The sequence below is a fragment of the Phaethon aethereus genome (genome assembly GCF_964289735.1).
Source record: "Phaethon aethereus genome assembly, chromosome: 1".
NCBI lineage: Eukaryota > Metazoa > Chordata > Aves > Phaethontiformes > Phaethontidae > Phaethon > Phaethon aethereus.
In genome coordinates this window covers 68,463,158-68,533,283 of record NC_138575.1, presented here as the reverse complement: position 1 = coordinate 68,533,283, position 70,126 = coordinate 68,463,158, and the positions used below count along the sequence as shown (strand labels likewise).

At 49.4% G+C, this 70,126-nt stretch overlaps 2 protein-coding genes across 3 annotated transcripts in view; both read left to right on the top strand.

Annotated features, from left to right (window-relative positions):
- Positions 1-6,583, top strand: part of KDM5A (lysine demethylase 5A) — a gene marked incomplete at both ends in the record, with an annotated part of 47,949 nt that extends 41,366 nt beyond the window's left edge. Inside the window, 4 exons of the mRNA XM_082011653.1 lie at positions 1,162-1,321; positions 1,617-1,837; positions 3,748-4,158; positions 6,371-6,583. Of these exons, the coding sequence (XP_081867779.1) occupies positions 1,162-1,321; positions 1,617-1,837; positions 3,748-4,158; positions 6,371-6,583 (1,005 nt within the window). The remainder of the gene's footprint in view (positions 1-1,161; positions 1,322-1,616; positions 1,838-3,747; positions 4,159-6,370) is intronic.
- Positions 6,584-24,344: 17,761 nt separating this feature from the next.
- On the top strand, positions 24,345-57,282 carry LOC309416360 (sodium- and chloride-dependent GABA transporter 2; the record flags this gene model as incomplete). 2 transcript variants are annotated; one of them, XM_082013849.1, is made up of 16 exons in its annotated part: positions 24,345-24,372; positions 24,475-24,540; positions 26,089-26,310; positions 30,947-31,081; positions 32,117-32,257; positions 32,872-32,956; positions 35,932-36,064; positions 40,076-40,210; positions 49,409-49,512; positions 52,420-52,544; positions 53,114-53,226; positions 53,373-53,510; positions 54,611-54,713; positions 55,368-55,468; positions 55,897-56,067; positions 57,163-57,282. In XM_082013849.1, 16 exons carry the CDS (start codon positions 24,357-24,359, stop codon positions 57,280-57,282), a joined length of 1,908 nt encoding a protein of 635 aa, XP_081869975.1. The 2 variants fall into 2 exon arrangements, with proteins under 2 accessions (XP_081869975.1, XP_081869974.1); XM_082013848.1 differs by lacking the exons at positions 24,345-24,372; positions 24,475-24,540; positions 30,947-31,081; positions 32,117-32,257 and having other exon boundaries at positions 26,094-26,310.
- Between the last annotated feature and the right edge of the window lie 12,844 nt (positions 57,283-70,126).

Genomic DNA, 70,126 nt, shown 5'->3' with positions numbered 1-70,126 from the left:
TTTGGGACCCACACAGCTAATCTTCAGGTAAATATTGTCAATCACTGCTCTACAGCCTTTCTCTTCTTTTAAGACAGCTTCTTGGGTTTTATTGTTTTCTGAAAGATTTCAGTCTTACATGGCATGCTAAGTATGTTTAACCTGTTGGCCAGTTTTCATTGCAAATGTGAAGGGATAGCTAAGTTCTGGAAGATGCTGTGGAAATAGACAGCTGGTTGAGGAAATGATCCTTACTAATTTCACGTGCAGGGGTAAATAAGGGGAGGGACAAGTTAGTACTACGAGGCATCAGGGAATCTACTCAAACAGGCTTGTGCCTTCTCTAGATTCTCTGCCTAATGTAATGCAATGTCAAACAAATCTTCTCCCACTGTTAAGATATTCCTAATCTCTCTTCTCCTAATGGATCTACCTGCACATGAAGGCATGCGTCCCATTTCAGACTGTGATGTGTCTAAAATGTCAAGCATCCATCCTACACAATGCATTGAGTGTATTGAGGTCTCACACAATGCATAGAGTTGAGTGCAAGCCAATGCCATTGCTATTCTGTTCATGGAAATATTGACAAGAGTCTCAAGTATTACAGCTCTTTTCAGTGTTTGGTCCTATCTTAACATGGTTCAAGACTGCCATAGAAGTCCTAATCTCAGGGCAACGTTTCATTGTCTGCCATTATGTTGATGTTTTGCTGTGCTGGAACACCCTGTTTTTTCCTCACCTGTAAGATCTTCAATTGTTTCCTTCTGTAGTAACCGTTATTTGCTTGGCATAGCCCTGCTTTACTGAAGATGCCAGTCTTTATGGTCTTGCAGTCAAATTTTTCAAGCAAAACCAAAAAAAAAGTAGGCTAAGAGTAAGCCTCTGCCTTGTGTTCACTTCTGAAGACTGTACTTGAGGGACTGCTGAGTGAGGAAACTTTTCAGGTGTTTCTCATGCACTAACTATAAATCTGTTGACCTATCTCTGTAGTTGCTGTGTTCATCCACTGTTTAAGTAGGGTTGTAACTTGTACCTTTTGCATATGGTCTTGGTGTTTCTGGTGGGGTGCTTCAAAGTAGAGTTTTAGGAACAGCAGACTGGTCAGTGTTGGTAGAATTTACTTTGAAGTAGGTATGTTCTGGATCCCGATTTTGCATGTTTTCTTTGGGTCTTTTTCAGGACAATGCCAGTGTAAAATCTTCTAGCAGCTTGGAGCCCAATTTGTTTTGTGATGAGGAAATCCCCATTAAATCAGAAGAAGTGGTGACACACATGTGGACTGCTCCCTCATTCTGTGCCGAACACGCATATTCATCTGCTTCTAAAAGCTGCTCTCAAGGTATTTGCTTTTGTATACATTGAGATAAAATTGAACAGGTAGCTGGGATGAGCAGTCAGTAGGGAGAGGAACTGCTGTTACCTGTGCTAGTTGCAGAGGATATGTTGTCTGTAAGAAGGTACAGTAGAATTACGTGGCATGGTTTCCTGATGTCAGTGGACATCAGGAACATAGTGTCAATGGTTTTTGCTTGTGATTGTCTCCCTCCTTAGATTGTTGTTGTAAACAGTATGTAATTTCTTTTGGTTTTGATCTTTTCCATTTATCTTTATATGACTTACCTCCTGTCTGAAAGGTTCTAGCACTCCAAGGAAGCAGCCTCGCAAGAGTCCACTGGTACCACGCAGTTTGGAGCCCCCTGTATTAGAGCTGTCACCTGGAGCGAAAGCTCAGCTAGAAGATCTAATGATGGTAGGAGATCTACTAGAGGTATCACTGGATGAGACGCAGCACATCTGGCGGATTTTGCAGGCTACTCACCCACCCTCTGAGGACAGGTTCCTTCATGTTATGGAGGTATGGAACTTGAAGAAATATTCTGGTATGGAGAAAAAAAAAAACCTCCACCACATTTTTTTGTTTTTTTTTTTTAAAAAAAGACAATCTTGGGTACTTGAGTGCTTAGTTACTTGACACATTTGGATTTCAGCCAGGGAGTAGTAGATTCCAGAAAATAACAGAATAAGAGATCTAAAAATTCAGTTCTCGATCACTTAATGCTGTAGCACTGTCCTCCACGATTAACCATATTTAGAACAGTTTTCTCAGGCAGTTCCAAATGCAAAACTTACTTTAAAAAGTATAACGTTAGGGAAGGGAAACACTGTTCTTGATTATGCTTGGAATCAGAACTGATCTGCAAAAGAATTACAAGAAACGTGGGAAGATGGAAGGTCTACACTTAGCTTGTGTAACTTTATATAAGCTCTTGTGTTGAAGAACTGTACTGAAACCCATCCTTTATCATTTGTCAGCTGAAGTTAGGGGTTGGTTTGACCATGTGTAGTTATGGAGTATATGCTTGCTGTTTGGGTTACTGAACGGCACAGGAAATATATCGAAAAGGGTTCTTTCCTGACTTTTTGGTAGCATACAGTAATAGAAGATGGAAGGTTACATGCTGTGAAGAGTGAGGTTAGATGAGCATATTAATCAGTTGTCTCATTTTCTGAGTGCCATCCATATACAATGGATAAGTCAAAGTGTTGCCAAACTGCCATCAGTTAGGACAGTAGTATAAAGCAGACCCTGTGCCCAAAGAAGTACTGCTTTACCATGTTTTGATCCAAGTACTTCATAAGCTTAATGTTCTTTTAATGTAATGGCTTTGGCATGTAATTGATTGAAGAACAGTTTGAATGCCACCAAATAGCAATTTATAAATAGTATGCCAGACTGTTACATTAATAGCTAAGCACAGCTCTTGGGGGGGAGGGGCGGGGGGGAGGGTGGTGGTAATAAGAGAGTGTATGTCTGTTACATTTTCTGGTTAAACCTTGTGAATACTTGTTTGATGAGAACTACTCATTTTGAATTTAATACCTTTCTATGTCTATTTATATGCAAAACAGGTAGGCTTTTGTAAAATAATCTTCAGAGAATTTGTTTTTGGGTAGAGTAGCCATACTAAGCAATGTACAGTAAACAGTCTTTTACTGGCTTATAGTATGTCCTTAATCTAGTAGCAATTATTAAGGTTAAAATATACAGCTGGATTAACTGAAATTGAGTCAATCCTGTTTGTACAAAGGAGCTATACATGTGAATCTTTCAGATATAAATAGGACTTGTCACTGTGAATGCTACCTGCAGTGACAGAGTTTGCCAATTTTAAGCCTCACTTATGATCTGAATCTGCTATTTGAGATTTGTTAATGACACCAGAATATTTACAATGTGTGCTAGTTTGGAAGCTATTCAAATAATGGATCTGTTACTTTCTTCTCTTGCTAGAGTTGATGATACATTTTAAGAATTTACCAATTGGTTTTTCTTAATCTCCAGAGTAGCAATTGCTTTCTCTCAAAAATAATTACAAGCAAGACTGACCTAGGATGAAAACTAAGAGCGAGCATCTAACAAATGATTAATCTTCTCAACTTTTATTAAAAAGCAATGTGAGAAGGGAGTTGTAATTATTGCTATTCCGCCTCCTTACTCTTGCTGCTGATTTACTTTTTCCACTGGACATTTTTGATTCATTGTACTTTGACACAGTTGATACCACTTTTTTTTTTTCTAGTATTGTGAAAATGAAGTTGAGCCCCTTTTTGTTTAGAATTAGTAACAGTATGTTGTTGAATAGGTTTCTTCATACCATGTCAGGGTAATGGTGGAGGTAGGTACATCTCTCAAAGCACAGGTTTACCATATATGGAAATTTGCATTTGAAAAAAAAATAATCTCTCTTCACCCTTTCTATGAAGGATGACAGTATGGATGAGAAACCACTGAAAATGAGAGGGAGAGACTCTTCTGAGAGGAAGCGGAAACGAAAGCTGGAGAGAGCAGAGCAGTTCTTTGGAGATATGAAGCAAAAATCTAAAGAGCTGAAAAAACTGGAAAAACCCAAGAAGAAGAAGCTGAAACTCACCATAGATAAGACAAAGGAGCTAAACAAGCTGGCAAAGAAACTGGCTAAGGAAGAGGAGCGGAAGAAGAAGCGAGAGAAAGCAGTTGTCACAAAGGTGGAACTAGCAAAGGAGAGCACAGAAAAAAAAAGAGAGAAGAAGGTTCTAGATATTCCTTCTAAGTATGACTGGTCAGGAGCAGAAGAGTCGGATGATGAGAATGCTGTATGTGCTGCACAAAACTGCCAGAGGCCCTGCAAGGACAAAGTGAGTTTTTGCTTAGTTCTGTCATAGGCAACTCCATGTCAAGTCAAAAACCCCAGTGTAATTTAATAATTAGGTTGAACAGGATGAGCAACAAAAGCGGTATGACTGGAAATGCGAGAGAATGGAGTAGTAGTTGAGTAGGTACACAGATGTAGTAGATAAAACTATACAACTTTCTTATTCTCTTAGGTACTTTAAAACAGGAGAAGATGATGGAAAATTACAGTCTAGGAAAGGTACTCTGTCTTGGTTGGGAAGTTTAACCTCTTCAACCTGTGTAATTTTTTGCTGGCTATGTGCAACACGCATTGTCTGATTCAAAGGATTAATTCTTTGACTTGGCTAGAAATGTTCCTGACTTCAGTGTGTTTCTGAGCAGAAGTGGGATGTGTGATATTCCTAAATGAAGTAAATCTTCCATATTTCTTGCATACAGTCTGTGAACAGTGATGCTGCAGGCTGGGGGATCTACAAACTGCAGTGTTTCACTTTTCTTGTTGGAGATAGTGATTTTAGACCTGGCTGGATTATTACAAAAGAAACGTGATCTGCCTGCCTCTATGGTACTGCCTGTTCTGATTGTCAGCTTTTAACACTGACTAATTGATGATCAAAAAATTTTTTTTTCGGAATTTATTTTCTGCTTTTTAGAAGGAAGAAAACTCACTCCCCGTAATAACTGCGGTATTGACACTATACTGAACTGGCTTGCACAAGAGAGAGTAGGAACAAATACAAATATCAAGAACTTACTTCTTGTTTCACAAAATTGAAACATGGAGTTCAAGTGTTTATTTCAACACTTAAAAAGACCAGTTAAAAGACTAGTTTTGAAGTCTTAAAATTAGACTGAGGTTAGAAATCACACTCAATCACTCAAAAGATGATACAGTCTTTGTACCACTGTTCTCTGTACTTCACAGATGATGATTAGCTTACATTAGTACATTTTTACAGAAACTGAGATTGCAAGAGGTAGGAGAGTGCCTTAAAGTTCATATTATAAAGAAGGTTGTACTAAATTGGTCAAACTTCCATAAATTAAACTGAGTAAAATTCCTGATTGTATTATCAAAGCTTTTAATCGAATGACTCTCTTTCCCTAAGGTTGGACATGTTTTTGTACATTCAACAGGTGAATGCCGTACAAGTGAAAAATGGTAGATACAGGAACATAATGGCTGAAGCTGTAACTGTTAAGTGTCTGTTACTAGTCGCTTATAAAAATTTGTTCAGGAATAGTTTTCCTACAAACTAACATAAAATCTTGAGCAGATAGTGTTTCTTCATTTTAGATAGATTGCCATTACTATTATTTTTCAAATATATTTTCCTTTTCACATTCATCTGTAAAGTGAAAACAGAACTACAGCAGTAACAGTTCTTATAGCTGTACCAGTGCATGCCATTGAAATTAAGAGTCTGTGTTCCTTATCCTGTAGATCTCAGTTTCTGCCCACTGACTCAAATTAGCATGTACTTTTACTTGGGAATTACACAAATCTAATAATTAATCTTTTTTTCCCTTCCTAAGTTTTAATTTACTTTTTATGCCTTTTCCTAATTGTTTTATAGCAAGTTCAGCTCAAAGCTTGGAATACTTTAGCTTAAATGTTCTTACTCTTTGGCGTTACAGTTTGTGTGCCTTTTTTGGCATTTGATGGGCAGCAGCATACCGAATATCTAGCTGGTAGAAAAGTATTAAAGCTGCTGATGTCATGTGGCTGGTTTTTAGCCAAAAGCTGTAATCAAGTGTTTCTGTTTGCTGTAACTTTTAAGTTGCAGAAGCTACCGTTTGATAATGCAGTCTAAGGGGATATGTATAATTTAGGATGTGTATTTGTAGACTCTCATCTCTACTGAAGTAACTGTCCCTGAGCACGCTCCTATTTTAAATGTGTTCTAGCATACCTGTGTTTCATTTGAGGAGGGCTGAGTGTCACTTTCCTTAGAAGTAGTAGTAGTAGTGTGTGTGTCTGCATTGTGATGGTCTAAGGATGCAAGAGGGGCAAGGTTTGTTGGAAGAGTGTTATTTTTTATTAAATTGAAGCAGCTTGTTGAAACAAGCTCTATAGGGCATTAATTTGTGCCCCAAACCTTTTTTGTTCTAGGTATATCAGGTGGGTTTAATGGAAGGTATTTTCTTCATAAAACCATGCCCATCTCTCTTTCCTTGTAATGTGCTATGTGTTGCTGATCTAATCTCTTGCAGGTAGACTGGGTGCAGTGCGATGGTGGCTGCGATGAGTGGTTTCATCAAATTTGTGTTGGTGTCTCTCCAGAAATGGCTGAGAATGAGGATTACATCTGCATAAACTGTGCAAAGAAGCCAATGCAGGGACCAAGTAGCCCTGCTCATGCACCACCACCTCCTTTCTTACTGAGCTACAAACTACCAATGGAAGATCTTAAGGAGACAAGTTAGCAACTACTTGATGCCTGGAACTTGTTGGGAAATGGACCACTGAAACCCTACAGAAAGAGAGGGTTTGAAGCTAATGTAGCCACTGAGCTTCACTTCCAAGGACGTACAGACCTGCAGCAGAGTTGGTCCCTTCCTTACAGCTGGCTTCCTTCATACAATGGGGGCATCAAGGCACAGTGGTACCGACTCATCTATGCAGACACTGCCTGATAGGAGCTCCAGCCAGTGTTTTTTGACTTGAGTATTTCCATCTTTGAGTGTGGCTGTTGCTCTTAGAGACTGAGCAAACCTGAGGCTGTTAGATTAGACACTTCAGGGTGTTAGAAGTACACGTTGGCAGTGGAGCTGGCCTGGGTATGCTGGGTGGCATAGGCTGGAGCTTTTAGGCCTACCAGGTTACCCAAAGGAGGTGACTTTGGAAGTTATCTTTTGCTTTCCCATGCCAATCCATTGAGTAGGGCAATGTCTTGGGAGAGTTAAGTTGCCTCCATATCCAGGCAGCTAACACTACACTATAAGGATGGGAGCAAGTGGATGAATTTCTTTTAATTTTTCTCTTGTAGCTAAAGGGCAGAGGAGCTCATGATCTCAGAAATCAGCAAAGGTTCCATTTACCAAAAAAGAGACCCAACTCTACCCCACTAGGCAAATTTTTTCCTTAGTGAGGAACAGCTGATCTTCCTGTCCTGAAGGAGGGCCAGAAAACATTGATGGAGATGTCTAGCTAGACCAGAGCTTGGGAAAAGCAGAGTGCTTCCCTTTCCACAGGGGTGCCCTCTCCTGTTCTAGGCTTTGCTTAGAGTTCTGCACTCCTGCACACTAAAGTTGTCTCATGCAGGATGGAGCTGGCACCCAGGATGGAGGTACAGCACCCAGGGCACCAGCTTCTGTGATCCGTACCCGGGGATGGGAAGGAAAGAAGACAGCCCACTTACCTCAGAGGTTACACTGACATGTGCTTCTGTGAAAAGTTTCACTCACAACTATTTCCAGTATCACCAGGCTACGGGCATGGCCTCAAGCGATACCAGCAAGCAGTCTGCAGATACTGTTCGCAGTGCAAATCCCCCTCCCTGCTGGCTTTGCTGGATGTGTACCAGTGTACAATCAGCAACAGTTCTTGTTTGAAGTTGCCGTTGGCTTTGCCAGAGGACCAGAGGGCTTGGGGTCATCCTGGGTGACAGTTGTTTTAGTAAATCCATTTTTAAAGAAGGACTTGTTTTTACTTTTTTCTAAATGTCTCAGACTACTGACTTGTTCTATAAATAGATTATTTTTCTTTGATTTTTTTATACTTACCACTGTTAACCAGCAGCACAGACAGAGGTTCACAAAGCAAAAACCTGCCCGTGGGCTTGGGTTTTTTTACTCCATTCCTTCCTTGTAGTACAAGGAATTAGCAGTTACCTTCCCCATTCTAGCCTGACCAGCTGCCTGTGTTTAAATAGGTAAATACATTTCATGTGCTACCTTTGTGTTTGGGTTTGTTCCTATTAGTGGGGCATCTGGGCCTTAATGACTCCAGTGGGTGCTGGCTTTGTATATGTGAATGTCTGAAGCTAGCCACTGGGCTGTCTTGTCCCCCTCTCCACTCGCTCCCTATTGTGTTTCCATTCTTCTGCAGTTCTAGGAGTGTTGTAAGTAGTGTCCAGTCTTACTAGGAGCTGGATTGGGATTTAAAGAAACATTGACAAAAACAAAAGTGTTCTGTCTTGACTGTTCTGTGTCCCTTCTCTTGTTCTCTAATATTTGGAAGTTTATTTATCTGGCAGAATTATCCATCCAAAAAAAAATTCAGCTCAGGTAGACAAACTTGATCAGTTTGTTTTATTTGTGCCTGCTACCTGGCAAGAGGAAGATGTGCAAAAGAAAAAGAACTAAAATGGAGGGCAGAAGATAGAGGGTCTTGGGAGCTTTTGAGGGCAAATTGGGCACAGACTTACAGTTCCTGCTCCTTAAAGACTAGCGTGGTATTGAAAGCATAAGCAAGCAGTGGTTAAGCATGTGGCTGAACGGGCACCCTAGCAAACTTAAGAGTATTATTTGTTTACTTATTTATGAAGGAGTCTATGCTATAGCTGGACACCCTCTTTTTGCCTCCAGTTACATTTTTTTCTTCTCAATGTATGCTTAGTTTTGGTAAACTGGTTTAAGCAGATGTTACTTTCCTTCAAGCTTTAACTGATGGTACTACATAAATGTTTCCCTATATGGAGTGGATAGACTATCTGTCACAGATGTTTAATCGTTCCAGAAGTAGACTAGTACAAGATTTCTTAAAGAATCCCAGTGTTCTGTATTCTTTCCTGCCTCCTAGAATCCGTGACACAACAGGGAAAATATGGTTAGCATATCCTGTTAGCCACTGAGCATATCCTCTTAACCATTCCTACATTCTCTGTCGCGATAAAAGTCATTGTTACGTGTAATTACCATCAACTGGAAAAGAGATCTTTCAGTAAATCTGCATTGAATGTTCCTGTTTCTCTGAGTAGGTGGTGTGGTGGAGAATGTTAACAGTAGCAGTAGTTACAACAAGAAGGAAACAAACAGCTATATGATGCAATGTTCAATCATTCTGCTTGTAATGAGCATAGAAAAGAGTAAACAACAGAAAGAAATGTGCAAATAATGGTCAAAAGGTCACATTTTTAGTAGCTGTTTTTCATATTATCACATGGAGAGGCTTTTTCTTAGACTGTCGAAAGGAGGTTGCCACACTTTTTCTAGTTATGTATGTCTCATCTGCTTTCGGGTAAGGTGTTCATAAACCGAAGACCATTATTAGCGTTACATCTTATTGTTTAAGCTTATTTTTTAAGAGCATAATTCCTCTCAAAGGATTGCTGATAGTATGAACTTACGAATAAATGTTAACTTTTGGAAAAATCTGTAGATATGTAGTTAGTAGTTGAAAAAACTTAAGACTACAGCTCTCATGTTGTCTCCAGACCTTAAGGGTTTTGTTATAAAAAAAATTGTTATAAAAACATATGCAAAGAAGTAAGCCAAAGTTAAGGAAGTAATTTTCTTACAGGTCTTCTACAGCTGTAGGAAATCTCTCTCATGCTTTGCAGACAAAATCTCAGTACACCCAAAATCTTGATGCATGTGTATCTAGAAGGGTACATGTCTTAACGTTGTGGTTTAACCCCAGACAGCAACTAAGCACCACACACTTGCTTGCTCAATTCCCTGCCCTCCCCCCCACCACCCTGCCCCAGCAGGACTGGGGGAAGAGAATTGAAAGGGTAAAAGTGAAAAAGCTGTGGGTTGAGATAAGAATAATTTAATAATTGAAATAAAATCAAATAATAAGTTAAAAGGAAAAATAATGGAGAGAAATAAAACTCAAGAAAGAGAAGTGATGCAAGTGAAAACAATTGCTCACGACCAACTGATTGATGCTGAGCCAGTTCCTGAGCAACGGTCCCTCGCCAACCTTCCTTTTATTGCTGAGCATGATGTCATATGGTATGAAATATCCCTGTGGTCAGTTGGGGTCAGCTGTCCCAGCTGTGTCCCTTCCCAGCTTCTTGTGTACCCCCAGCCTCTTTGCTGGCAGGGAGGTGTGAGAAGCAGAAAAGGCCTTAACTCAGTGTAAGCACTGCTCAGCAACAACGAAAACATCCCTGTATTATCAACACTGTTTCCAGCACAAATCCAAAACGTAGCCCCATGCTAGCTACTATGAAGAAAATTAACTTTACCCCAGCCAAAGCCAGCACATACGTTTCCACAAAGGATACTAGCCGCTGTTCATGCTATTTCTCTTCGTGTGTCTCACACAAAAGATCAAAGTGTCCTGAGCTGTTGGGAGGAACTAAAAAAGGCCAGGACTTACATTGTATCTCTTATCCAAACCATGAGGTTTCAAGCTTTTTAAGAACCAGGGCCTGGAATTTCTGCTTTACTTGCATAAAGATAAACGGCACTGCTGAACTTCAGTAATACTACTTTTAAGATTTATGCTTTTGACAGATCACCTGGACCTGAATGTTTGTGCAGTCTGGACTATTTGATAATGAGGGCTTAAGGTAAAACCGATGATAATATGAAAGTTATCTTAAGGGACTGGAATATAGTGACACACCATCAGATAACAGATGTCTGTGTGTTTTGTTAGCCATACTGCGAAGCTTGCATTAATTTTTTCAGGTTTTAGAATCGTAGAGTAATTTAGGTTGGGGGCACTTCTGGAGATCATCTAGGTCAACCTCCTGGCCAAAGCAGGGCTGACACTGAAAGTAGGGCAAATTTTTCAGGGCTATGTCCATTCAAGTTTTGAGTATTTCCAGGGATGGGCATTCGACAACCTCTCTGGTTTCCTGTTCTGGTTTTGTAGCATCCTCAGTGCAAACTTTTGTCTAACATACGGTCTGGGATTCACCTGCTGTAGCTTGCCTGTTGCCTCTTGAAGAGTCTGGCTCCATGTTTTCTGTAACCATTCATGAGGTCCTGCAGCCTTAATTTCCAAGCTGAACAAACCCAACTCAGCCTTCCCTTGAGCCATGTCATGAGCTGCAGCCTTCTAACAGTCTTGGTGGTCCTCATCTGGACTTGTTGCCGGTTTGTCAATGTCTCTTTTTGTACTGAGGAGCCCAAAACTGGGTATGTTACTCCAGATACACTTGCAAGTGTTGAATATAGGGGAAAAATAACTTCCTTTAACCTGCTGGGCATGCTTTACTATGCAGCCTGGTACAGGATTGGCCTTTATAGCTGCAGGGGGGCACACTGATGACTCCTATTCAGTGTGTCCACTGTTAGCCCCAGGTCCCTTGCTTTATTATTTCTCAAGTCCAGGACTGATGAACTTAAATTTTGCATCAGCACATCACTCCAGCCAGTCAAGATCCAACTTAATGGGAGCCCTTTCCCATTTTTTGGGTTATCCCCCCCATCATTGTTTGGTGTCATCTGCAAACTTGATGAGGGTGTGCTCTATCCCGTTACCCATGTGGGTAAGATAGAAAACAGTATAGTCTCCAGTACCAACCCCTGAGGTGCTCCACTTGCAGCTGGCCACCTCCTAGATCTGAGCATAGCATTCTACCCTGTTTTTCACCCCCATTGTAGGTTGTCCGTCCCTTCCATAAGTGGTTTTTTTTTGCTGCAAGTCAGGGTAAACAAGCACTGCTCTCTCCCTCATCCATAGGACTCGTCACAGAAGGCAACCAGATTGAGCTAGCACTGTTACCTGTCATTTTATCCCTCATGGGCCTGGATGTGGCTTTAAGGAGGATTTGTTCTGTAATCTTCCCAGGCACTGGAGTGAGGCTGCCCTGTAGTTGCCTGCATCCTCCTCCTTTTCTCCTCTTCATTGAATGGGCATGAAGTGCAGAAGGGTTCATCACAATCCATCAGGAAAATGATCCTCCACACAGACATTTTCCTAGGTTTTCCTAGGCTTTGTTCATTATTGTGGCATACAAGATTCGAAGAAAAAAACCAACCTATTTGAATTGCTGTTTGTAAGATGCATGGAAAACTAAATGGCAGAACTGAGCTGCTTCAGGTGCTGCTCATACCTAAACTCCGTGTGGGCTAGTGAGCAGTTATGTCAGTCCCATACGTCTAGATACAAGTCCAGGCTGGTCTGGTTGAAGTCAATATTATTGCTGCGTAGTCCTTTTGTATACAGTTCTTCTGGAAGAAAAGCTTAATATGAATGAGCATCAATGGGGGCATCTGATCTCAAGAGAAATGAAGCAGGCTACAGCCTTGTCCATTCAACAGTAGGCTTTTTATTAGGCACCTTTCAAGGGTAGCCATTACCTTTATTTTGTGGTGTTCTAATAACTGTTATTAGAATAAGCGCAACACAGAGTTGCAGCAAAGTAAAGCAAAAACTGTTTAGATACTCATCAGTTGCTTATGAGTATTGCCTTGCTGTCATTCCAGGTACATGTTGCATACCTTTGAAAATAATGACCGGTTCAAAGAACTGCTGCACATTAACAGTCATTTTGTATGTTGGAATTGAAAGATTTTAAAAGGGAGGGAAAAGTTTCTTAAAATCATTCTTCCTCAAATCACTGTTAATGTCCCTGTAAGAAGTTGAGAACTGTGGTCTGCTAAAAGCAAGACTTGAGTCTTCCTTGAGTTAGATGAAAATGAAAAGCAGGGAACTCCTTCAAATCCTCTCCAGCTGTGGTCACTAAGAATGTGTTTGGTCAGCCTGCCTGAACCAAACAGGAACTCTGCTTGGAGCACCAAGTCAGCGGAGAGATGCAATAAATCCCGCCGTTATCAAAATTCTAGCCACGCTGACTTTGGGAGGGTGATAAAAGGCATGGGACAGCTGGGAACTGCACAGCAAGAGATTGAGAGCGTTGAGCCTTGCGTAATGAAACGGCTTGGTAGAAATGCATGTTCAGTTACAAGGTAAAGGCAATGAAAGTAGCAAGGATTTATTGAAAAGCAAAATATTTGTAAGGACAAATGCTCTGAATGCCTTTGAAAGAAAAGCCCTGCTGCTGTGAATAATTTCATTTCTAGGTGGGGCATTGTATCTAAACTGAAACCTTTTCAGAAGCCGATTCTTGGCAGTCTGTGTATCACCCCTTACTTCCCAAAAAAATAATTTAAAGCCAAGTGCCTGAGGTAACTGCTGTGGGTATTAATACCAGAGGAGAGCAGCCATTTCTGAACACGCAGGCCCTGAGACAGCTGATGTCACTAGCCAGCCTGGCATCTGCTTTTCATGGATGAGTGATGTCCCAGGTGGAACTACTGCAGCCGTTTCCAGGTTGATGCAGTCCCTGCTCCGTCTTGCAGCAACTCAAGTCACCTGCCAGGCACTGGGCACACTGCTTTGCTTTCCTCCCCAGAGAAATAAGGTGTTTGCTGTTGTACGATAATAGCAGTGGACCCTACACAAATCCAACTTACGAGTTTGAGAAACAGCTCAGATTTTAGTGGGATGTGAGATGAGTAGCATATTCTGTTTATTTCTCTCAGCTAATGGTTTAACTATTTTCCCTTTATACAGCTGGAAATTTAGCTAGCCAGGTCTTATGTGTGTCCTTGCAATGGCATTATCAGAGTGAAATACTGTAAAGACCAAAATCTAGACATTATCGGTGTATTGGTAGCACTGCATCCCCTTATTTCCTTGCTAGCTTTCCTGATACCCTCTTAGAAGGGGAGGCAGGAGATAGATGCCTTAGTTTTGCCTAGAAGCATTGCCACACACCAGTGTGTGAGAACACCTGGTAAAGAAGCTGTGGAATCATTTGGTAGCAACCCTATCTATTGCTGATGAACCCCCAGATGAGTGTGTAGTACTTCTGTTCTTCAGCTCTTGCTAGATGGTGGTGATCTACTGGTGCAGCTGCAAACCATTATCCAGGTTTGTATCCATACTGGTAAGGTTTAAAGACAGCTGGGTGGCTTGTTTTCTGGGCATTGCCTCATACCATGGCCTTTTCTGTGGTTTTTAACCATGATTGGCAGATCATCAGTCCTGGCTACTCTTTTTCACAGTTACTGTTGTATGGAAGGAGAACATGGAGCAGGAGGGAAACCAAAGTCTTTGCCCTGAGGTGTGGACAGACTTCCCTGGTAATAGGCATGTGTCTGGAGTGCCCACTGAATGTGAAGGAAGGAAGAAGCTGACATGGTCCAGCACTGACGCTCTGATCCCTGCACCGTCACTCATTGTGTCTGCAGGGGATGTAGGTACAGAAGAAAGTGGATAAGTGGTTTTCAGAAGAATTAAGGAGTTCAGGAGAGTGCTTCCCACTCTCCCACTGGAGATGGCCTTTCCTATCTCCAGTATTTTTGTAAGCTGCATTTGTTAGAAGGGAATGGATGACATTGGGTAGTAAAGATGCAACACAGTGGTGGCCGGTCACAAGCGGTGTTCCCCAGGGCTTGGTTCTGGGGCTGGTCTTGTTCAATATCTTTATCAATGACCTGGATGAGGATCGAGTGCTCCCTCAGTAAGTTTGCAGATGACACCAAGTTGGGTGGGAGTGTTGGTCTGCTGGAGGGTAGGAGGTCTCTGCAGAGGGATCTGGACAGGCTGGATTGATGGGCCAAGGTCAACTGTATGTGGTTCAACAAGGCCAAGTGCCGGATCCTGCACTTTGGTCACAACAACTCCATGCAATGCTACAGGCTTGGGGAGGAGTGGCTGGAGAGCTGCCTGGTGGAAAGGGACCTGGGGGTGCTGGTTGACAGCTGGCTGAACATGAGCCAGCAGTGTGCACAGGTGGCCAAGAAGGCCAACAGCGTCCTGGCCTGTATCAGAAATAGGGTGGCCAGCAGGAGCAGGGCAGTGATTGTGCCCCTGTACTTGGCACTGGTGAGGCCACACCTCGAATCCTGTGTTCAGTTTTGGGCCCCTCACTACAAGAAGGATGTTGAGTTGCTGGAGTGTGTCCAGAGAAGGGCAGCAAAGCTGGTGAGGGGTCTGGAGCACAAATCTTACGAGGAGCGGCTGAGGGAACTGGGGTTGTTCAGTCTGGAGAAGAGGAGGCTGAGGGGAGACTTTATCGCTCTCTACCGCTACCTGAAAGGGGGTTGTGGTGAGGTGGGTGTTGGTCTCTTCTCCCAAGTAACTAGGGATAGAATGAGAGGAAATGGCCTCAAGTTGAGCCAAGGGAGGTTTAGATTGGATATTAGGAAAAATTTCTTCACCGAGAGAGAGGTCAAGCATTGGAACAGGCTGCCCAGGGAGGTGGTGGAGTCACGATCTCTGGAAGTGTTCAAAAAAACGTGTGGATGTGGCGCTTCAGGACATGGTTTATGGGGCATGGTGGCATTGGGTTAATGGCTGGACTTGATGATCTTGAAGGTCCTTTCCAACCTTAGTGATTCTGTGATTCTGTGCTCTGAAAGGATCCTGCCCTGCTCCTGAATGTGTATGCGTGCACACGGACTTGAAGGCTGGAATACTGATTTCCCCTGGCTTCTGGTAAGAATACACTTGGAATGGTCACTCCCCAGGATTTAGGAGTGTTAGAAAATTAGAGAATACACAAAACTGAACAAATAACAAATAATGGAAGAGAGTACACAGCAACAGAAAGCCTATTCACAACTTAAAGGTTGGGGTTTTTTCTTTTTTCTTGCTGAGTAAGGCAATTCTAGAAAGCTGATGGATCAGATTCCTGTTTGGAGCAGAAAGCAGGCACTTTTTTTTCTAAGTTCTCTTTACAGAGAGTGCTGCTGCACAAGCAACACCTGAGATTTCTGCAAAAAGAAACTTGCTTTGCCTTGTCTTAAGCAGCTGTTCGAAGTCCCTGTTTCTCTCTCAGCTCTGGTGACCTCAATTTCTTGATGGGCTTTTCCTTTCTTTCCTCGGGCCCTCCCATACACCTTGGGAAATCCCTGAGGGAAGTGAGGCCAAAGGAAATCTGGACAAATTCCCTTTGCAGGCTCTTTTTTCTCCTCTCCAGCTGCTTTCCCCTCCCAGTTGGGGGGATGTCACCTCCCACCCTTCTAGGGCTGCTGTCTACTTCCAGAGAAGCTGGGAGACTGCAGACTGCCTCTCTGGAGCTTTTCCTACCTTGCAGCTCAGTATTTCCTTACCCCACTACAGGGAAGCGTCGAGCTGCTGTTCCCCACCTCCAAGCCAGAGCATCCTCCATGCAGGTTAGCACCTTGCTGTTGTCCTGTCAGCCCCAGCTGATCCTCCAGCTTCTCCTCCAGCCAGTTGCTGGAAGCGGAGAGGCTCCGGGGCTCAACCTTCCAGGCAGCCCCGGGCTGAGCTTGGGAACGGCGCGGGGGCATGTGCATCTTCAGACTACTTTCGACTGTGGCTGTGAGCTATTACCTGTGCTGTCGCAGTCAAGGGGCTGTGCGGGGCATTGCTTGGGTTCCTCATTGTGGCTGCATGGGTGAACCCCGGTTTTATCTCTCTGGTAAGTTCCTCCCTCCTGAAGTCCCACTAGCTTCTGTCTTTCCTCTTCAGTGAGCCAAGTGCTATATCCACGTCCATTAGCGTCCATGTCCATTAGCATCGTTAGGACCAGACTTGGACTGCAATAAAAAAGGGCTGTTTTTTGGTTTGCTCTGGTGTAAATCCACAGCTTTTGTTCTAGCAGGAGGGTGTATGCTGGTACTGCTATGCAAGTCAAACGTTGCTGTGGGAAACTTGTAGGGTAAATAAGAATATCAAAGACGAGTCTCATTTTCCCCCTAGATCCCAGTTATTGTGAATACCATGATTAAAGGTTTAATTTACTTCGTATTTTTAATTATTTCCCTCATCTGGACACATCGCCATGGATGCTTGCATTTTTTTCTCTGATTGCCATGAAAACTTCACATCTGGGCTGGGATTGACTTAATGACACCTAATGACAAATTGACACATTTGCAGCACTCATCAGATGATTGGCAAGCAGTAGCTGACTCTCTGCCTTAGCTTGCAGTGGCCAGGAATGAAGTGTCTTCTATTAAAAAAAGCAGTGATGCTCTGAGCCTGTCTGGCTGAAGAGAAGTAGTTAATTAATTAACGTTCATGATGGAAATACCTTGCATTGGTGTATTTCTCCTTTTGACCTCTTTCTCATGTCAGCCCCTTTGTGTTTTTATTTCAGGTTTGCATCAGTGTTTGAATTCATGGTGGCAAGAGGGTAATGTGTCTTGGAATTTGAGATTCAAAAATGATAAAGAGTGAAGCACATGAGCAGCACCACCCCTTTTGTTCCCTCTGGAGAAGGCTGCTCTCAGGCAGTGCCAGGAAGCTACCTTGTCTCTCCATTTAGAACGTGTGTGGTGGGTTGACCCAGCCAGACCCAATACACATGTGGCTTTGCTCATATCTCTGTGCCTAGTTCCTGGGCACCAAGCCCCTGTTTCACTGCCATTCTTGACTGGAAGGGTTAGCTTCCTTCAGACATCAGCTGGATCTAATTTGAGGCTTAGCTGTTTCATCTCTGGCACTTATCAATAGAAAAATAAGGTTGCCTTAAGTTACCAAAACTCACAAATGACTCTTTACCTAAATTTATGAGAAAAAATGCCTAAGCCTGAAAGAAGGAGACTGCGCCATGATGTGTTGCAACTGACCACCAGAACAGGAATGACTTGTAGACAGAAGATCAGCCTTAGTGTGAAGCTTGCTTCAGGCAGTATCCCATCCATCTGGGAAGATGGCTAAAGGCTCTAGGTCTTGCTCATGTTACGTCTCAAAGCCCCACCGAGCGCTGAGCCAGTTCAGCAGATGAGTGGTAGGGAGCACGTTTCCAGTATGTGAGCTCCCTTTTTCTCTGTCTGCAGAGGTAACTCTGCACTCTGAGTGTCTACCTACGCCGCCTTGCAGGGACCTCGGAGGGGCGGCCAAGGGGACGGTTAGAGAAGACGGGCAGCACAGGTCCCTCCGCTTCCTCCTGCCCTGCCTCAAGCTGCCGGTGACTGCAGAAGCCAAACAAGAGACACAAACTGCTTCTGATGAGCAGCAGCCGGAACCTGGCACGCTGCCTTTCTAAAATCTGCTGTATTTCTGATTTTTGGAAGCTGGAAAAAACAAACCCATATTTTATTCCTTATTGACCTTTTTTGAAATGCCAAAGTTTTCACTTTGTCATCTCTTACTTAAAAAGTTTCTCAGAAATTAGTTTTAGAAAACTATTCTCTCATTCTGTCCACCAATGACTATCTGCTTATTGGATTTTCTCCCAGAATGGAAACTTTGTATTCTGATCAGTTACCAGCCCAGTAGGTCTCCTGAATTAAAAGATAGCCTTTTACTTTTTTTAGAGTATGTAAATAAGTACAAACAGGTGCTCTGAGAACACTGCCCAAACCTTGCCTGTTTAAAACCAGATTATGGGTTTTCTGTGGAAGAATCAGTTAAGCAGGCGCAACCTTTTCTCACTTCTGAGAAAAGCTTTTCCTTTTTCCTGCCAGAACATCCCCCTTGCAAGTCTGCAGGAGCATGTAAATCCCAGCCCTATCAATGGTTTTGATTTCATTCTTTCTGCAGACAGTCTGTTTCAGATTTATATTTTCTCGTCAGAGAAGTAGGATGTGCAGGGCATACGGAAAGACCATCATTCCGATGGGCCCAATATACAGCTCCTTCTCTGTCCCCCAATCTACCCTGTACCTAATCAATCTGCTGGACTTACACTTCTCAATTCTGGGCCGCTTAAGCAATACTGCTATCATTACTTGCCTGAAATTATGATTTCCTTTGGCATAGGGTTCTTGATATGAAAATGCCCTCTAATTAGCTCCTTGGCTGCAAGAGCTAGTAAGTTTTATTTTCTTGATGCAAACTATCAATTTTCACATCAGGAGGTTGATGACTAGCCTTCAGAAGAGTGGTGATTCTTGCCCTCTCCCTAAAATGTACTGAGGCTCTGTTCCTGCAGTTACTCTGCAAGGGTTTGTTCAGGCTGCCCCGTCACTGGCAAAGCGGAACTAGAGAAGAGCCCTGAGGAACTGGTGGTACCTGATGGAATTGGGGGAAAAGTAGAAGGAGATGCTAAAAGGATGGAAGTCTCCAGGCGCAGGAGTGTTGCTACTCAAGTCTTGTTTATATATTATATTATAAATATATATAGGTATCTATACATGTGTGCTTATTACTGCGTAACCTTGCAGTGCTTTGAGTTTTGCGCATAAATGAAATGGGGATACTTTCGCATTCCGAGCAGCAAAAACCCTGTTCCTTGCTCACGTGTGCAAAGAGCCAGAGTGTTTAAGAGAGATAAGCTACTAAGCAGAAGTCAAAGCAGAGGTAAGATGCGAAGCACTGAAGATCTGCCTGGGCACTCCTGCTGCGCTTGTGCACGCAATACAAATGCCTGCATGTGCCTGCATTAGTCTTGGGTTTGCTGTTCCAGACGGGACAGTGCATAGCTGGGAATCACTGCTATCTCCATCCTGGTCCTGGGGGGAACCGCTGGCACTGGACATAGCCAAGACAGCGGCAAAAGGAATCGGCAGCTCTGTTGCTGTCCCTCTGTTATGTGGCTAGGAATTCATGTTACAGCCAAAGCAGGTCTGGTGGCACAGTCCTTTTGGTCTCAGCTTATCTCCCCCTGTGCTCTACCGCTTTTGATCAGAGGTGCATAGAGAGAGACTCACCAGCACGCTGTCAGCCCACGCACCGAGCGCGGCGCAAGCATCACCCTTCGCTTCTGCGTGCAGAGGAGCGGAGGGTACGGCAGCGATATCTGCAGGAGAGGGTCCTCCGGTGCTGTGAGCGTGTCCTGCGCTCGAGCTGGTCCCTGAGCTCTGGCTTGCGCAGGAGCGTCATCTGTTTATCTCCTGTGTGCAGAGCACGGTGTCCACAGACAGACGTATCTTGCACCGCAAACAGCCTGGGAGCAAAAGTGAGGCCTCTACTGCTCTGCAGGTGTCCAGTGGGGACAGGGTTTTTCTTGCCTCGGTGGTCTGGTCTTTCAGGTCATTATTTGGAAGCAGGTATTTGCTAGGGAGGCTGCACCTGAATGAGGCTGTCCAAATGGCTGCAGTACGATCTTCTGTCACTGCGGGAACTGCAAGCTCTTGCAGTGGATTTTGGCTTCTGCCACTGTAGTTTCAAAATATACGTGCCTTTCTGGGAGGGAGCTTAGTGGCTCAAGCAGGAGTCAATCCCTTGTGCTTACTTTGGCTTCTTTCTTCGCTGAGCAGTCTCCAGGTTTCTGTAATGTGCCAGCCAGTATCAGCCTCTATTTATCCTCTTTCTGTGCATATTTGTGACAATTTTGCTCGCTACAGCCATGGTCACTTAAGCTGAATAACATTTTCAGTCAGAAAAGGCCAGTAGCAGGGTGGTTATCAGATAGAGGAAATGCATCATATTTGCTCTGGCCTTCAGTTCCCAGATAATATAACGGCAAATTGTGTTCCTGGAAGCTGGGAGGTGGCTTGCAAGATTACACAGCCCCAAAACGCATGGAGGCTGTTTGTCATATGTGACAGAGGAGCAGAGGGGGAGGTGGAAGTGGGGAGCGTAGCTGGTTTTGGTGCTCAGCAAAGGTCAGGCATGGCTGATGTCTTCACATTGGGGAATGCCAAAGCAGCAGCAGCAGTTGTGCCCTGGCCACTCTCCTAAGAGCGCTTTGGAGGGTTGGGAGCACAAACTCATTTAAAAGTCACTGCTACTTGCAGAGCAGTAAGACACTGTGCATGTCTCCAAGTAACCATTTCCCTCTCCTCTTTTCCCCTCATCATTCCTCTAAGCAGGTGCCTTGGAATCCCTCCTCCTTTTAGGTTTGAGCCACCTCTCCAGGTGGCTGGAGGTGGCTGGGTGCTTTGGAGGAGAGACAACTAATTAATGCTCCTTCCCTGCTCAGCTGGAGGTAGACATGAAGCAAAGATCAGACCTGGGAGTAGGTCCTGTAGTTCTTACTAGACCATGCAGGGCCAGTGCTCATGTGTGCCAGTCGTGTGTGATAGGCTGGGCCGGGGCCAATTCTTGCGCACATGTGACCCAGAAAATGTCAAAGTACCTTGTTATCTCCAGAGGAAGCTCATTCCAGGCTTGCTTTGTCCGGTCCGCGAGCAATTCCTCAGGAGAACAACCTCAGCTGCTGGTGGAAGAATGGGACAAAGCTGAAGCCACAAATTTTGGTAAATGTTGTATTATAAAGAGAAAGATGAGGAAAATTCAACGTAAGTGTCAGGAGAGGAATCGATAGCCTTTAGGATCAGGCTTATCCAGCCCTCATCCTGGCTGAGGTGTCAGGTACATTGACAGAGACCACCTGGTCCAGCGCTCTTGACCTTCTCCAAAATGGTTATTGGGGAGAAGGGGCTAAACCAGCCATGGACCACTTGTGCCCCATGCACCAGCACTGTGCTGCTCTGTGCCAGCAAAGGCGGCTGGGCAGCCTGCCCGGACCTGGAAGCTGCTTCAGGACCCGCTCGGGGAGGCATCGCTCCAGCACGGGCTGTCCCAATAAACCGTGGGTCACGGCCCGGCTGCCTGGGACGGGGCTGGGAGGAGCACGGCTGCTCTGGCTGGCACCGTCTTCAGCCCTGTGCTCGGAGGGCTTACTTAAACAGGCAGCCTTTCATTTCGTACCTCCGGCAGGGAAGGCCACCTGCAAAATAACCCCCTTGTGCCATCCTGAGGGGTGGCATGAGAGCGATGCATGTGGGGCGGGTGCCAGCATCAGCGCTGCCACTTGCCAGCGCTCGCAGCACTGGGAGGAAGATGCTCTGCAGCTGCCCGGCGAGATTCAGCTTGCACGGCTCTGGGTGGTAAACACTGCTGCAAAAGCCCTTCCCTGGTATTCTCCTTACTCATATAAATAAAATACATGTATGTGTATCTATCCAAATATTTTAAAATGGCATTTTCTCAGTAGATGTCAGGATGAAATTGTTTTCCTGTTACTACAGCATGCATGTTATCTAGGCTTGTTCCTTTTTTTTTTCTTTAAGAGTCACATTCCTCCTTCTCTCTTACTTGTTTCTTGCAAATCTGTTTCTTCAGGTTTTGTTTCCAATCATCCCCATTCTTCCACTAGGCTTAGATATGGTTACAGACTCAAAATCTTAGATATCGAGATTTCATCCTTTGCATTTTTCCCTTTAGGTTTTCTTTGCCTCTTGACAGGCCAATTAAAGTCCCTCCCAGTTTCTTTGCCTTCTGCAATTTCAAAAATGTGTCTCAAAAACATTTTTTTCTGTAGTCTTAACTGATCCTTTGTGAAAATTTTTGGTTCTATTCTTTTTCTTTTCTGTTCTTTTCCTATCTTCAGTAAAAAGATCAATTTTTTTTTTTTTTAAATCTCTCAAGTAACATCTCCCAGAACCATATGGACTTTTTCTTGTTTCACCCCAGAGGATGCATAAAGCGATGTTTTACTTTAAGTATGCTTCATTCAGGATTTTCCAGCTTGCTTTTGCATTTGTAGATTTAGTATTTCCCCATGCTGCTTATGTTTACACTGAACATTTGTTTTCATTTTCAATTTATTGTTGTGTTCAGCACAGTCTTATCTCACTGGGCCGAAGTCAAATAGTTTGTTATTGATTACACGGTTTCCTATCATAGTCCGTTAGCTCCTGCCAATTAGCTTGTCGTCTTGTTGTTAAGATTTTTGCCATAGTTGCGCTGTAGTGATTGTGGTTATCCAGGGGTATTCAAACAACAATGCTGATGCACACAATAGTTTTGAGAATCTCTAGAAAAGTTTCCTTATTCAATCTCTTGTCTCCTTACACCAATATGTTGCACAAGGCAAGGTATTATTTGACCTTGATGTTGTTTTTTAATGCCTATATCCTTACCCTTACTATTTAACAACGACGCTATTCACTGTGAGATGGTTTCTGCGCAGGGATGTTCTCTGCTTCTCAGAGTCTCGTGTAATTCCTTCTCTGGAACATCTTCCCTGGTTTCCAGCAATCACTGATTTGAGGACTGGAACTGACTGTTTTATTTGGACCATCCTGTTTAATCGCTGCTGCTGCAGAGCAGCCCTTTGTGAATTTGCCTAGTTCCTTTCCTAACGATATTCTGTGGCAACGGCCACGGGTACCACATTTAATTAATTACGCACAGTGGGAGGAAAAAGTATTTCCTTTTGTTTTAAATCTGAATATTCCATTGGATGCCATTAGTGGTTGCGCTATGAGATGTAGTGAACGATATATTCATTTTTGTCTTTTCCTTGTTTCCTAGACCTCTGTTGTCACCCTCTTTTTATCCTAAGTATCTCTTCCTGAGATGAGGAGTTGTCATGTATTTGATCACTCCTTGATTGAATCTGTTCCTTGCCTCTGCCCATCCCTCTTCCCTTTCCCTGTTTCTCCTGCAGGAAGTCTGGTGCTGTGTGGGTATCACCATAGATTAACGTGGTGACATCGCAGTGTTTGCTGCGTCGTTCCTGTTGTTCTCCTAATACCTTCTCAAACTGCCTGTACACAGCTCAAGTTTTGCTGCTGCTGCTTTGCAGGCCTGATACCAGGACATTGAACCCGAAAGTGTGATTTTTTTTTTTTTTTTTTCTCTCTTGCCCCAGACATTCATCAACAGATGTAATAAAAATATCTTAAAATCTTGCCTCACCTACATCTTTGGACCATCACAGCTATAACACATCTACCATGAACAATATCCTGTTCTGTTTGCCTTTTTTTATGGCCTCCAAGCACGGAGCTAATGTTGTCAGGTAACTACCTGCAGTAATCCCAAGACCTCCTTCCCGGGCAGCCACAGCTAATTTTGCAGCCCAGCGTTGGGTATGCACAAATGGGGCTGTTTTCTTCCCTGCTGCGTGATTTTTCATCTGCTGCCTGATTGCCCGCTCCCATTGCAGCTTCTGGAGTGGTGTCCTGGGATGGGGCAGTGCTGCTTCTGGGAAAGACCAGTGGCAAAGATCCCTGCGTGTGAGGGAAGAAAGTTTGCAACTGCCAAATTTCTGAATGAGGCTGTTTTGAGCTCTTAGTAAGAAGCAGCAGAGAGTTCAGCAGAGTTTATTTCCAGCTCAGAGCTCTGCTGCGTGCTGCTGCTCCTGGCCATGGCACAGCCCGGCTGCCCTGCTGGCATCGCGGGTTGGGCTGCGAGGCAGGACCTTGCCCTGTGCCCGTGTCCTCCCTGCCAAGGAGAGACCCCGTGATGGGAATTCACCCTGAATTCGTATTTCGTCTCTTACCTCTTCCCAGCAGGTCTTGAGACTTTGGCTCCTTCAGGCAGGGCTGCGGTGGTCTCCTGTGCCTCCCAGGACGGCGTTGGGCAGAGAGACGATGGAGAGCGGGAGCCAAGCGGTCCCCGGCCCGGGAGGGAGAGCACTGGGGGAGGCGGCGTGAGCCCTTCTCACAGGCGGGGGGAACGAGCCCCTTTGCACTGGCCATGAAATCAGTCATGTGTAGGTTTTTGTCCAGCCCTGGGGGGTGGGGGAAGGAATGTGGGTTGGGCAAAGTCTAGGATTACACCACCGCTGAATTTTTTCTTTCCACACTTTAAATAGCCAGCACCTTTCGGTCCTGCCTTCGCCTCTCCCATCGGCTCGCGCCCCGACAGCGCCGTCCACAAGGTAACACCTCTGCCCCTGTTTTCTTCTGCCCTGCTCCCCCCCCGTACCCCGCACCCACCCGGGTCTGCCGTGGATGAGAGGTCACGCCGCGCTTTCTGCCTGTTTAATCATTTTCTAGCGTGGAGGGGTCCTCCCAGTCCTTCCTTGCGGCCGCTGTCAAACGCCTGCCAGTGTTTCTTGCTCCTCTTCAGGTCCCAAAGTGGTTTATAGGGGACTATGTAGGGGGAAGGGAGAGGCTGGAAGTGCTGCTTTGCCTTTTTCTTTTTTCTCTCCCCGGTTGGAGGAGAGTGTCATTTGTTGCCAGTGCCTTTTCCTGCTCTCCCACCAAGGGAGTTGCAGGCAGGAATGAATGGCAGCATTAGGCTGGGGGAGCTGCCTCTGTGGGGCACGAGCGGGCTCGAGGGCTGGCACCGTGCAGAGGAAGGTGCCCTCCTTGGCACGAGGTTCTTGGTGATCCCTGCTTTGGCACCAATCCTCACCCTTTGCCCCATGGGACTTGGTGGCCAGGAGGGCATCCTGCCCACGAGGAACAGCCTCAAACATCCCCTGAGCCTCCTAAATTGCTGCAGCAGAGCAGGTGCCACCCATGCCACCCGTGCCTTGGTTCCTCACTGTGCTCTGGGGCACCAGCTGTGCACCAGCAGTCACGCTATGCCCTGGCTTTCCTGGGAGGAGAGGTGTCCTCTCGGAGGTTTTGGGGGGAAGGTGGGACAGCGGGAGAGGTGCTCACCTACTCTGTGCCGACCTTCTACTCTCTTAGCAGAGATCTGTTTTAGAGATGGGAGAAGCTCTTGCGGTGCCAAGGCTTCGTGAGAGCAGTACTGTGGGGAGCCTCTGCAGGCAACCGGCGGATGTTTGGAGGGACAGACCCTGGGAGAGGAGAGATCCCATATGTCCATGGCATCTGCACCCTTTCTTTTGCTGCTCTTAGAAGGATAGCACCATCCTGAAAAAAAGCCTTTTCTCTCAGCTTAGTAGATTGCCAGCAACAGTTGCCACCACCGAAAGCAGAAACTTGTTTCCCTCTTATATCAGTTTGTCCTCTTCCCACATCTACGACTTCTCTGTGTTTTGTGGCTTTCATTACGTGGTCCGTAAAACCAGGCCTTGGTAAGCAGCAACAGGAGAGAGGAGAAACCCTTATAAAATATCTTGTCAAGTATTTGATCCCGCTCTCACCCTCCTCCAGCCCTAAGTCTGTTCCCAGTACCTGCTGCGGTGGGAGCTCCAGCCTGCCTGAGCCGCTGCGTCTTCTGTGTAACGCTGTGCTTAAAGGATGGGCTTCCAGAAGCAGGAGTGCTTTGAGATCAATCAATTAAAAATAATGAAACTGGCATTGGCTTTTAAAGACTAGTTCTGGACTAAGCAATGAAAGTGCACACATGATCTTAGCGCCTCGCTGCCAGCAGGATTTGGTATAAGGAGCAAGAGAGGAACGGTTCGGCATGTGTGCGTGCGTCCTCTCCCCCTCTCTTGCCTCCCGTAGCCCAAATTTCTGCCTCGTTGCATGGCTTGTGCCGAAGGTAACAGAGGAAACTCCTTCTGAAGGTGGGATGGATTACAGAGTCCCTGGTGCCATCAGCAATGGTGAAACGGTGCCCGCACACCCTGGCATGGAAAAGGAGAAAGAGGAGGAGGAGGAGGAGGACCAGACCTTGGAGCGAGGGCAGTGGAACAACAAGCTGGAGTACGTCCTGTCTGTGGCTGGGGAGATCATTGGCCTGGGAAATGTCTGGCGCTTCCCCTACCTCTGCTACAAGAACGGCGGAGGTAAGTGCAGCCCTGGCCCCAGCCAGCCCCAGGGTCGCCGGCATCCCTCCGTGGTCCTTCCTGCCTCTGCGACATCCATGTCTGGCCCTGCTTACCCTTGGCAGCAGCTTCTGAGCAATGCCCAAGTCATGAGTCTGCAGGGAGGATGCCAACCTCCCAGCGTAGTGCCACCATCTGGGCCACAAGCTGGGGCTGATTTGACCTGGTGGGAGGTGGGTGACTGAGCGGCGATGTCCCAGGCTTTGTGGTGGCTGTAGCTATGGTTCCCTGAGGTGTGCGGAGCCCTGGTCCTGCTGGTGAGGTGGGTGGCCATCTGCAGGGGGAGGCAGGAGGAGCGGGATGGGTCTGGGCTCTCTGGGCAGCGTGACTCACTCCAGGCACCTCTTCCTTGAGGAGCACTAGGCACCCTGTGCTCATAAGGGTGCACACACAAATAATGTCCCGGCGGCATAGCAAGGAGCGGTGCGGCTGGCCATGGGGTACCAATGTCTTTGCAGGCACTGTGAGGAGCCTGCAGCATTTCCTGGAGTCTCGGGGGGCTCTTGACCACAGGTTCTGGTCTGGTATCTGCCCATGGAGGGACATCCCCCAGGTGCTGGAGCCAAGTGGCAGGGACAGGACAGAGCGAGGGGGTTTTCCTTGCCTCGGTGCAGAAGCACAGCACCCCTCCTGCTCCCCACAGTGCCCCCCCGGCATCCGCAGGAGCTGCGAGCGCGTGGGAGGGGGGACCCCTGCCCCTGAGCCGCAGGGCAGGGCCGCGAGCTGTGCGGATGGACGCGCTTGACGGAGAGAGAGGGAGCGCGGCGTCGCTGTGGCCGGCGAGGTGCCGGCGCAGCGGTGCTGCTCAGGCTGTGCTCAGCAGCGGCCGCTGGCCGATGCCCCACGAGGCCGGGCTGCCCCACAGCTTGGCGGCAGAGCTGGGCTCGCTTTTGCAGGTGGAGGGTTGCCGTGGGCTTTTACAGGTGCTTGTGCCTGCTTTTAGTTTGTGGCTGCCTTTTAAAGGAGAGCACTGTTTAAGAGAAAAGCTTCAGGCTTTCATTTTTTTTAAGTTCGGCGCAGTGGCACATGGAGAGAGGGAGTTGCTCTCTCCCTCTGGTGATTAATTGCTAATTGGGCTCTGCGGAAGGGCAGGCGAGAGGGGAGACAGCGCTTGGCTGGGAGCTGGCGGGGAGCAAGCACTGGGGACCTGGGGCTGAAATTCCCTGGCTTGAGCTTGGGGTAGTCTCATGGGCCTCACTAAACTGCTTTCATCCCAGTGGCATAAAAGAGGATTAACCAATGTTTAGCTACTTTCACGCCGTGCTTTGCTCAGCACTTGTTTCTTTTCACCAGGTGGTCGGGCATTTGCTTTCCCTGTTGAAAAGGGAGGAATTTTCATGTTTTCTTTTTCCACAGGGAACATTTCTTGGCTGCTTGCTGAGTCGTGTCTGCTCCCGCTGCTGCTCCCTTCTCAGGTGCCATCCCACCGTGGAGAGCGGGACCCAGGACCCTGTCCTGGCACCCCTTGCCTCGGGTGCCAGGGGAGGGCTCAGGGAGGGCTCTGGGGAAAGGGCAGGCACTGTGTGGGGTTGAACAGCAGAGGCAAGACACAAAGGGATTTCTCAGCCTTTTTTTCCCCCTGAGAAATGGGCCTGGAGCAAATCCCTGTGAAGCAGCACAGACTACAAGGGGTTTCAGGTCTCAGGCAAATCCTTCATCTCCAGCCCCCTTCCCATGAGGTTAGAGAAAGGACGGTGCACGAGACTCCGGTGCGGAGAGGGAAGCGTTTCCCATGAGGTTTCTCCTGGGGCACGGCAGGGCGATGTGGCTGTGCAGGGCTCGAGGCTCCCTCCTGCCTCACGGAGCCCAGCCTACCCCTGGCCAGTGCTATATCAAATCCCTTGTAACTCCTCAAGATTAATTTTAAAAGCTGCCAGAGGTTTTGTCCCGTACTCCTTTGGGAAGGCTGGTCCAGCCACTTGTTTCCCTGGTACATCAATAAAGGTGAGGGACCTTTATTTAATTTCCAGCCCCAGGTCAGTCATGGCCAGCCTACAACCATTAGCTCTTGTGCCAGAGTTACTGCCTGGCTGACGTAGCTCTGCCCTGCTGGGTGATGCTTTCTCCCCCCGCCGAATTGTGTGTAGGCAGTGGTGGTAACCACGTTCAGCTCTTGCTTTGCTTGCCTCGGTATCAGGCTGTTCACAAAAAAGCTATATATCTGCAAAATCTGAGTTGTGCAAAGAGGGGCAGCCAGTCACTTTTCCTTTCTTTAGGGGTATTTCCACGTATCAAAGGAAGAGTAGTCCCTTACATATTTAGTGCTCAGTGTCTGATATCAAGGCCCTACATAGTGGAGGGGGGGGGGGGAAAAGAGGAGCAATAAAATGTTCTTCTCGCTCTTGTTGGCTCTTGCTTTCGCCTCCCATGGCGGGGTCAGGCCCTCCCTGGGCAGGCTGGCCCTGCCGATTGGGAAATACCGGGGAAGCCAGTCCGGTGGTGTGGCTGCCGGTGCCGCACCCCCACAACGCTCCGCAAACTGGCCAGTCCCAAGGGCCCACTGGCACCCCCGTCCCTGCGGGCGCGGCAGGGGAAGGGGCCATGGTGGAGGACAGGCACGGCAGTGTTTCCTCCTTCGCCTTCAACGGGGTTCACCCGCCCGGAGGGCTGACAGGGCTGGGCCGGAGGGGCGTCAGCCATGCTCAGGTGCGCTGGGGGACCCCTGCCCGTGCTGCAGCCCCCGGCTATGGGCTGCCCTCCCCGCCGTCCCTTCGCCAGAGTCACGGCGCAGGGCGGCTCTGCTGGCCGCCTCTCCCTGGCTTTCCCTCCTTGCAGTCCCTGCCTGAAGGCCGTCCTGCCTGCCGCCCTTCCCTGCCCGTGCGGGCAAGCAGGAGCCCTCTGCCAGCCGGAATGGGACGGGGGCAGGCGGTAGGGCTGGCATCAGGGTAGTCCCACCCTGCCTGTCCCCCCAGCTGGCGGGCGGGGGGAGCAGGGCAGACCACAGCCCCTGTCCCAAACATGTCTCTGCAAATCCCTCCTTCACCCCACCATAATTTTGCATTGTTTCACAGCCCGCATGTCAGGACCCTCCAGTTAGACTTCCAAAGCGTGAAACCTGCGTGAAACCTGAGATAACCAGGAGGTGCTGGTTATCTCCTGCGGAAGGTGACAGGCCAGGCCACAGGCTGCAAGTAAGGGAAACCCAGGCTGGAGAGCTCGACTTGCCACCTCAGAGACCTCCCCTGGGATCCCCTGGCTGCAGTTTAGTTAAACCTTTATATGAGAATAATCTCTCTTGGAAATAGGCTCCACTTTTATGACAGTGTGGTTGCACGCAAGTTGGGATGGTGTCGATACAACCATTTCCCCTGCCCTTTGCCCTCGCCGGCTTCTATTTACTGGTGAGAGGGAGGGCGCGTGGGCAGATGCTCGTTGTTCCCCCGGGGCTGCCAGGTATCAGCCTCCATTCAGCTGCTGCTTGCCCACAGGTAGCTGCCAAAGTGCTCACCCTGTCCATTTTGTTTGCATATTTTTGCAAGAAGGGGTGGGCTGTGGCTCTCTACCCCACTGGGATGAGCATGGCGTAGGACTTCTGGCTGGTCCCTAAAGCGCCCTTCCCCTCTCCCTGCCCCTGCATGCTAGCTAAGCTTCTTAATGAAATCTTTTGGGTTTTTAGTTTACTTGTGCACCAGGATTGTTACTGCCCATACACCCCACCGCCCGGACCCCGGAGCCGGTTAGCATCTCACTGGCGCAGAAAAGGCCTACGCAGGGAAAAGGCGGTTGGTGGCTAGCTGGGTTGCCACCTCCAATCCTGCGTGCCCCTCTGAGCCCGCCGCAGCCCAGCTGCTGCTCTCCACTCGGGGCTACCCCTTTCCACGCCAGGTGCCCGTCCTGCCCCACGGCCCTGCCCTTGCAGCGGGGCTGAAGCAGCTTCGGCGGCGTGTGAGTGCAGCAGGGAGCGGGGGCCATCTTGCAGGGCTCTCTCCTGTGCTCTGCGGGGTAAAAGCCATTAATGCATTTAACATGAGCCTGGGGTAATCACAAGCCTGATGCATTTTATCTCTCCCTGCCTGGTTTCATGACAGGGCTTGAACAGGAGGGCAGTCCTGGCTGCTGGCATGAGGTAGAAACTTTCCTGCACTACTCGCTTTTCGTTTGCGTGTCTGCTGCTTTTTGGTGAGCAAATGACTGAGCAAACCCACAGACTGGGTGGAGGTGTCGGTCTCTATGCTCCTCAGTGCCTTGGTGTTGTCATCCGTGGACTTGTCAGTCAGAATAATCAGCGTGAAAGGAGTCATCAACTTGATTAAAAGTCACAATGGTTTTACAGCAGGGTGTTCTCTTGCATTTCTATACAGCTATTGAGAACTTGTTTCACTCTTTTCTGCACAAAGATCAGGCCTAGAAACTTTCCTTTCCTCTCCATCTTTTCTAAATATTGAGTTTCTCATGCAATCACATCACTCCAGGAGATGATAGGTGAGGAAAATCCCTTTTTCCTGGCATCTTGTCCATGGTCTTCCCATCCCTACAGCCCCCATCCCTCCCAGGCAGTCCTCCCCAGGAGGGATCTTCCTGGTACCGAGTTGGAGATGGCCTGACCCCGGTCACCCCACGGGTCTTATTTTTCCTATCTGCTGCTTGAATCTGCCAGGTGCTTTCTTCATCCCCTACCTCATCTTCCTCTTCACCTGTGGGATCCCTGTCTTCTTCCTGGAGACAGCGCTGGGGCAGTACACCAGCCAGGGAGGGGTGACGGCCTGGCGCAGGATCTGTCCCCTCTTTGAAGGTGAGTGGGGTGAGCCTGGGAGGACATGGCAAGGCGGGGGGACCATGGGGCCCCAGGGTGACAGGCGGTGATGCCTCTCCCTACAGCCTGGATCGTTACGTACCTCCACGCATCCGCTGCCCACCCCTGAGGACCCCAGCCTGGGAAGGCCACTGGCTGCCCCCTTTCCAAAATCACACTGGAAAAATTCATCACCTTTCTCACTAAACAGTTCCCATCATTCTGTTGCGTCCTGGTTTCCTCCTTCATGGCCACAGCTCTGGCCAGCAACTTAGCACCCGATCAAGGTTGTCCTCCAAGAGCTAAATAATGAAAATGCTTCTGGTGGTTATGAGTAACATAAAACATACTGCTATTTTTTTAAGTCAATGCTATGTCATTTTCCTGAGCTTGCAGATGGCTTAAAACCGTAGTGGTGAAAGGTATCAGCTGTCTTAATAAATCATCAGCAGTCAGATCCACTTCTAGCACTGCTGCAGGACAGTCATCCAGCCTCCAGGCACTTTCCATGATCTCTCTGAAAGTCTCAGTTGCCTCCTCCCCACATAACAAAATCTTTAGATGCTCCACCAGCACCTCCCAGAGAAGGTGTGTGGTGTTAATACAAAAGCTTCCCAAACAAAATTGAAAAGTGATGAGCAAACAAAATAGAAAGTGAATTTTGGTAGAGGAGGTGTTATTCAGCAGGTGGAGCACTGTCACATGTTTCTGTCCTTTTGGGTGGCTTTCTAACCATAATTTGCCCATCCCCTGCCGAGATTCCCTCTCATTGCCACCCTTTCACCAGGGAAGGCTGTGATGGGGCAGCAGAAAGAGGGGATTCCTGGGGTCCCTGCTTGGACTCCTGCTGATGTGGCACAGTGGGCTTTGGGGAGGGGACGATGGCTCTGGCAGCCACCCCACTGGCATTCATCTGTCAGCGTGGTCAAAATGCGGAGCAGTGGATGAAAACACTGGGTGAGCATCTTCCAAGGGGAGTCCTGTTCCTGTCCCCCGGCGTTTGGGTCACCTGCTTTCGGGGCTCACTTTCTGCAGGAATTGGCTACGCCTCACAGGTCATCGTCATACTGCTGAACTTCTACTACATCATTGTCCTGGCCTGGGCCTTGTTTTATCTCTTCAGTTCGTTCACCATCAACCTCCCCTGGGGCAGCTGCGACCACGAGTGGAACACAGGTGGGTGTGGAGCCCCTTCCCAATCCTTCACTGGATTCTGGCTGAGGGAAACCTGCTGCTGCCCAGGGTCAAACCTCAGAAGAGTGGCTCACTCCTGCATGGATGGGACCGCTGGTCATGGGGGTGGTGAGTGCTGGGTCGGTGCAGTCCTGCTGGAACTTTTGGGGAAGAGGCTCGGTTGATCTGGGTCTTTGCTAGAGAGCACCAGTGCTGGCACTGCCCAATCACTTGCAACATCCAGCCAGTGCCATGCAGTGGTGGCCTTCCCAGTGGTTCTTGGACTGAGTCTCAGCCACCGTGGGCACCTTTCATTTTGGCATCTCCCAGTCATCCTATGTTGTGTGTTAGCCATAGACCCAGTGCTGGTTGGGACTTCTCACCATTCCCACTGGAAGGAAAAATGAAATGCCATTGTCTTAATTGTCCTAGGTTTCTTACCAGCCTTACCGTGGAGGGGACTCCTTTTGTGCATCTTTGGGACTATACAAAATTTGTCTCAGAGTCAATGTCAATGAGTGTTGACACCGTGGATGGAAAGGGAGGGATTTTTCAGATCCTCCGGTACTCCAGCCACTGCTACTTATGCTCCCTCTCTCCCTGGGCCTCTCCTGCAGGGAACTGCATGGAGCTCCAGAAGGCAAACTCGACGCTCAATGTGACCAGTGAAAACGCCACCTCCCCGGTCATCGAGTTCTGGGAGTAAGTAAAGGACAGGCCTGTACCCCACTTTCCTCCAGCACATACATTCCTTGGGCAAGGAACAAACCCTGCAGCGGCACATCCTATTAACCCATCCTTGCCAGAAGAGGATACAAGAGAGGAAGCTGGGCAGGTCAGAGTGAAAGCTCTCAAGGGCAGGACCATCAGTCAAGGGTAACGTTGCCAGGCTCGTGGTGTTTGCCTGGAGCTGTGTTGGCATGCCTCAGAGCCATCTGACTTTGTCCTTCTCTGATGCTGTATTCCTGTCTTTCTAGACCTTTTGGGCTTCTTGGTCTCACTGACCAGCTGACTGTGCAAGATCTTACCTCACCAATGCTTTGCCTCCTCTGGTCCTTGATATTTTGTTTATTGTCCTTTTCTCTCTTGTTTCTCCTCTGCTATTGCACTCTCCCTTTCTCCATCTGTGCTGCTCCTCTCCCTGCCTCCTCCCTTGTTCTTCATTGCCAGCTGTGAACTTCCTTATACAGTTGTTTCCTTCTGCAACGTAGGTGAATTGGCTGCATGTTCCCCATCCTGAAGCTTTGGTTCAGACTTACCCAGGGTGCAAACCTCAGTAAAATTAGTGTCACTCCCTCAGGGTATAGTGGCCATTACCCTATGGTTTGGATTACAATTTATGTCTATCTGCTGGATTATCCATTGCTCTTATTCTGTTTGGAGCAGTCTGCCCCATGCAATCCTCAGCCTGCCTGGTGGCTGCAACCAGTGTAACTGTGCTCAGGACACCGGTGCCAAGACTATAGGTGGGAGCGGGGCAAGGTCTGTGGTGATCCACAAAGCAGCAGCTCTGCGATAAGTTTTTGTCTGCATGTTTTGGAAGCTGTAGTGTGTTCAGGTGTTGAAGAGACCTTAAAGCCTTGTGATGTACTGCATGAGTCCATGCTGGTGATGGAGTAGGTGATCTCTTTTGAATCCATGCTACTGTGTGGTATCAGCATGTTCCCAGGAGGCTCTGGCATGGTGGGTGGTGACTTTTGTATGTAGGCTAGTCTTCATATTAAAAATAGAAAAAGAGGTGATGTTTTCACTTTAGAGTGACTAACATGCAAGCTATCCTGGGGAGAGAAGCTCACCAAAATTGAAACGAAGTGCTAGGGTCAGCTTACTTCACGCTGAAATTTGTTCCCTTGTTTTCATTGTTTTCTCCCCCAGTGTTAGTTACCTTGAGGTACAGAGTAGTTTTATTCCTGGCATGAAGGCACATAGGCCTGTTGGTTTGGGATCTCTGATGATCCTCAGGATCTCCTGGAAGAACAGGCCCAGCTAAGCACTGAGCTCTGGCTAACAGACTGTGCAAGTGACCCCTCTGCTGCCACCGTGAATTTCCCTTCTGCCTTTAGATGGAAGGAGAGCTCTGCCCTCGCTGCCCTCGGCAGCGCTGCTGGGTGCTGTCAGCCTGTGGAGCACACAGTACCTCCAGGGCATCCCTGGCTCAGCACAAGGATGCTGTTTTTAAACTTTAAAGGTTTTAAATTTTCTTTGTTTCCTGTGTGCTCCCCGAGCCTGCACTCTCCCTCTGCCTGCTGCTCACATGTGATTAGATGGTGGCCTGCCTTTTCCCAAGGCTGGCTGCTGGAAAAGTTGATTTTCCCATCACTGCTGTGACCATCCCTCTGTTACTGGGGAATAAGCACACAGGACTGGAAATTTCCACTGTCCATTGCTTCCGATGCAGCATCTGTTCCTGCTGTCCCTGGGAGGGGAGGTAGGAGGCCACCATTTCCGTGAGAAGCACTGACCTGCTGGTGGGCTGCTGGCATGTTTCTGAGGCCTCTTCTGGCTGCAGTACAGTGCCCAGTTAGTTACGGTCTGCTGGTACCTTTTCCCCACTGGTCACAGAGTCCACGACCTTAGAAACAGGCAAAGAGCAACATGATGAAACGCATCTGGTGGAGCAGCGTGATTTTTCTGACTCCTCTCTCTCCATCTGCCATGAGGCTATGGCGCAGGAAAGGAGGCAATGTGTCCTAGACTGTGGTTCTCCAGGAGCGTGACCTTTGTTTTGGGATAATTGCTGGTTTTTGCAGCAGGGCGGGCATTGCTGCTGGGCTCCAGGATAGTGCACGTCCCTCTCTGCCTGTTTCAGGCTTGGGGTTTGGGACTGCACCATGGTGTTTCATGCTCAGATCTATCTATGCAACGTAGGAGATAGAGGAGGGTGAGTCCTTCTGTGAGTGATGAGGAAGATTTGACATACACATAGCATGGAAAGCTGTTATATGGCCAGGATGAGACCATAAGACCTTAGCTGAACCAAGGTCCATCTAGCCCAGGATCCTATCTCCACACTGGCTGAAAGAGGATGCCCAAGGTGGCCTCTTCTGACTGTGCAATGGGGATTATTGTGGTCTTGATTGAGTCTTAGCTGTGGTATGGGATGCTATGCTTCTGTGGGTCCTGAGGTGAAATATGTGGCTGCTCCTAAAAGACAGAAGAAGTGTGTATGGAGAAGGGGTTGGACAGCATTGCTTCTTGGGTGGTCCTGATGGATTCTGCATGGTAAGTGCAATGCATCATTCACTTTGAGGCTTGAAGCATGTCAGAAATGTAGGTGAACTTTGTAATGTGTATGAAAAAGGCCTGGGCAGAGCTTGTGTGTGCAAAGTGCTGCATGTTCTTGCAGAGAGAGAGCTCTTACCCTAGAGGACAAGACAGATGAAGGGTGGGAGGAGGACAGGAGAAGAAATGTCTTGGCCCAACAGGCCAGTACTGGAGTGAGCATAGAAGCAAGCGATCCACGTGTGATCTAACAGGCTGGTAATACTTTTAAGAGGGGACCACTGCTTGATTCCTCTGAGGCTTGCAGCTCAGATCTGGGCCTTGTTAGTAAGACAGCTTTTCTCCCCAAAGCCATCAGGTGCTGTGGATGTGTGGTCAGAACCAGCGTGGTGTTGGGAACATTAATGGCCAACATCAGTGACATTTGGCTGTTCCTTTGCTTCCCTCCAATGCAGGAGGAGAGTGCTAAAGATTTCTGATGGCATCCAGCACCTGGGCAGCCTGCGCTGGGAGCTAGCGCTCTGTCTCTTGCTGGCATGGATCATCTGTTACTTCTGCATTTGGAAAGGGGTCAAGTCCACAGGCAAGGTAAGTCCTTAGTTCAGATCAAGCCTCTTCCCTTGATCACAGCTGGAGCACTTGATCTACTCACCTTTTGTATGTTCAGAGAGGTCCTAGGGATCCCCTGGGAACCACCCTCTGAATAAGCTGGCAGGAGCCTGTGGGGTTCAACTTGCAGCAGAAGTGTGAGCCAGGCTCTGTGTTTTGGGTAGGAAAGGATGGGAGTGCTGAGATGTCTGAGAGCATTAACTTCCAAGATGTATATCCCCATCTGGTCCCTCTCCATCCACAGGCTCAGGAGACCCTGCAGTCTTCCTATTTATGTGGTGGTTGCATGTTCCCTTCCCTCCCACCACAGTGTGAGTAAGCAGCATGTTTTTGCCTCTGCTGGCAAGTGCAGCTGGAAAATTTTAAAATTCATTAGATAGAGAATAACAAAGGTAACTCTGATGGCCTCAAAGCCCTCTCTGCCTCATTGCCACGGGGATCTTCTTTTTTCTTTTTGTCCATCCCAACTCTTCCTACAGTTGCTTGTATTCTCCAGCAGTAAAGGTCTCCTTTTTTTCCCCCACACTAGTTGCCACAGAGGTATTTCTCTGAATGCTTCTGGGAAGGGTTGGTGTGACTGTCCAGCTCCATCCCATGCTCCCTCTGTTGCACAGTGTGCCACTGTCATTTGCACTGACTCCATTCCTCAGTTTTTGCTACTGCCTCCTGACCCATTCCCAGCCAGCTTTGTCCGGAGCCAGCAAGAACAGATAGAAATGAAAAATTTTAGTATGTTATCTAAATGGTGTCTTATCTGCATGCTTTGAACAAGACATCATGTGTGATGGGGTGTAAATTTTAGCTGCATCCATTTCCATCAAGTTGATGGCATGGATGTTAGCAGTTTCTCCTGCTTCCAAAATGGTCTGGAGTTATGAAACATGACAGGGAAATCAAGCAGCTTGCAGAGATGATGTTTTCTTGTTTCCATGGAGTAAAATTAGAAGAAAAGAGCAACTGCTTGCTGTGGTGGCCTGGTAAAAGAAAGCAGAGGCAGTCTAAGAGCAGCAAATATCATACTAAGATACAGCAAACATAGTGTGGGAAGTGCTAAGCACAAATTCAATCTATTTTAGACACAAGTTCTAGGTTAAATGCAAATGCCCTTTAGCAAAAAGGACTAGCGATGGTGAGATCTTATCTTCTTGAAAACAGAAACCTTCGTTCAGTAAAGTAACAGTGTCCATAGGTTTATCAACCCTCCGCATATTTCATAATCCAGCTAAAATGATGGCCATGGGAATACAGTCCCACTGGGGAAGAAATATACTTTAGTTCTGGGGATTTGCCTGTGGAGGGGCAAACACCATGAGCTGAAATCACCCTACGCAGAACAGCAGCAGCGGTTCGCATTCTCCAACACAGGGACTGCCCATCCCAGAGAAGCGCTCGCAGATGCAGAAGGTTGTTACAGATGGAACTACTTTGCCGAGGCATGTGGATCAGATTCAAATAAAACCCTGGATGTTGTTGACCAGCATGTGACAGAACGATCACATTGATCCCGGCAAGGTTCCTAGTGATGTAGTTAGTGCTAACAATGCCCGAGAAATAAAAAGATTGGGTCTGAGCCAAGCACTGAGTAATATCTCATCGGGGCCAGATGTTCCTGTTGTTAGATAGAAGTTTGGCACTCTTAATCCAGTGAAACATTCTCCAAATTCAGGCCTCTGGTCTCAGTGCAGATGTGAGTGACTGTTGAGTGAAAAGCTTAACGCGCTAGTTAGCACAGGCTGTAAAGCACATAGGATGTTACCAAAAATGTGAACCCAAATCATATGCCCGACAACTACCAGTTTGTATTCTGAGCTCTAAAACCGATGTTATTTAGAGACCCAGCCAAGAATGTGCAAGCTGGCATCCTGGAAGAACGTGCACTAGGGTTCAAAGGCAATATGTTGTTTTATGATTTTTGTTTTTAATCTTGCTTTCATGAACTGAGAAAGGTTAGACTTGCATTCTTTCATTTCCTGAAGGAAGAATTTGGTTGTATGTAAATAGAGGGATGATTGTTAAACTTGCAGGACCTGCAGATTTATTAACCATCATTGAAAAGCTCTAAATCAGAGACTCCTTGAAAATTTGAGAATGAAATGAATGATGGTGTTTGCCTGTGTTGAAGGATGCTGCCCCTGGCTTCCTTCAATGTTGAGGATGTAGATTCAGAGGGACAGGGATGGATCTGCTCACACAGACATCTCAGGCAATCCTGAGCCCCAGAAAGGAAGTTTTTCACCGCCCTCCGTGGCATTACCCAAGACTGCCGTGATATATAGAGCAGGGCACATGAAATGCATAGAAAACCTGGAGCTGCAGGCAGAGGTGATAATCTAGTAGTGTGGTTTTTCAAGGATGGAGTATCTCTCAAATCCTTCTGTCCTTCCACATTACAAAACTGAATCACCAAAGAGTGTGTGTCTTGACTTAGAGGAGGACTCGCATTGCAGCGTCAGATGCTTTGGATGTTGCTTTATTCAGATGGAGTACATCAGAGTGGATCCAGAAAAAATCTCTTTTTGAATCGCTACTCAGCTCATAAGGATTATCCAGGGACAGAGTCAAACTGTTTGTACTGTCCAGGGAAATCATATGCTCGTTCTTAGTAGGACCTCCTCTAATGCAGAAACTGCTATAGCTGTGGCAGAGTCTGTGACCCCTGCTTCAGGGACAGTGGGCTTTAGGTGGATTTTGAAACAACTCGTTCTGGATGGATGGGCAGCTGTGAGAAATAGATCATTTTACATCATCACATTTTGCGGTTCCTCCAGAGATGAGCTTTAGCTCTCTGGTCCGTAACTGCCAAAGCTGCGGAAAGAGCTGTAGGGTAGCATTCAGGTGAAGCGTGCTGATGCGAATCCTCACCCAGCATGTCCACACAGGAAAAACCTGAACAAGCAACATTTCTTTTTTGGCCCAGCATGATACAACAGACTGAACAACTTTTTTTCAAGGTGGTCAATAAGTCTTGATGGTGTGGAAGCAGTGCAAAGGTATTAATGACACTACTTGAATTTCTGGGGAGGCTGCATGAGCCCTTGATATCAGTTTGTTTGTGTGGGAAACATAAACTACAGCATAGTGGTGTTGTGGCACGCTACAGCAGTTAGCCTGAACAGTCCTGAAAGTACCCTGGTAATCCCCAAATTGGATGTTACATTTACCAGACGTGGAGTCCCTGAAAGGATTAGCTGATACTGGCCTGCAGAATTCCCCCAGGGGACACGTTCCTTTGCTAGAGGAAGGGTTTTCAACCCTACCTGAGTACGTCTGAGTTGCTTACGGGGCTAGGGGTATAAAAGGCAAGAGGACACAGGTTAAAGGTCCTGTTTGGGTCTGCATCCTTGGTGGCAAGTCTTAGACTGAAGTGCCCATGTTGGGTATTTGAACAGGGGTCAGTCAGAGGCAGCAGCTGCGAGTCTCTGCAGTGGGGAGCGGTGGGCACAAGGCAGTTGCAGTGCCAGCCCTGAGTGGGGGACCCCCAGCGTTGTCCCTGGTGGTCCTTTGGTAGCAATCATGTTTCCAGGTTTATCTCTTACCTGCACATCCCTTCACCATTGCCACTTAATGGTGCAGAGAAGAGACTTTCTGTGTGTGACTCAGACCTCTATTTGAGGTAGGGAAGTGCAGATGGATAGTTGGGGGCAGCTCCTTCTGCTGTACCATCTATGTAGATATTACACTGCTGGCTTCAGTAGAGCTACTCTGACTCCAGCCTGGTGACAGCCTGGCTCGGGGTCTGGATCACTCTTGGGCCTAGAAAGGTTTTCTCTGGCTCCAGACATGCCAAGGCATGTCACAAGTTTACTGGGCACATTTTAAAATGCATTTCTTTCTACCACAGGTGACAGCAAGGTTCTTGGTGAGGCAGCCTGACCAGACCCTGCCTCTGCCCATCTCCCCCAGCCTGGGGACTGGTGCTGTGCTGCCAGCCAGTGCCGTGTGCTCTGGCCATGCTGTTCACTCACGCTTCTCCCTTTGTCCTCCTCCCAGGTGGTGTATTTCACGGCCACGTTCCCATACCTCATGCTGGTCGTTCTGCTGATCAGGGGAGTCTCCCTGCCTGGGGCATCCCAGGGAATCCTGTTTTACCTTTATCCAGACCTCAGTCGCCTTGGGGACCCCCAGGTAAGGTGGAGGGGGGAGTGAATGATTGAGCTGTGCTTGCATGGATGCCTGTGTCTGTCCTCTCTTCCTCCTTTTCCTTTTCTCACTCTCTTTCTTCCAAGTTCTTCTTTCTGTCTCCTCTTTTCCCCTCTGTGGCCATAAGGTGTGTACTCTTGATGGTCCCTGTGCTCTCTTGCCCTTAGCCTTCACCTGTGCTGTTACATATTTTCTAGTCTGAGTTGGGTCTGGGTTGCCTGGGATTACGGGCAGTGGGATTTTCCCCTTCATCACGAGTGGTGCCAGCTGTCCCCTCCATTTCTTGGGGAGACGACTCTGCTGCAGAAGCAGCTGGTTTGTGGGGTGTGCGCTGTGCTGGCAGCTTGTGGGGACGAGCCCGGCTCCTGGCACACTTGCGCTGGCTTCCCTGGAAAGCATGCTGGGTGCATGGATGGTGGGAGCCGTGGCACGCTGCAGCATTTCCCTGGGACTCAGCTGCCCTCCTTGCCTCCCCATCCCCGGTGAGAAATTCCTGCCTGTCTGATGGGAAGGTCAGTGCCTGACTGCTGCTTTTAATCTCTTTGGGACAAGTTCTTCCACGTTAAATCCTGGCTCCAGCTGAGCTGCTGTACCAGCCTTTGTGTGAAGGTGTTTCCAAAGGAGATTAAAGGGTGCCTGCCTGGAAAATAGGCCAGTAAAACCCTTTGTAACCCCATTAATTCCTTCTGGTCTAGCCCAAGCACTGCCTTGGTTATTAATTTTGCAAATGGGGGCGTACATGCTTGGGGAGAAATGACTCCAGCTGATCCTACTCTTCCTGATGGAGGAGAGAGGATCCCTGTTCCCTCTGGGTGAGGGTAGCAGCTGGGTGTCCCCGGGTCCTGCCTGTGCCACCGGTGTGGTGTGGCTCTGCGAGTCAGTTTGACTTATGGCTTCCGACCAGGGGAGCTAAACACGAGCGTCCGGTTTCCAGCTCCAGGCAGTCTGGTTTTTATCATGGGAAGGGCTCAGAGTTCCTCCTCAGCTTTCTGGAAGTCGCTCTCTGGTCAAGGCTGTGCCTGAGCAAGGGGTGAAAGGCCTCGTTTTACAATGTCGGCTGCTCTCCTGCTCTCTCTGTTTGTCTGTGGACAGGAGGTGGGTAGGACAGCTGCTCCTCAGTGTGAAGGGGCAGCAAGGCTTGGAAGGGGGTGAGAACAGGTCTGTGTTTGCAGAGTTTGTGGCTCCATTCATGTCAATGAGGTGCGAGAGACATCTGAAATGAAATAACATTTTCAAATGGTGCTCATTCACTTATGAAAAGTCCTGTTGTTACTGTGGCTGTGTTGCCCAGGGGACTGAATTAAACCACTTCAAGCATGGCATGGTTTTGCTGGTACTAGCTGTGTCCTTATTAGGTCTGTCCTGGCAAACTTTTCCAATTACAGCCTTAGCTTCCTTCCAGCCTGGAAAATGCTAATGCGCCGGTGGAAAGGCAGAGTAACCCTTCAGAGCAAGAGGATGGCTTATCCTCCAGTGGGGGAGGAAAACTCCTCCCTCCCCGACTCCATCGTTCCCCGATTAATGCTTCGCTTCTGCGGTAGAAAAGCAGGAGTCAGTATCAGTGGTTGCCTTCCTCCAGCGTGCTTTAACCATCCTACCAAACTGAGTAGCAGGGATGGAAGTTTCTCTTGTGTTTTCCCGTCAGAGAGGGAAGGGAAGGGTTAGTGTCCCAAGCCCCACACGTGTGTGGCTGTGCCCCCCTCTCTTTGTGCAGGGACAGCATGAGTCCTGCCAGCTCATCGGGGCCAAGTCAATTATAATTGATTTGCACTCAGAGGACGGAGAGCTGTAATTGCTCACCCGTAATCCTGCACTGCCCGGAAAAGTGGAAGATTCTATGGTGCCTGGAAAGGGATTCTGGAAATTAAAAAAATATTAAAAAATTAAAAATACCCTCTCCAATCTGAGCCTTATGATAAGGCATCTCAAGGGGAAGTTTAAACAAAGGGCAAAGAATATACAAAGGGACAAAACCAGAACTCCTTTAAAGTGTATGAAAAACTAAGTGAAAAGAGGGGATAAATTATTCAGCAGATTCTACCATTGGAGCAGCAGCAGCCGAGATGTGATTAACTGTCAGAATATCAGACTGGTGTGTGGAAATCATTGCTTTTCACCTGCCAAATGACCTTGGACAGAACTGGAAAATCCTGCCTATGACAGCTCAGGCTAGCTGATTGATGGTGGTCTCTTCTGGCCAAGAAGCCTACAATGCCCTAAATCTTCCTGCGCCTTCATTTTCGAAGTCTATGAAATGCTTATAATTAAAATGGTAAATAAAATGCATTTGATAGGTAGATCAGACAATACAGAGAGACTGCCAAACAAAAGTTTTGAATAATGCAGTCCAGTTCTGCTCAAATACAAGCAGATAACAGCAAAACCACCAGAGACATCACCTATTTTGAACTGTATGTCCTCAAACTAAAAATCCAAAAAAGCAACCCCATAGTTTGTTTTTTATTTATATAATATTTAGTATTATGATGTTAACATGTCAGCCATTACTAGGCCCAAATTTTTTTCCCCCTCCTCGATTGCATTTTCTGTGCTCCAGGAGGTTCCTCCTTATTTCGTAGTGCAGGTTGTGTTTTAACCGAAAGTGGGTCTTGGGGTTGTTCACCATTTCCACTTTTGATCACTCCACCCTTTGCAATCTTTGTGTCAATTTTATCAGTTGTTTATTTCAGTAGATAACGCTGGGGATTTACAAATGTGATTAAGGAGAGGGATGCACAGTGTGATCCACTAGCGGGAAGCTGAAACGAGGGGAATTCAGAGTAGAAATAAGGTTTACATGTGGGAAACTTGTCATTAGAAGAAACTTTCTCAGGTGCTGGCAAGCTCACTGTCATCTGATGCTCTCATACCCTGACCAGGCACTGTTTCAATAGACAGATTTAAAGACAGGACTGATGGGCTTGATGCAGAAAGCCTGGGTTTCTTCTCTTTGAAGATAAGAAATGTAACAGTCTCCTTTCACTCTAGTATCAGTTCTCAAGTGATTTTAGCTAAACTTCATTAGATTTAACGAGTGAGAATTAAAGAGGAGTTGAATTCAGTATATCCCTCTCTGGAAAAGCAGCAAATATTTCTCAAAACCTCCCACTCTTGTTTTCCTCTTGAAATTTCCAGAAAACCCACCACCTTGCTGTACATGCTTGCGCTTTATCCAGTCCTTATATAAAGGAGGAATGTCCTGTGATGAGCTGCTTTCCATCCATCCCAGACATGCCGAAGGTCCTGGCGGGGGCTGTGTCCCTGGTGCTGGGGGCAGGGAAGCACCGACGGTGCCAAGGACCTGCATAGCACCCGCAGCTCTGCGGACGCTCCATAAGCAGCCCCCACCACTACACCGGACACCCAGCCCCGCACAGCACTCTGCCAGGGCACCCTGACTTGCTCTGCGCAGCTAAATTCAGAGCATTAACTTCATCCAACCTCTCCTTCTTGTTGTCTCTCCCTCTCTCATCTGCACTACTTGTCAAATAACCTTTCCTATGTCCCTCTCATTTTCTTTCACCCATTTCCCTGGCGGTTGCTTTCTGGAGCAGCGTTTGCCCCTGCAGAGTCCCCACAGGCTCCTGCTTCCCGATGGATGTGGCAGGAAGGGGAGGCAAGAGATGAAGATGCCCCCAGCTCTTCGGGGGGCTGCCTGCTGTGCCTGTGGCCGGAGAGGGAGGCTGCTGGGGTCCGGCTCGAGGTTTGCACTGGAGCAGCTCTCGCTGCCGAGGCTGTGCTGAGGATAAGCCCTTCGGGCCATCACAGGGAGGACAGGAGGTGCGTGCATCTTGCAGGGCTGTGACCTGCTGGGTTAACCATGGGCCCCCGTAGCCATGCTGGGGAAGAGGTCAGAGCCCCCAGATCCTCTCCCAATTCAGACCCCTCCTGCTGCTGTTCTGTGGCCAGCAAGGGCTGCTGCTTCCCAGCAAGAGGGGAGGGTGACTGTGGGCCTGCTAAATATTATTTGTTCCCCTTATTTATTTTTTCCCCAGCAAGCCTTTAACTTGACCCCATGCGCTTGGTTTGTGCTGTTGCCAGCCCCCCGCTTCCCCTTTCTGAAGGCGAGCGTGTTTGTTTTTGTGCCGGAGGGCGACCCGCTGCGCCTGTGTGTGGATGCGTGGGCTGGCGGGGCTGCCGCTGGCACGCTGCGCTCGCTCCCGCCACGCGCCCTCGTGCCCCAGCCCGGGGCCCCGCACCCCCCAGCCTCGGCAGAGGGTCTGCAAGCCCAGGGACCCCTGCCTGGGGGCAGAGGGCAGGTACCGGGCAACAGGGAGGGAGCGCTGGGAGCTCCCGCAGCGTGCTGGAGGGGCTCGGGGCTGGCGTCCTCTCCTCCGCCTTGCCGGAGCAATGCATCCGCAGTGGGGTGAACCACAGCTGTATTTACCTTGCATGGCTTCCTCCTCCCACGCCTCCCACACCTCCCACCAGCCCTGCCGGCGTGGGACCCATGTGGCCGGCCGGCCAGCCGTGGCTGCGCAACCCTGCTGAGACTGATCTCAGCGCTGACATAGCAAGAAGGAATAAAACCATCTTTTTGTCTGCCCGCAAGCAGCAGGGCAGGGAGGACCATAAAGTCCAGCTTCCCAGGCAGCAAGGAGCATCCCTCGGAGCATCCCTCGCCCCTCTGCACCACCCTGGGGCAGGCAGCTGTGCTCTTCGGGATGAACCAGAATCCTCTGTGTTTTCTTGTGGTGTTTAAAGAAACCCCAGCAGCAGGAGGGCCCTCCGGGTGTAAAACGTCCCTGAGGTGTAGGGGTTACATGACGTTGGTGCTCTCTGGTGGGGCACTGGGGGGGCCTTGAGTGCCGGTGCAGGGAGATTAACCGGGGAACAAAGCCCCTGTCCCCGACTCCCAAGGAGCCCAAGGATATACTTTCTAAGCAGCTGGAGCTTGGGGCTGGGAACGTGGTGCTCGGCCAGGTGTAGGGTGGGCAGAAGGATTGGGAGCACATTACAGAAATGGCAGTGACTTGTTCCCTGCCTCCTCTCTCCTGGGGTAAATGAGGACGAGGGAAAGCATTAGCCTGGCTGTGCAGCACGGCGATGGGCTCTTTGCAGCAGGGCCCCAGGGCTGCGCAGCCCTGCGCCGCTGCAGTGCTGCGGGACATGGTTGGGTCTTTGGGCTGGGGTCTGTGGGCCAGTCCTGAATGAAGGGGGAAAGGCAATAATCTGTAAATGATGGGCATCTTGAGGCGAAATCTTAGGAATCAAGGTCTCCCCTTTTAAGGCTGGGCTGAAGCTATGTGTTTGCATGGTGCAGTGGGCAGCTGGTGGGTAGTGCCAGCGCCACGGGCTGAGCCCTGAACCATGATGCTGGGTACGAAAGAAATGCTGGTTGAACTGCAGCTGAAGACTTGGGGTGGTTTTTGCCCTCTGCTCTGTGTTACGCTGAGCGTGACCCTCCACGCAGCACGTACCCACTCTGCGATGTATCGTCTCTGCTTGCTGATGGGGACAGTTTGGCGCTTCGCAGCGTGGCACCTGTATTTGATGTATGACATGCACTGGGGTTCAATAACATTTTGCTTGAAAATGGTCTTTACTGTTATTTGTAAGTGCTTTGAGATCTTCCTAAGGAAGGATCTGTTTCAGTACAGGGGGCTATTAAATTCCAGTATATGTAATAAAGTGAATATTGCTGAGAAAATTAAGGGGCGAAGGAATATGTCTTCTTATAGGCCATAACCATCTTGGATAACTGCAGCTCAGGTGTGAAAGCTTTGGCTAAAAACAGAGAGTAGGAGGTTATTGCAAACTGTTGTAAACAACATGTTCAAGGAAATTGAATTATGAATTAAATAAACTGGATTGCTTAGAAAACTGCAGACAACAATCTAATCAAAATACCCAAGCTGCCAATGTGCCAGCAAAGTCTGAACAGGATAAAGTTTACCAGTCTCTCTGGGACCAGCGGCCAGAGAACAGCAGCACGCTTTTACCTGCAGGGGAAAGAGAGCCCTGCCTGACTCCGGTGAGCCCCTTTATTCAGAATGGATATATTAAAATAATGAGAGGCTGTTGATCAGCAGCACAAGAGGGAAAAGGGGGATCTTGGAAGGGCTGAAAAAAAAATTTCTCTGAGTCACTGCAGGGAGGGAAATGAGCACAGGCAGCAGGTTGGGGAGGGAAGATTTAGGTTGCTGTTTTCTGAAGCGAGTCGTCTGTATAGCCAGTGGTCTGGCTGGGTGGGCAGTGGTGCTTCTCATGAGGGGCTTGAGGAGGAGGCTGGACCACAGTCGGGCTGAGGCCCCTTCCAACCCCAGTTATCCTGCAGTCCTGGGACTTGCTGTCACTGCTCAGCTCCACCACTAGTGGGTCAGGAGCACCCAGGACATCAGTCTTGTTGCAGTACATTGACCCCCAAGCAACCTGGGAACTGCCAGGGGACTGGGAAGGACACAAAGGTGGCTTGGTCTTTGTCCCAAGAACTGCAGTAACCTTTGAAAATGGGAAATAAAGTGCATGCAGCCTGAGCTGTTGCTCACAGTCATGCTGACTAAGTATGATCATAAGCTCTGCAAGCCAAGCTTAACTTTATTTACAGTTTCAGCCACAGGCTGTCTTGCTTCAAATGGGAGCATATGCTATGGCAGGTCCTGTATTCCCTAAAGACATTCCTTTCGGGCTGAGCTCCCACACAGCCCAGCGTGCACCCCATGGGTGTTGTGCTGGGCAGAGCAGGCAGCAGAGCGGGGAGCCCACAGACCCCACGCTGGTCTCTGCTACACAGTCAAGGGTATTACTGGGTTTTAGAAATGAGCCATTTCATAAGCCACAGAGCTAATGAAGTTTGGTGTCTTGATATTTAGCTTCTACCATGGCTGGTAAACACCAGTTCTTTTTCTGCCCCTGGGATATTTCTCATGTCTCTCGCTTGTGTGATTTATCTGATATTTAACACTAGTTGAGTCGTCCTCTCTGTAGCTTTCCACTCAGTGGGAGCTCTGAGTTCCTTCTTTTTCCTGTTCCCCTGTTGTTGTGAAATTCATAGGTAGTTGATATCCTTGAGGTTTCTACCAACTGTTAAACCTGGTTGAAACTTGTCAACTGAGTCCAAATGTTATGGCAAGCCTGGGGTAGGCATGGCAAAAGTCTTGCTATCTTGACCAACTGAGCTACAAGGGCTCCCAAACCCATAAAATGGTGTGATTTGAGCACAAATTTGATGAAAAACCAGAGATCTATCAATGAACAGCAAAATAAAAAGCAAACCTAAGAAAACATTTCACCCCAATCTGTGCAAGGATGCTTAAATTATTGACACAAAGATGTCAGCTGGATGTCCAGCTCACCTCAGTGTCTTGCTGTGCCTAAAAAAGTAGCTGAAAGGTGAGGGCTGTACCCTAACTGCCCACAAGCACAGTGATGTTTTAGGAATCAATTATAAAAAGGGCTTTGATTTTTTTTCTAATCTTTTTCAAATGCAAAAATGAACTAATACCCTGTTCTCTCAACCTACCTCCCCAGACACCTCCTCCAAAAAGAGTAAAATGCATCGAGATAAATTATTTTTTCAATGTCTCAGTGCCTCAAGCTAGCTGGTCCCAGTTCCACCTCATCGTCTATCCCTTCCCATTCTACAAATTGGAGATTTTATCTGACTCCCTGTGAAATTGTGAACAGGGTTCCCATGGACTGAAAAGAAGGGTCTGAATGTTAGCAGAGTTGCTTGTGGGACAGTCAGGGAGAGTAGTTTCACCAAATCCAGCCCTAGCAGCTCTTTCCTTTCTCTCCCTGGGGACTGTGCTTCTGGGTCTTGCAGCAGTGGGCAGGGAGAGGATTCATTCTGTGCAGCTGTCCCTGGAGCTAAAACCACAATTTCCTCCAGAAAATCACAGCTAATGGGATCATAACATCCTTTCACATGGCCCATTAGCCTAGGAAGGAGAAGAGCTAAATGCGAAACAAAACCTCTCGCCACATGATTGCCCTTTGGCCAGTATGGAAGAGGAAAGGCAGAACCATGCATGCATTGGTGAGGGTGGCCTGAGCAACAGCTGGGCAGCACCTCCTTGTTGCCTCAGGACATGAGGTCTTAGCTGACAGGGAAGGGTGTGATATGGAGTCATCAAAACTGCTGTGGTGTTTCCATTGACTTCTATTCTTCTCAGAGAGGATCCTGTGGCAAGGCTGGTGTTTTTCTGAGGGCTCACCAGCACTACTACTCTGGTAAAGGAGGGTATAGACAAATGGAGACTTTTCTCATTAAAGGTGTCCCAGTAATACTTTTCTTCTGCTTTTCTTTCCTGACTTAGCTTCTCTTTTGTCTCTAGAATGTGGCTGCCCTTCAGCATTGGTTAAATTATTGTCTTATCTCCATTTTATAAACTCTTTACGCAGAAGTATCTTAGAAAACAGAGGGTTTAATTAGTAATCTTTGTCATTGCTTCATTCCTCACTGTTGGTTCCTGCTTTTGCTGTTCTCTGCAGAAGGCAATGGCAGTGGTTGCATTGGTGACTGCACACAGCTAGGCCTTCAGATCAAATTTGGCATTGACAAATGTCAGCCTTGGAGCACTGGGACATGTTATTGACAGCGAGAGTGAAGTGGAGTTCAAAGGCGCTTCGTGGGACTAACGGCGTTCTTGTATTTTCTTTTAGGAGCTGTCTTTTACAAACAACTCTGTTTATTTCTAGTACTCCTCTGTGCCCCAGTTAATTTTCTTTTAAGCTCTGGAGCCTTTAAATTAGGTTTTGGAGAGAAGGGCCACCACAAGAAGCTGTATGTACCTGTGCCACCCCATGGGAGACCAGGCTTGCCCAAATCAAGTCCCCCTCCTCTGCTAGCATAGGGCTCCTTCAACTCTTGTGGAAAGTGTTCATTTGGTCTCTTGCTGCTGGGAGGCTCTGGAGAGTCACAGGATTCTGCAGATTTGTCCAGGCAAGAAAGTGGTGATGCTGAAGAGCTATACGTGCCGTGGGTTTGCAAGGCTCCCAGTGCATCCCTTCCCTTTGGCACTCTTAGCACCACCGGGTGCCTCGCCAAGCACTGTAATTCCTGGCACTATATAACCTGCTCCTAGAAAAGGCTCGTCTAAATGCTGGGTATTGCTGACCCCCTGATCACTGGCCTTTCTGCTGGTTTCAGAAGCCACTGGGGCTCTGCCTCTTTGCATCCATGCAGTGTCTGCACTCTGTGCTGGCCTTGCCTTCTCACCTGTGTTTGCATCTCCCTTGCAGGTCTGGATGGATGCAGGCACTCAAATCTTCTTTTCGTATGCAATTTGTCTGGGATGCCTGACAGCTCTGGGCAGCTATAACAAATACAATAACGACTGCTACAGGTAACTGGAGTGCGCCTCTGCTGCCTAGAGCTCTCCTCTCCCTGAACATCAGTGCACATAGGTTGGTGAGCTGCTGGAGGCTAGCGGCCTTCTGAAGTGTTGTGTTTTCTGTTTCTACTCAAGGCGTAAGAAAGTCTTTCCAGGTGTTTTCTCCTCAAATCCAGCTCTCCATGCTTTCAACCCAAGGGAACGTTCTGTCCATGCCATGGATGACAAATCCCCTCTTCCACACCAGCTGAGTCTCAGCAATGTCAGATCCTCTTCACTAGCTTTGTGACCCCAGCCCACACCCCAACCTCCCCTATTACATGGGTGCATGAGTAGCTATAGGGAAGCAGGGCTGTGTGATGTAATGGCTGTAGACTGGAGTCCTTTCACCTTGTGATTTATTCTTCCTAGATTCATTTGGACATAGTGTCTTGCACAGCTGTAAGTGCTCTGGGTTCCTATGTGCTATTTATGTTCTACGTATAAGCCTACAGATATGACTTCTGTTTCTTGCGTACTTTCCCCATGCTGGACTGCCCTTGAACAGAGATGGGCTGAGTTGTCGGATAGAATCAGGCTGTCAAGTCGAAGTGGTCAGGTGAAAATAAATGCATTTTGCTGTAGATGTATCCAGCATCTGGAACTGCATCTCCAGGGGTAAAAGGCTAGTGTGAATGGAAGAGGCCACCTCTAGGTAAAACCACCCTCCTCCCTTCCCAGCCTTTTTCTGCTGACCATGTTGCTCTTGGCACTGCTTGGCACTGGGTTCTACACCCATCTTTTAAATTCAAAATTGTGGTTGTTGCCATGGAAGGTCCAGGCAGACCACTGGCTACATGGACCTTGCTTGGCATCTCTCTCTCTTCACCTTAGAAGCTCACTCCTGCTGTAGGGGTGCCTCTCCAACAGCAGCTGGGCTGTGATTCCTCTTCCTTTTCATGTCCCTTCTCCTAGACACAGTTTTGAGAGAAAAAGCTGTAGGAAAAGAAGACATAATGGATCTGTCTCTGGCCTGCTGCATGTCCTTGGGCATTAACCCTTTGCATCTCCTGTCTAGATGTGTGGCATGGACATGATGACAGGGACTGCTTAGCAGCAATGTTGTAAAGAGCTTCTGTAACTGCAGCTGAGAGATGCTATAGAAAGGTGGGGGATGTCTGTTCACACACAGACCCTTGATACTGTTTGGCTTTGCTAGGGATATTGTTCTTAGTTTTGGTGTCAAACCTCTGACCAGCCTGTTCCCAGGCATGGACCCAGTTTTAATGAATTGGTCTTGTGCTCTGCAGCCTTGGTTTGCACAGGAAGACAGGACAAGGCTTTAACAGGGCAGAGGGACACAAGCGTGGTGTCCCACTCAGTTATCCCAGGACAGGTGTAACCTTCAGTGACCTGGAAGAAAAAAGGATGCTGGTAGGAGGAACCATTGTCCGTACGGCAGCAGTTCAAGATGGTACCCAACGGCATAGACCATTTCTCATTTTCTGGGACAGTAAGGGATATCATCAGAGCTCCCTGGCTCCCTGTCGGGTGAAAATCTGGAGAGACCTCTTGGTCTTGTGTGGCTCTGGCCATTCACCACATGTCACCCTCCACCACAACACCCCTTTCCACCTGCCAGGTGACTGGAGAGCACCTCCCAGCCTGTGCCTTTCCAAGAAGGGTTTGACCTGTCATGCGTACACCCAGGGGAAAGAAGAAGAAACACTAGGAAGGAACAGGAACTATTTGAAATAAATGAGAATTTGTATAAAATGACTGAGAATATAATTTCAGTGGAGAGCAGGCAGTTTATAGCAACTAGAAAAATGAGGTTCTGACGTGGGCTTTCCACTGGGTTAGCTGAGCTTGGTAGAGCATGACCCTCCTTACCAGCCAGGAGATTTGTGGGGACTCATCCTGCAGGCCTCTTTCATTCTCTCCTGCTTTAGAAACCAAGTGCAAAGGCAGAGAAATGGTGTTAGGTGCTGTGCAGTCCTTGACAATGCAAAGAGCTGTGCTTCGGAAGGAATAATATGAATTTGTACAGCTTATGGACTCTGCGTGAACTGTACTTTCTCTCTAGAAATAGTTGCAGACCGTGAATAGATCCAGTTAATGCGCAGGGAGGAGCATGAAGACCCCAAAAATGCTAGATATTGAAAGACTGATACAGAAAATCACAGTGAATTTGCAGAGCAGCATTTAATAAAGTCAGAGTAGGCCATGAAATGTCAGAAGGTGTGCGTTCAGTTTGGTTCAGAATATCTCAGAAAGATGCTGCAAATGTTACCATTGTCCCCAGGGTTGCAGTCACAAGAGGACTAGAGAGACTGGAGCATGAAAAGGAATTGGATAGATAAGAGATGTTTAGTTTAAAGAGTAGATGGATGAGAATGAGATGAAACAGAGACAAAAGGGAATAGATCAGAGAAAATAAATTGGATGGCTCTGTTCATCTTTTTCTCATAATGCAAGGACGAGAAGATATCTAGTAGTGCTGAGAACCAAGAAGATTGTAACTGGTCTGAGAAATCTATTAAGGAAAGAAAACATGCTCCCTTCTCAGACAAAAATAATCTCTGGTACTCTCTGCTATAGGAGGGACCAGGGGAGAGAGAGGAAAAAAGAAAAAAATCAGGCATTTAGATGTGTAGCAAGACTATGTATCTCATGAGCGAGGAGCTTAGGTGAGGAATGCATCTTTATGCTGTCCTTGGAGAAGGCTTTCCCTGGGGGAGATCCTGCTGTGTTGCCCACCCTGGGGCATCCTCCTGCAGTTCCTGGTGCTGAGCTGAGCTGTGGGAGTGCTGGAAGAGAGGCCCCTGCTGTGGGCACAGTGGCTGGGGTGGGAGAGTGGGTGCTGCCCCTGGGGGCTGCCATGGGGTGTGCGTCATACCTGGACCCTCACCTGGCTGATGCTGTGCCCCCTCGTCCCAGGGACTGCGTGGCCCTCTGCTTCCTCAACAGTGGCACCAGTTTCGTGGCCGGCTTTGCCATCTTCTCCATCCTGGGCTTCATGGCGGGGGAGCAGGGCGTGCCCATCGCCGAGGTGGCCGAGTCGGGTGAGTGGGGCTGTGGTGGGTCGGGACCACGGGCGTGCTGCTGTTTGGCCCCCCTCAGCAAGGGGAGCCTGCCCACGGGATACCCACCCTGGGGTGAATGACACTGCAGCTGCAGGTTCCCATCCTGGCGGGCAGCTTTGCTTTCTGCCTCCAAAAACCAGGGAGAAACAAGCACAATGGCCATGTCTTGAGGTCAATATAAGCTGCCTATAAGGCTTAGGGTTAGGCAGCTGCTGTCTCTCAGTGGAGGGGTGAGGTGCCTGCATGGCGTACACCCAGGCTTGTGCTGTGCTCCTCTTGGCTCAGAGGCTTTCCCTGGCTCCCAGCCCTTGTGACGGCCATGCAGCCGGAGCTTGCTGTGTCCCCTTTCCCTCCCTTCCTGCTGGGCTCCTCCATCCCCTCAAGGAGCCTGGGTTTCATGCACAGCGCTGGTATAACTGGAGCGAGAGGCTGCATGGCTGCAGGCTCTGCCTTGGCCGGGTGGCTGCCTCAAGTGGGTCTGCACCAGCCGTGCCATGCCACTGCCGCTGCTACGCTGCTGCCCGCTCTGAAAGCCCTTCTCCCCGCAGGGCCTGGCCTGGCATTCATCGCCTACCCTCGGGCTGTGGTCATGCTGCCCTTCTCCCCGCTCTGGGCATGCTTCTTCTTCCTGATGGTTGTTTTGCTGGGACTGGACAGCCAGGTAAAGGCGCAGGAGCAGGGCGATTCCCTGCCAGACAAAAGCCACCGTCCCTTTAGGACAGGCTTGAACTTGGCTGAGGCGGTGGGGCAGCAGGGCTGGGTAGCTGGTCAGGACAGGCTGACGGAGGTGGGATCTGTTCTTTGCAGTTCGTCTGCGTGGAGAGCCTTGTCACAGCTCTTGTGGACATGTACCCCACCATCTTCCGCAAGAAGAACCGCCGGGAGACTCTCATCCTGCTAGTCTCCATCCTCTCCTATCTGGTCGGGTTGGTGATGCTCACAGAGGTATTTTGGGCTCAGACCACCTGTGTGGTGCTTGCTGGTTCTGAGTGCCCCCCTGGCAGAGGGGGGCCTGGTGGGTGGTGGTGTCTGTCCTGGGGCAGAGAGCTTGCTGGTCAGCCCCATCCTGCTGCCCAGTGCCTGGGGGAGGCTGCCCTTCCCTCCTCGTGGCATTCGCATTTTCCCGTCCAGCCCTCACTCTTGTACCAGTCACAGCCCTGACACCTCTCCTGCCAAGACTGGTAACTGGAGCTCTGCACAACCCGTAGCTCGGTTACAGATTCATCTTTACGTGACCCAAACCTTTACAGCTGTAGTCTGTTGCATGGTGGGGGGAGCATCTTTATTCTCTTTCCTCCTACATGAACACTTGGTGTAAGGAAGCTTGGTGGGCCTCAGTGTGCCCCATATCTGTTACACTGATTTCCGATATATTCCCCTTGTTGTGATTAATTGCCTGGGAGTTAAACTATCCTGGTTTAATACCTTTAATTCCTCCTATCAGTATGCATGTGGGGATTGATGCTGCCATGATGCTCTTTGCATCTTCTGTTTTCATTTGTGCATAATTTTGAAAAAGCTGCCTTTGATGTTGCACCTGCAGCTTTGTGCCTGGACTTACCTGCAGGCCCATTTTGTAGACAGCCTTGCAGACCTGGGCAGTGAAACAGCCAGCCTGTAGACCCACAGCAGCAGGTGCTTGCAAAACTGCATGCACAGCTACTTCCCTCTACAAATTAGGAGGCTGAATTAAATCAGATGCATCGTGTCTCTTAAGGGTATTTCCACCCTCGCTTCCAGCTACAGGAGTTGCTTTGGTTTTGTCTTGTCTTAAAATATCCCCATGATCCCTGGCAGTCACTTGCCTTCCCCTGGAATGAAGTGTTGCAGAGACTCCTGAGATCAGGGCTGCTGCATGTCTCCATCAGGCCTGGAGCACAAGGGACACGGCCTTTGCTGTTGGCTAAAACCCTGCCCCAGAGAGAGGAAGGTGCCTCCAGCTCTGGGGAAGATTTTGAGTTTGTTTCCTGCTCTGGCTGGAGGTCTTTGCCTGATTCCTCTCCCCTCTCCCCGCCTCGCCTCGCTACCCCCTTGGCCCTTCCCAGGGTGGGATGTATGTCTTCCAGCTCTTTGATTACTATGCTGCCAGTGGCATGTGCCTGCTCTTTGTGGCCATCTTCGAGACTCTCTGCATCGCCTGGGTCTATGGTGAGTATGAACAAGGGAGGGTCCCCAGCTCTGGTCTCTCAGGTTCTCACTTGGTCCATCCCAAAAATGCTAGTCCATAGCTTCTCTTGGCAGTTGCTTCGCAGGGCAAGGCAAACCTCTAAACCCTCACTTTGGTGCCCATGGACTCAGCTGGCAGAGGCTTCCGCACAGCAGTGCCCTGGGGGATCTGCTTGGCAGATATCCCCAGCATGTTCCTCTGTGCCCCTGCTTTTGAGGCTCTCTTTCCTTGGGGACTTGGAGCTGGCTGGGAAATCTTTTTCCAACCTGTGTATAGAGGAGTCTGAGACCCTCAGACATTTTTGAGAGCCCTCTCTCAGCCTTGACATTCGCAAGGGGTAGGTAACACCTGGGTTTAGGTCCTAGCCTGAGAGATGCCAGCTGAGGGCCTGGCCCTGCTGACCCACTGGACTGTTCTGGGGGGCAAGAGGATATTAGTCCAGGACAAAGACTGAAGTTGTCCCTGGTGAACTCCCTGACTGGGCTGTTTGCTATGCTGAAGTAACTGTCTCCTCTTCTGGGGAACACCCAAACAGTGGTGAAGTAGGGCCCCATTTGCCATCCTCCCTCCGACAGGCAGACCCTGCTGCCCTCCTTCCCTGGCAGCAAGCGAGACAACCTTCCCCTCTTCTGCAGGTGCTGAGCGTTTCTATGATAACATTGAAGACATGATTGGCTACCGGCCATGGCCCATCATCAAATACTGCTGGCTTTTCATCACCCCAGCGGTTTGCATGGTGAGAGCCCCCAAGAAGAGGGGCTGTGGGGATGGAGTTGGGCAGAGCTGGGTGCCTCTGAGATATAGATACTTACCTATATACAGAGGGATGTGCATATGTATGGGAGTTATGTGGCCTGTACTTTGGGAGCTTGTTCTATATGTGTTTGTGGCTTTGGGGGCCAGGTGTGAGTCTAAACACCAGGGAGAGGGGCCCGGTCCAGCTCAGCAGTGTCTGCTGGTGGGGTGAACTCCTTGCTGCCATGCCCACTGCTGCACATGGGGGCTGTCCTAAGCAAAGCTTGCTTGACTGGTATCTGCTGTCCTGGGGAGCTCTTTGTTATACCCTGAGACTCTGTGCAGGTGTGGACTTACAGGGAAGATCTCTCTTGGCTAATGGTGTTGATTTTCTTGATCTTTTTCTCTTGGTCTCTTCCACCTTGCCAGGCAACCTTCCTGTTTTCTTTGATCAAATACACCCCACTGACCTACAACAAGAAGTATGTGTACCCATGGTGGGGAGACACCCTGGGCTGGCTGCTGGCCCTGTCCTCCATGGTGTGCATCCCTCTCTGGATCATCTACAAACTCTTCACCATCAAAGGTTCCCTCAGAGAGGTGAGGCTGGTGCTCTGGCATCAGGGCATGGGCTGTGCTTCTGTGTTGAAGCCCAGCCTTGCAGGGGGATTATTTGTGTGTTGCAGGTTAATTAGCAGGAGTCTAGAATAAATCAATTGAATGAGGACTCATAGCAATAAGACTGTTGACTTAATAAGTTCTGCCTGGCTGAAGGGCTGCTCCAAGCTGGCTGTTGCCTCTTGGTGCCCTTTGTTTATTGCTTCTGTCTTTGCAAGCACCATTAGGAAAAAGTTCATTATTTGGAGAGGATACAAATGATCTCCAGTGCCTTGAGTCAGTTTGGAGGCTGCCCTTGACTGAGGCTTGAGGACTTGCTCTGAGAAAGCTCCAGGTCCCATGAGCATTGCGGGCAGCTGAGTGTCAGTGGCCTGGGCATGCCTAGCTCCTGGAGCTGCTGTGACCCATTTCTGGCTGCCCTGTACGTGCCTTGGGAGACTCAAGGACCTGGCAAAGCAGACGTTGCTCCAGACAGGCATCCCTTCCCTGCCATGGCTCACTGGAGGTTTCACAGACATCCTGATGCCCCAGGATCCCACCTGTTCTCTGCTTCCTGCACATGCTCAGGAATGGGTTGTGACGGCAATAGGCCCCTCGTCCCCATGTCCAGCACGGACAGGGAGGAGTGGGCACAGCTGCAGGAGCAAGGGCCATACTGCATGACATAGAGGGTAGCCCCTCACGCACCTGCTGTCCCAGTTAAAGCCAAACCTGTGTGCACAGGCTCTTCCTTTGCAGCCTGTGCTGATGGAGGGGATGACCTGCAGGTACCTGGACAGCAATGTTTCTTTGGACTGCTTTCTAGACGTGGTCTGGAGCAAATGGAGGACAAAGCTTTCCTACCATGTCTCAGATCTCTTGTGTGTTCAGTGCTTTTCTTGGGACAAGTGGCTCAAGGATGAGTTTATCCCCTCAGTTTCTGAAATGCTGACTGTCCTTATTTGGGTCATCCCTGACGTTTAGGGACCAGACCTGCAGCCCTGCCTGGCTGGCTCATGATACCCATGAGTGGAAGGGGAGGGCCCATGTCACCTTTGGTCCTTGTGACTGTGTTCAATGCCTGCCTTTGCCTTCCAGAGGCTCCGCCAACTCACCTGCCCACTTGAGGACTTGCCTTCCAGGCTGGGCACGGGACAGCCCCTTCCCTCCACCAGAGCTGGCCTCCTGATGCTGACAGAGCTTGAATCTCATTGCTAGGACCAGTGTGGCTCTCCTTCTCTCCCCCCAGGACGGTTTCTATACAGCCTTTATGACCTGTTGGATAACGCAAGGAGAGAGGGATTTCTGGTCTGAGCTCCCTTCCCTGGAAGATTTGAAGGGCTGAGGAAGAGGCTGCCATGGAGATGGTCTGCATGGAGTTAGCAATGAACCTTAATCCTCTCTCTGGAGAGGGCTCTGAAGGGGCAGATCAAACACCGGTGTTCCTGATCATCCTCAGCCTTCTGGTGGGCGGAAAGGAAGGACTGATCCTGGAGAGGAGAGTGTCAGAGAGTCTCAGAGGTGTGGCTCCAGTGTGGACTTTGGGAGCTTCTCCATTCATTCCATTAAACCCTTGTTTTTCCCCTCTAGATCTGCTCTGTCTCAGTTTTGTCTCACCAGCATCCCGTGCCCGCAGAATGTTAGGTGGGGTGCGTGTTAGTGGAGCTGTGCTGGGCATTCAGGCCTGGGCCTCTGGTGCACTGGCATGGGAGGGTGGCCGGAGGAGAGGAAGCTTGGTTAGGGTAGGAAGGAAAATGGGAAACACCGGTTCTGTGGCTCATGTAAGTGGTAGGCCTGAGGTACCTGGGTGAAGTGGAGAGTGCAGTGCCACCTTCTGCTGGAGCCATTGCCAGCTCCCAGCCGAAAGAGTCATCTGGCTGATGAGTCACTGGGCTATTCCCGGGGCCTGAGAGAAGCGCGTGGGTTTGCGTTTTCTTCGTGTAAGTGAAGGATCATGGGAAACTCTCCCTTGTCTCTGCAGGTTTATGTCTCTCCTTTTTTTTTTTTTTTCGTGTGCTGACTGCCTTCCAGATGCTCTAGAGCCAGTCATTTTGGTTTTCCTTCCTATGGAAGAAGGGCCATGTGGTTGAAGCAGGATCTGCATGTTATACCAACAAGCAGGGCCCCTTGTTTCCAGGCTGTTTGAGTAAGAACAAAAAAACAAAACAAAACGAAAACCAACAAACAAACAAAAACAAAACCAAAAAATCAAAGCGCTTGTGTTTTAAATGCTGTAGCTCCAGCATCCGAGGAGGGCAGCCAGAGGACACGTAACCCCGGGAAGCTGGATGGCTCCCAGGAAACCCTGAGGATGCTGGAGCTCGGGCAGAGCCGAGCGAGAGGCTGGAGGCGCTCGGCTTCCAGAAGCGCACACGGACACGGGTGGGTGCCACGCTACGGCCAAGGCTTCTGGGTACAGCAGGGAGAGGAAGAGGCAAATTGAAGCAATCCACGTCACTAGCCACAAGGTGGCCCCAGGACTTCACCTACGGACGCCGCGGGGCCGGGGGTCCCTGTGGGGCGGGCTGGGGGCGGCGAGGACCCCCGCCAGCCGTCTCCCCTGCCTCGGAAGGTCCTCTCAGCTGGGTGGCTGTTTGGCCCTATGGCGAGTGGCCAGCCTGTTCACCGGCTGTAGGGCTGGGGAGGGATTTTCTCCTGGGTCACGATGACATGGCCATTTCCCCGCTGCCACTGCTCCCGCACTACCTGTGGAGGTTTTCTCTTCAGGCAGCTGCCTCCCATGGGGAACAGTGACCACAGCTGTGGTACATACTGGTTGAGACCTCCAGGTGATGGCAAGTTCTTGGGCTTGGTTTTCTTGGGCTTGGTTTTCCCCGGTTTAGTGTTGTTGGAGCCTGGTGACCTGAGATGGGAGACAGGTCGATGGTGGGGTCAGAAGTTTTCATTCACAGAGACTGTGAAACTCTGATGAGCACCAAGGACTGAGGAGTTTGCTGCTGGGAGGGCTTGTGATGGTGCAGATTTAACCTCCAGGAAGAAGAGCCCACTGATGTGTGGCCCTTTGAGGCTTCATTGGTTCTGTTCCAGAGGTGCTGTGGAAACCTCCTCTCATTTCCAGCCTGTTTTCCCTTTTCTCAGCCTATCTATCTTCCACAGGGACTCTGGGGTGGGCAGGTTCCTTTGCTAGGCTGCATGAGCAACCATGGGTGAACCCCCTGTGGTCAGCTCTGCACCTTGCCTGCCAAAATCTCAGCCACTGGGTTTCTGCACACCTCCCTCCCTGTCTCTGGAGAACGCTGGGGATGCTGAAGGCATAGGGGTGGGGAGTGGGAGGTCAGGGCTGAACCAGCCATCGCAGTTTTCCTGGGCAGCCTCAGAGTCTCAGAGCTCCAGATTCCCCAGCTGCCAGAGCACGTTGTGCTGCTCATGTGTGAGCTGAGGGTAGGAAAGAACTTAGAAACCCGGGGAAAGCCCCTTCTGGGAGAGCCTCGCAGTGTGATGGAGGATGGAGCCATCCAGCTGCCACCTGGGTACGGTACTGGCTGGTAGGAATTACTTCTAGAGATGAGTGAATGGAGTTCAATACTGAAGTTTTTTTTCTGTTGGCTTTTTGTGTGGATCGTATTAGCAGCTCCAGCAACAGATATTTTTATTCATGCAATTCTAATCTTAAACAGAATTATACTTTCACTTTCCAGTAATACCTAGAAGAGGTTTGGCCCATTGGGAAGATATTTTAACCCAAATAAATAGAAAATAGTAATTGTCCACAGCTATTTCCAAAACATGGCTGATGTAGAAAGTCTGCTCAGCTTCACGTAGGCAAAGTGGGAGTCTGCTGAGAGGCTTATGCCTTGCTTTGTTTCAGAACAGTCTGGTGTCCAGTGAATTGGGCATGTGGTTTATTGATCTGGTTATATATGAGCCAGGAAACCTCCCAAGCCTGTGTTCCTATATGACCCAGTTGCTGTAAAGCTTCGGATGAGCTGGGCAGGTCAGATAAGCAAGAAAACCAAAGGTTTTGCTAGACATTCTTAAATAAATGTCTTATTTTTGATACGACTTTATTTTAAAGTATTGGAACCTATGACACCTGGCTTGGATATCAATCAAGTATATTCTGTGTTGTTCATTGGGAAGGTTGATGATAGACTAAATCTGAAATTAATATATTTTAAACTTCCAGACATGAGATTTTTCACAGCACTCTTTAAGACCCCATGATTAGAGGGAATTTTGGTGACATTCAGAATATGGAGATTTTGGAATATGGTGATTGTTCATGATTTGGAATATGGTGAAAGGGATTCTCATTGCATTCAAGATCAGCGCAGTTTTTCTTGCAGTCTGTTGAATTTAGTCCTGCTCATACCTTCTCCATCTGAGGAGATGCTGATGTCCCTTGAGACAGGAAATGTGCAGTTGTTGGAAATTTCCCACCTTCAGAATCCGAAGTCTACAACTTAGCCTGAGAATTCAACCCATTGGTTTCAGAAAAATGGGGGTGAGATTAAAGGCCCATTTTAAAATGTTTTTTAACTTATTTTTTTCCAATTTCAAATTAGAAGTTCAAATAAAAATAAAGAAGTCCCTAAGATTCTGTCCTGGGTTGTTAGTGCTTGAAAGGGATGACTGACCTTTCTGTTCACCTGTTTGTGAAAACCAAGCTCTGCTTTTCCCACACTGCAGTGCTTGCATCAGTAGTGCCTGGGGAAGAGTGTCGGCCCCCTAATCAGGCAAAGAGATACTGTTGACGCTGCTGTCCTCCTCTGTGGATGGAGATGCCCACATAGGGCAGGGGAGAGACTTCAGATCTTGGGGATGGACCTGTGGACCAGGATGCATCTGTTCCCATGGGGAGCAGCCTGAACCCTGGGGCTCCCAGCATGTTTGAACACATGCCATGAGGGGTCCTTATCCATTTGCCAGTAGCAATATATAAGATGGTTTTCTGTGGCTGCTGAATCATGCACTGTAAGTCGTGTTGCATGTTTAGGAGACAGGAAAGGTGGCTGTGTGGGGAGAAGACAGGCCATGGTGCATAAATGGAGAGAACAGAGTAAGACTAACATCTTAACACATGGGATAGGTAATCCTGTGAAGCAGAGATCCCCAAATAATCTGTTAAGTGTGTCCTACAGGCCAGTGCAAATGAGCGTATCCCTCAGAGCAGGGTATTTGGCTGCACCCTTGTCTGCTAATGCGGTTAGCAGCCTGCAGGATGGGGACCTGCACGGCGCAGATAAGGGAAGTGCGTGTGGGGGAGCACAAAGACGGATTTGGGAGGTCATTATTTCTGAGAAGGTACCAGACTCGGTGCCTTCTGGTGGCTGACTCCGCTGCCCCCTTCTCCATCTGACCTGTCCAGAGTCACATCACTTTGGGCAGCAACATGTGCTTCTCTGTCCCTGCAGACCGGCCTTGTGCTTTGCGTCCTCATGCCTTGTGCACGAGAGGTGCTTGCTGTCACGGCACATGTCCCACGGCAACAGGCTCAGCTGCCCTGAGGAAGCAGGGAGGGAAAGCAGGAGCAAACAGGCACATACCCATCTTTTCTCTGCCTGTTTTTTTTTTCTGAGGTCCTCCTTGGTCTCTGACCACCAGCGGGCATTGCTGTTAGACTCAGAGAGGCTGTTTGACCGCAGACATCTCCACAGCATTGCTAGTCCTCTCTCCTGACCACTCTTATTGCTGACACTGGGCTCCAAAGCTATTTGCCCTTGCCTCATCCTCCCCCACTGGGGATGCTGTGAAATAGGGGATGTCTCACCCTGCCCATACTTTCAAAGGTGGAGGCTCCTGACAGCCTCCTCTTCTCTGGGAGCCCAGTGCAGGAGCGGTGCTACGGCTGTCGGAGCCCATCACGGTTCTGTGGGGCCTCGTTAGCACCTGTTACTTTGGTAATGTTCACTTGTGATTAGTTACTGTAAAACTGTTGTAGGAAGTCACAGGCTTACTTAAGCAGAAATTAGCCATGAACATAAAAAATAAATTATGCAAATGCCTAGGGGAAACTCCTCTGCAAACACAACATCCCGCCAGCTAGGCAAGTTCCTGACCAAAGCAGCAGCTGGGCCGTGCCCACGGGGGAAGCAGCGTTTCTCCCGTTTCATTTGCGAAGGTGTCAAGGGGTGGCATTAGTCTGGACGAGTGAGGACGCTGGTGGCTTCTCCCTGCCCATCGAGGGGGGCAGCCAGGGCTGCAGGCTCCTCTGTCCCTCACACAAAACCCAGCGCCCGCCTCCCCCAGCCCCTTAATGTTTGGAAAGCAGGAGCCTGTTTTGGATGCACCCGTAGGGTGTCACACTGACAGACTTCTCCCAGCAGCTGGTCTGTGGGGAAAAGGGGTTAATTTTAGCTCAGAGCTCTGTGTCTTGCTGGCTCGTGGAGGAGAGAAGCATCCTGGGGCCTGGGGCTGGCTGCTGCCGAGGAGCATGGCCACGGCGTGGGCTGGTGTTGGCAGCCTGCTGCTTCAGGCTGGCTCTTTGGCAGGCGCATCAGAGCCAGCCGAAAGCGAGGAAACGGTGGGGAGACCCAAGTAATGGGAAAAGCAGCGCGCACTCTGAGGAGAGGAAAGGGAAGGTAAAAAGGGAGGCAGGGGTGCACTGCCAGCTGGCAGGCAGTGAGAAGGGTGGGGAGGAGGAGACCTCCGCGGAGGTGCGGGACGTCTCTGAGGTTGGGGTTAGCCGTCCGTCAGGGCAAAGGCTGGTGCGGCTGGCTGAGTCCCGCTCTCCAGCTGCCCTGGGCCTGGCAGGCTGAGGGAATTGGGTCATTTCAAGGAGAGTTTTCCCTCTCTGCTCATGGGAGGGGATGGAAACCCATGCGGCCCGCCCTGGGCTGGCAGCTACAGAGGCCGCGGGTCCCTCTGTGTGGTGGGACAGCAGTGCTTTTCCCATTCCTCCCGTGCACCCTCGGGCACAGCAACAAGGCTTCCTCTTGTCTTGGTTGTCCTGCCTGCAAAATCGGGTGGTGCCGTCCCTTCCTTCGCAAAGTGCCTCGGGGTGCACCGTGAGGCGGGCTATGGAGACCTGGGTGCTGCTGGTGTCAGAGCCGCACGTGGCGGGGGGGCCCTGGCTCCGAGAGGGGCTCGTGCCACCTGGGAAGGGGGTTCTTTGAACATTTCCAGGATTCATTGCAAGCAGAGTTTCCCTCTTGGGGACAGAGTGGCCTTACCCACACTGTCCCCATGCCTGCTGCTAGCAGGGCTGCTGCTTCCACTCCAGCTCCCTTCCTATCCCCGTGTCAAGATGGCTTTCCTGGGTTTGGCATTTATCCCCCTCCCAGAAGCTACCCTGGCTCATCCCCGCCAGTGTCTGACCCCTGTGCCAGCCTTGTCTGTGGCTCCTCTCGTTGCACTTGCTCACAAATTTGTGTCTTGCTGAAAATCCCTCTGCTAGTCCCCATGGAAAGCTGCCTCTGCCCGTGGCGATGGTGGAGGAGGCACCCATGCTGCGGGGAGACCCGCAGTCAGATTGCCGTGTCCTTCAGCAGCCCTGTCCTACCTCTGCAGCTGCGCAGCCCTGGGTGCCCGCTCAGGGGCTGTCTCTGCCAGCAAAGGTGGCAATTAGTGGTCAGGGAGTGCGTCAGCCCCTCCCTTGCCCTCTCCTGGGACCGGGCTGAGCACAGTCTGTACCCCCACAGCTGAGCTGGTCGGAAGGTGATTTCTGTTTTTCAGTCGGGGCCATTACCCTAGTGCAAACCCTCAGGCGGAGGCTGCCGTGGTGGGATAAAGGTGCCCCATGACTGCAGCAGGATTTAAAAACACAGTGAATTATTGCCTGGTGGGAAACTCTAAAGCCTGAGCATAACGTCTGTTAACTTCTGGGCTGGAAAGCAGAAATAGCAGCTTTTTTTCCTTCTGGAGAATGATTTTCATACATTGCTGGATAATGTTTTCATTTAGGTCAACTTTCTTCTTGTTTTACCTTAATGTCACAGGTCATTTCCCATCTACAGTTTTTGCAAAAAACCTGTGATGTTCCTGTGAAAGACTGAAGTCTTTTCTTTGTGGATAAACCAAGTTTTTAGGTCAACTCTGCTTACCTAGGCTTATCTCAATCCCCTTTTCATATCTGGATAACCTCTATTGCACCTTTTCCCCAGCTGCGCTGGGTCACACCAGCCCTCCGTGGCAGGATGGGCAGCAGCACTGTCTGTCATTAGTAAGGACAGAGGCAGTGCAGTGCCTGTGTTGTGTAGCCAGCACACGATGTTCACCTTGCAGTCTTTTAGGACTTCAGAGAGAGCCCCCCAAAAGGCAGAAGATGGAGCCTGGCCCCGCTGACGTTGATCCAAGCCCATGCAAGGGAAGAATCAGCCTGTATTTTTGGGGAGTATGGGACCAGTCCACTCAACCAGCCTAAATGGTAGGTGAAAGCCAGGGCTTTGAAAGATGGCAGGCTTGGAAAGTTTAATCCTGGAAACAGGGTATTGCATGTTGTCTTTGGCTGCCTGTGAAGAGGCATTGCCTGCTCCAGCTGCCACCCCAGCCCTCTTCCCTTATGGCCCCATTGCCCGACTGGGACCTCTGGGACAGGGCTGGTCTGGCTCAGAGCTCCCCTGCCCCGGGGACGTCCCCCAGCGCTCCCCCTAAGATGCTCCTGCCCCCTCTTTGCACTGCCCAGCAGCGTGGGCTCAGACCCCAGTGTCAGCTGAGGTAGTAAATAACCACCCCCAAAGTAAAAGGAGACATTGTCCCCTACTGCCTCCAGCTCTGGCCTCAGTGGTTTATCCTGAGGATCCTGCCAGGCACAAGGGTGACTCCCTTCACGCACGTCTCCAGCACTGCTTGTCCCCCAGGCCAATCTGGCATGCTCTATGTGATCTGATTCACCGGCTTCTGGCACCTGTGGAGGATTTTTTTGGGACAACATTACGAACAACCTCTAGAGTGTGCAGGCACGTAAACCTACCGCTTCCCCACCCTGGGGTGGCGAGGGCTTTTGTCAGCATCCATGTTTCCCACTGAGGGGGCCAGGGGATGCTCATCTGGTGAGCGGCACAGGCAAGCAGATTGGAAGTATGTGCTGGATGTGTCCTAGCTTCCATCCTGTGTGCTGCTGTGGTTTGGCCAACATGTATTCACCATGGATGCATGAAAAGGTCAATAGGAATTTGACAGGCACATAAACAGACAAAGCAAAAGACAAAACAGTAATAGCATTAAATATAACACAAAAAAAATGTAAGCTGAACTATCTTAAGAAAAATGGCACAACTGGAATGGCTGCTGCTGGTGTTGGTCATTAGAAGCCCTGGAAAAGTGCATCGGGGCTGAGGTGGATACAAAGAAAGCTGCCAGGGCAAAGGCACAGAGGGATTGCTCACTTCTAGCAAGCACACAGACACTGTAAAAATAAAGACTCCAGCAGTATCTCTCGCTGCTGACAGAGTGCTCTCCTGTGAGCTGTATTTGCACTTGTAGCATACGGCACAGGCTCGGAGGGGTCTGCATGAGCCCGGGACAAACATCCCCCCTCCACCCGCTCTCTGCCTTTTGCTCCATCTGCCTGATGGTGTCGGTGAACCTTGAGCTTGGTCGCTGAAGCAGGTTTACTGTAGTGGTCCCTGGAGATGGAGACAATTCATTCTGTATAGTTGCAGAATGATGTTAAAGGATGCCACTATTCTAACGAAGTGCTGGAGCCCCAGCGCAGCAGGGACGTGTGGCAGCCAGCCTAGGCCATGCCATGGGGTCCGCCAGGGGAGACCTCCCTCCCGCTGAGGTCAAGAGGACCTGGAGTTGTTCCACTGACTGTTCCAGTTGATCTTTGCAAACTTTGGGCCTTTACCCTGCCTGACCGTGGCCGCTTTCTTTTCTTGCTTTCCTGTCAGAGCCACAGTTCAAGGTCTGGAGAGGTGTGATGTTGTAATGGAGCTGGGGAGAAAGTTCTCCCGCCCCAATGCACCTCCCTTCCTGCCGTCCCACCACCCACATGTGAGCTGGGTGATAATTTGCTGGGAAGAGCTGGTGGAGGGGCAGGGACGGGAAGAGGAGAGAGTGGAGTCTTTGCCTTAACTCTTGCCATATCTCTTTAGCACTCAGTGGATTCCCTGTCTGGACTTTGGTGGGACGGGACAGGACAGGACAGGACGGGACGGGCTTGCCTGGGGGAGACCTGCGCTGGGTTCAGGTGAGTTGGGTCTTTGCTCGTTGAGCAGGTCTGGCTGGATATTCATGTCACACTGGGAGTGCCAGTGTCTCCGGTCCTCCTCCAGCCAGCTGCTGCACACCAGCTGCCTGCTGTGCTCTGGGGAGTGGGCCAGCAAATCTGCAAGAGGAAAAGCTTCCCAGCGCTAAGCAAAGGGAGAGCTGGAGGCTGGGGAGCAAATAATCAGTTTGGATCAATCCAGGGAAGAGGTTTTTCTTTCAATGGTGCCTATAGGGGAGGACAAGCCAGCGATGCTGCTGGGGGCTGCCAGGAAGCTGCAGAGCAAAGGGATGCCTGAAGGACGTGTAATTGGAACTGAAGGCTGTGGCAGCAGAGAGAGAGAAAGGAAAGGACTCAAACAGCTGAAAGACTGAGAAGAGGCATGGGAGGGGGCCAGACAGGGGTGGGGATGGCGAGCAGTGATGGCTAGGGGATAACGGGGGCAGGAGGAGTGAGGTAGGCTGCAGGCATTTCAGCTCCTGCAAACACGAGCCAGTGACTCCCTCTCCTCCTGTGCCGCCCTGCAGCGGTGCTGGCCCTGGCGCATTGACCTGGGACTGCAGCTCTAAGAGATGTGCCTGGGCGTACGCTCTGTGTTCTTCTTGCCTCAGGGGCTTCATCAAATTTGTTCCCATGTAGGGGTGAGGCAGGGAGACAGCACAGTTTGTGCATGTGCTAAACTCTGGGGATCTGTGCGCATATTTGTGAACAAACTCAGGCAGAACACACAAGGGTTTCATAACACCTGATCTGTGTCTCCTTAAATCAACATGCTTTTAAAGTAACCACCGCTAATCAGGGCTTTCATCCAGTGCCATTGGAAATGCCATTGCCCCAGTTTTTCCTCTGACAGCCGCTGATATGAGAGGCTGAACCTTGGACCTGACCTTTGCAGCTCTGCAACATCCCAGCTTTGCTGGATTCGTGGGTGCAGATGGGGCCCTTGCAGAGGTCAGGCTGACCAGCTCTGCGCCGTATCTCTACCTGCCCGTGCTCCCGGGCAGGGCTATAGGAAAATTTTGGTGCCCCAGGTTGGAGAGCAGATACCTTTCCTCTCAGAGGGTGCGGGTAGGATGCGATCCCTGTTATGCCGGGTGAACAGGACTGCGCATGCATTGCAGCAGGTACTGCTAGGAAGGAGTTACGGCATTTTTAGAGTCATAGTCCACACGTGCCTCTGCCTGGCCCAATTTCCCATGAAGCGCCTTGTCCTGTGCACCAACTGGCGATGGCTGAGGCTCCTTGGGGTCAGCCAGGTAGAACCTGAGCGGGATGCAGGGTGCTGGGCTCCCCGCACAGCGCTGAGCAGGGAGCTTGGTGCGGGCTGCGGGGACGATTGCAGCAGGGAGCCCGTGCGGCACGGCCTCGCTGCTCTGTGATGGCTGCGCACGCATCTGTGCCGAGGCACTCTGCTCTGCCAAGTAAGCTGATGGCTCCCCTCGTCCCCTGTGCTGGGAGGCGTAAGGTAGCATTTTATGCCATAGGCTCACCTGCCTGTCGGAAGAGTTTTGCTTGAGTACTCTTCCCTTGTGCTCCCCATCTCTTGTCACTCCGACAGCGGGTGTCCCCGGGCTGTGCTTTCGGGAGGTTGCGCAGGGCGTGCCTGCCTGGGGGGGGTTTAGCTAGAAGTGCCTAGAGCAGCGTGATGCCAAATCTCCTCAGCTCCTCTCCCACCTCTGAACTGGAGACTTTCAGAGATGTTGGCTCTCAGTGGTGCTGGTTCCCCTGCTCTCCTGCCCCAAAGCAGCAGCCTCAAGGAACCACCTGCAGGGATCAGATTTTAGGCGTTGCGGGGGTTAGGATTTTTGTGTGGGCCTGCACGCAGCTGCAGAGGGTAGCTGCTTTGCTGCCCACCCTTCCCTAAGCCCTCAGCCTCCAACCTCAGGCTGGCCTGGGTCAGCAGCAGGCAGCCGAGCCACAGCGCTGGGGGCTAGCAGCCTCCCTCCTGTCGTCTGACCCGCATGGGCCTGCCCGATGGCGTGCCTCGCTCCCTGAACTTGCCTCCCTGGTGGGGTGGCAGCCCTGTAGCCACGGCATCCCCTCCTGCGGACTCTGCCCTGTCCATGTGGGGCACCTCCAGGCCGCGCCACAGGTGGCTGCCCCGCCGTGCCCCTGCTGCGCCTGTTTGCAGAGCGGGTGCTGGAGCAGCGTGGCTTTCACCCTCTGTGCCATTCACCTAATCCACTCCTCCAGCCCCCGATGGGAGCCATGCTGTCCCTACGCATCGGCTGTGCACAAGGACCTCTGAGCAAGCCTGATGGAGCTGCAGGACTTCGGCCAGACACCTCTTGGCCACCGGGTGGGTGGCTCCAGGAGCTCCACTGGGGCCAGGCTAGGGCCAGCCTGGCTCTGTGTCTGTAGGAGAGCTGTCACTGTGGTGCTCTGTAAGGAAGATGGATCCTGCCGTGGTTGCATGCTGCTGGGCCTCCTGTTAGGTGGCAGTGAATGCAACCAGACTACGGGCTGAGTGGAGGTCTTGAGAGTATCTGGTTTGATGCAAAGGCAAAGGCTGGTTTCTGGTACTATTTGCACCCCATTTATGGACTTCATTGGTTAGTCTTGATTTCTTTCCAGGCTGAAGTAAGAAACCATCTCTGTGTCCCTGTAGCCCCGAGCAGGGTTGGTGAGCCATGGACACCGACAGAGACTGGACCAGCACTGAGAACAGCCTACACTGCTTTTAGCAAGGGATTTGCCACTGATCCTCTCGGAAGTCCAGTCACCATTAGGTACTTGGGAAGCTCTCCTGTTCTGGGAGCAGAAGACAGGGCAGGAACCATTTGGTCCCCTCCTGAGCTGGAGGTGTGTGCTCTGAAGGGTGATGCTCTATAATCCTTGCAGCTTGTGTCACAGATGTACATGTCATTAGTAAACTCACAGTTGCTTCTTATCTCACTCTTGCTGGTGTCAGTAAGCAGCGAACTCACTGCTGCAGCAGCATTGCTCTTACTTCACGTTGGAGAAAACGTAAGCAGGATCTGATCCTTGTGACAGCCTCCTGTGCCCCATGAAACTTGCTGAACAGATGCTTTGAGAATGCCCTGCAGCCCACACAACCTGGAAGTTAATTAGAAGGTGTAAAGAAGCCAACTAGCTTTCAACAGCTTGAAATGAAAGGCATTTTAATTTCAACTGCTGTCCTGGAGTTGATCAGTTTTTCTCTTGCTACATCTTTCTTTGCCTTTCTCCTTTTTGCAGCTGGAGTGAGCCATTCCTGCAGCAGCATTCGGGTTTGGAAACAGCCGTAGTTGAAGCAGCCGACCCTGTTCACGTAGCTGCTCTTAAATTGGCTGGAAAGCACTTACTTCTACCGCTGATATTTTCCTGTCCATCTTGCAGATACGACCTATTCCAATAGCAGCCCCCACACACTAATCTAACTGGGTTTGTTCCTTTGAGCTGTACCTCGGCACTGCTGTTCCTCACTGAGCCCTGGTTTTCTGTCTGCTCCCACAACCGCCCCCGCCTCCTGCCATCGAAATGCAGTGCAGGTTTCAGCTGCTGACTAACTGCTGGCTCATATTGTGCAACCACAGGATTTTCTGTGCCCTCCTGCTCCTCCTTTTGTAATGCAGCCCAGCCCGCTTGCTTTCTGATTCCTCCCTCCCCACCCTAAATTGCAGTTTACGTGCTTGGCTGCTGCTTGTTTCAAAATGAAACCAAGAAATATAGATGCAGCGCAGCTGTCTGCAGCGTCACCTGCGATTCTGCCTCCTGCAGCTCGGGCAGTGCTTACGAGTGTCCAAAGGTGCTTTAAAACTGTGCTTCCTCTAATAAGTGTTACCGGCTGCTTTTTAACGACATCTCTGTTTGCTCTGTTTCACTGTTCGCTCTTGAGATTGTCCTTAAGATAAAACAGCAGAAGAGGTCAGATGGAGGATATTAACTTCCCAGCAGTGGGAGCTCCTGTGCGATGGCAGTCGGGAACAGGCAGTAAGTTTGCGGGAAGAA